Source organism: Gossypium arboreum, chromosome 4 (genome assembly GCF_025698485.1).
Source record: "Gossypium arboreum isolate Shixiya-1 chromosome 4, ASM2569848v2, whole genome shotgun sequence".
NCBI classification, from domain to species: domain Eukaryota; kingdom Viridiplantae; phylum Streptophyta; class Magnoliopsida; order Malvales; family Malvaceae; genus Gossypium; species Gossypium arboreum.
This window is the reverse complement of record NC_069073.1, coordinates 46,842,342-46,914,430: the sequence shown is the minus strand read 5'-3', so window position 1 is coordinate 46,914,430 and position 72,089 is coordinate 46,842,342. Positions and strand designations below refer to the sequence as shown.

General features: G+C 36.5%; 1 non-coding gene across 1 annotated transcript; it reads right to left on the bottom strand.

The window, feature by feature from the left end:
* Positions 1-38,194: 38,194 nt before the first annotated feature.
* Positions 38,195-38,301, bottom strand: LOC128292431 (small nucleolar RNA R71). Its single transcript, XR_008282416.1, has one exon. It is a non-coding gene; the product is annotated as a small nucleolar RNA R71 (small nucleolar RNA).
* Between the last annotated feature and the right edge of the window lie 33,788 nt (positions 38,302-72,089).

The window sequence follows — 72,089 nt, the reverse complement described above, 5'->3', positions numbered from 1 at the left end:
TATGATTTAATATGTTGGAAAAGATGATGGAATGGTGTTTATTATGTGGAAATATGACATGAAAGAATGTTACATGAAATGCAAGAAAATGATGATACATGACAAGTGATATATGAAATATGTGATATATGCTATGTAAATTCTTAAAAGCTGATTTGATATTTGAGTTGTGTCTTATTATACTATGAATGGACAATTGGTACTATGGATAGTGAGATCGACACTTCGAGTAAGTTCGTACATAAATAATCTATCGATTCTTTTTATGTTATTATATTTTGATATCATATGAAATGTGGCTGCCTATCAAATGGTTATTTGATGTAAGTTATGAATTTAAATTGATTACGGACAATTTAGTAAAATGTTGAAAAGTGAGGAATTTCCCGGTTGAACCTTCGGAATAGAAACGATACAAATGAACTATTGTGAGGTCACGTGTGTAGTACTAAGTGCAGGCTACTACGTGTACCGATAATTGGTCGCATGTGTAGTTCTAAGTGCAGGCTACTATGCGTACCCTAAAACTGTGATCACGTGTGTAGTACTAAGTGCAGGCTACTACGTGTACCAGATTATTGGTCGCATGTGTAGTACTAAGTGCAGGCTACTATGCGTACTAGATAGCTTCGGCTACAAGTGTGGAAATGGGAAAATGTGCAGGCAATTGTGTATCTATTATTATTCTGATGAGTTCAACGGGAAATCGATTAAATGAAAATACATGTGAAAGTGATTATGTGATGAACAAGTGCAAGTATATGTTTATTTGAATTTATGAGCAATATGCTCGATGTTTGAGCGAACCTCGATGAAATAGAATGGATTAAGTGAATTGTGTAAAAGTGAACTTTAGTAGTAAAATAGTGTTGAACAGCAGCAGTGCATGACTTTGAAAATTTACCAAATATTGTGTAAGTTGAATTAAATTTCAAAAAAATTATGCAATTAAAGATTAATGAGTCTATGTTCATATAACAGAAACAGGGGAGCAAAATAGTTATATACTATGTGATATTATAATTTTTTTGAGACAGTGTCATAATAAATTCGAGATCCCTTATTTTGAATTTATAAATTCACCATAAATTGTACAAAAATTATTAAGAGTCATACCTTACATGCATGGATTTATTATTGAGTCTGTTTTTAAGGGAAAAAAACGGTATGGTCGTTGAAATTATGTACAGGGAGAAATTTGGTTAGTAGTGCACAGGGGTCAAAGTAGGCTTACCTTGAAACAGGGGAAACTTTAATGAAAAAACTGTACTAATTGGCTAAACCAAAAATTCTGGAAATTTTATTGGAGAAGGTTCTATGAATCTAGTTTCAATGAAAATTAACGAAAATAAATTTTGAGTTTCATAGCTTCAGATATGAATGATTTAGTAACTGCAACTCGATAACACAACTTAACCTGAACAATTGTAATTGTACAATTATAGTGTTTTATCTTGAAAAGCGTGGTAGTAATTGCTTATTATTTTCATATGAACTTACTAAGCGTAAAGCTTACCCATCCTCTCCATTTCTTTAGTATTGGCAGTTCGGCTCGGGGTTGGAGATCGTCGGAGGCAAAATCACACTATCAAACTATCATTTTGGGAGAATTAATTCAAATATTAGAAATATCAAGTGAGTGGCATGTATAGGAAGTTGGTTTGTGATATGTATTTTTATTATGATTTTGAACATACGTATCAGTCTGCATTGAGTTATCGTATATGATCATGAGATGTAGCCCTTATCCATTATGGTTTATAAGTTTAATTAATCGTGCCATGTCCTATGTTTTGATGTGATGATATAGTTAGCTTTGTTTGTTATGCATGTGTTAGAAAAGTTTTAAATTAAATGAAATTTTATGGCCCGATTTTCGTCTATGTGTATTGTTAAGTCTGGTAATGCCTCGTACTCTGTTCCAGCCTTGAATACGGGTAAGGGGTATTACATTTAGTGGTATCAGAGCTATGGTTTAGTCGGTTCTCAGACTAACCTAGCATGTGTAAAAGTCCAGCTATACATGCCACTGATCTGTGATAGTGTGATGTCTCCCGACGCGTATAACCACCATCTTGTTTAGATAGAGGTACTCTCCAGCCGAGCTGCACTGACCATGTTCAATGTGATGCGAAGGTGTTTGAATAAAATTACGATTATGATGAGTCTCGATTTAGAAAAATATGAATAAAAATTTATGATGTATATATAAGTGATAACACGTGAGATGAAAGGTCATGTTGTGATAAATATCCATACTTGCTTGATGCTCATATGATGTAGTGTATTTGACTTACTTGATAAGATGAACGGGATAAATAGAAATTCATAGAGGTTTGAGTAAAAGTTCCTAATATCATGATATGAATGAGAATGTCATTGCTTTGATTGAATGTTGAATGTAGATAAATGTCAATGATATTTCTTTTTATGAGATAAATGATTATAAAGAAATGAATTTATCTATGTTAAATTGTTTGGACTGAATTATGTGATTGTAATGATATGTATATGATGATGCACGAAATGAAAGTTGCGATTGTGATGCAAATATCTATGTTTGTTTAACCCTTATATGATGTCATGAGTATGATTTGTTTGAGTAGATGAATGGATAAGTCAAGCTATCCAGAAAACATAGGATGCATGCATAATTATACTTGACTAAATGAGATAACTGGAAAGTGGGCATTAAACCAATATGAATGTTAGTTACTCGAAATGAACGACATGATTGAGATATGATTACTATGATGAAAATTGTGTTACATGTATATGTATATGAGAGTTGAGTTAGAGGCCCTACGACCCCTTCCCCCTTACCAAAGTGGTGTTTTATAATGGAATTTCATGAGATTTGTACTAAATAAGTTTCCGGTTGAGAAACCAAAGAGTTCAATGCTAGAATAATTATAAATATGATTAGATATTCAAGAATGGGTTGATAAGTAAAGTCAAACCTAGAAAAGTATTAGATTGACATAAGAATTATTAGAGTTATGCACTGTTCCAATTAGAGAAGAAATTTTTTTTATAAATCAAATTACTAAGGTACAAGGTTGAGAAAAGTGCAAATCAAAATTTATTCAGAACTAGTCTTCTCTAGTGAAAAGAAATGTGAAATTTGTGATGGCAAAAATAGTTAGGGAAATGATATCTGAAATGTGTAATATTTAAGTGTGACAGTTACGGCTAGACAGATTTTAGTAGTTTCTTCTAAGATGTTCTATATGTTTATCCGTTCCCAGAAATATTTCTACGGTTATTGATCTTTTGAAGAAATTTTTGTTATATGGGAATGTATTCTAATCCTGATGTTAGACGAAAACATTGGTAGCCTGACTAGTTTATAAATTGTATTACTCTATTCCTTCGGGCATTCCATTATATTCTGCCTAATAAAAAAATTGGTGAGAGAATATGTATGGTACTATGATTCTGTTTCTTCTACTTGATGCTCCATTTGATATGTATATATATGGGAAGATACATTGTTCTTGTTGCATTTGATTCCAGTGAGATTAAATGATGTTTTCTACTGGATTTCTTTTCTCTGAGGAATTATCGGGATCTTCTATAGTTTCCTATGAGTTTGGTTTTCAATTTTCTGGCATAGTATCGTATCTTGGGTTTCTCTATTCTGGATTTCTTTATTCTGGGTTTTTCTATCTTAGATTTCTTTATTCGGTTTTCTTGTTATCTTTATTCCGTAATTTGTCAATTATGACTCATGTTCGGAGTGCATTCTTCAGCTCATGATAATCATGTCAAGCATGACTATACTTCTGATTTGATTTGGGTGATGTGGTGATTTCAGTATTGGGATTTTTCTAATTTTAGTGTAAGGTTTGACAACAGTAAAGGTATAAGTGATAAAAGTGCGAGTTTCAATCGGTATGGTGGATTACTTCTCTCAAGTAAGTCAATTATAGCTAATGTCTTCAATTGAGATATTTTGGTACTTGAACTAATGCAATTGAGATGGTTTTGATTAACATAATGGATGAATAGTAAAGGATGGCATGATGAATTATTTTGTAACTAGAAGAAAGGTTTATTTTCAAGGTTATATCAGAATTATTTTCGTAGCGGAAAGAGGGAAATGTGATAGTGAGTAGTAAACTAAAAGAGTACAGTGAGGATCGACTTCTGATGTTGAATTTCAGATTGGATCTGATTCACGGTATTATTATTATTATTCTGAGGCTTATACAGAAAGAATTGTATGAAGCTCACAGTGAAAATTTGCCTATTCATTCAGAAAGTAATGACGTGTATTGTAATTTGATTCAAATGTTATTGGATTGTGATTTATTAATGATAAAAATCTGTATGATTATTTCAGAAGAGTACAGGTCCCTTTGATTGTTGGATTTCTTGGAATTTTAGTCTCCATTAACCAAATTGAGATTTGGTTTTATATCAAGATGACAAGGGAAACAGAGAAGGGTTGAAAATTTAAGAACAATTAAGAGATGAGTCTGTAAGCTTTCAGAATATATGAGAAATTAAAGAGATATATTGGAGGCACCGCCTGAGTGAAAGTTCTTCAGCATTGAATATGAAATTGAGGAATCTAAGTGAAGACCACTTTTTCGGTAAGATTTTCGGGGACAAAAATCCCTAAAGGGGGGAGAGTTGTAATATCCCGAATTAGGGCCTAATCAGAATAGTGGTTTTGTGACCACAAATGCGAGATAGAAATAATTATTTTATGATTATTTTGAGGTCTATGATATGATTGCATGATTTTGTGAAAATTTCGTGAAGAAATTCTATGCATAAAGTGCTTAATTTGAAGTTAGGGACTAAATTGAAAAAGTTGCAAAACATGCATTCTAGAAGTTTCTCGTATGAAATTGCTTTGAAATATTAATTAGGAGGTCTTAAATAGAAATTTGACCAATTTCTAAGTTTATGGACAAAAATTGGATATGGATGGAATTTTTGGAAAGTTTAGTAAAAAGGGCATTTTGGTCATTTAGGGGTAAAATGAATTAAAATACAAAATTAAAAGCCAATTTTGTTCATCTTATTCATCATGGACGTGTATACAAAGAGAGACTCCATGGCTAGGGTTTCCAAGCTTCCAAGCTCGATTGTAAGTCCGTTTTAGCCTCGTTTTTAATGTTTTCTTTACGTTTTTGGAGTCCCGGCAACTTGATTTAGCTTATGCTAGCAATAATTCAACCTAGGGTTCGTAATTGGAAAAATACCCATAGGTGAAATTTGTGTATTTTGGTGTTTTATGATAGAATATGAGGTTTTAAATTATGTTAGACAACTTGTGCTACTCGGTCTTAAGTGAAAACAAGCGAAAGGGCTTAATCGGTAAGAATACCTAATAGTCATAAGTACATGTTAGAGTGAGAATTTGATGTTTCCATAAAAGGTAAAAATGATCAGCATATCATAAAACATAAGAAAATAGGATGAAGTTTAATTTCCAAACCTTGGGGCAAAAGTGCAAATATGCAAAAGTTTAGGGGTCAAAATGAAAATTTGTAAAAATATGATTTTTGGACCCGTATGAAATGTGTGACTAATTATTAGGCTAAATGTGATATTATAGATGAAGGAAATCGAGATTCGGGCTTAAATCGAGAAAATACAAGGTTATGGACTAAAATGGTAAATTGTCGTTTGTGGATCGAGGTAAGTTCGTATGGTAATAATAATGAAATGTTATGTTTGAATTATATTTCTTACTATTATTGCATATATTGTATGATTTAATATATTGAAAAAGTTGATGGAATGGTGTTTATGATGTGGAAATATGACAAGAAAGAATGTTACATGAAATGCAAGAAAATGATGATACATGACAAGTGATATATGAAATATGTGATATATGCTATGTAAATTCTTAAAAGTTGATTTGATATTTGAGTTGTGTCTTATTATACTATGAATGGACAATTGGTACTATGGATAGTGAGATCGACACTTCGAGTAAGTTCGTACATAAATAATCTATCGATTCTTTTTATGTTATTATAGTTTGATATCATATGAAATGTGGCTGCTTATCAAATGGTATTTGATGTAAATTATGAATTTAAATTGATTACGGACAATTTAGTAAAATGTTGAAAAGTGAGGAATTTCCCGGTTGAACCTTCGGAATAGAAATGATACAAATGAACTATTGTGAGGTCACGTGTGTAGTACTAAGTGCAGGCTACTACGTGTACCGGATAACTGGTCGCATGTGTAGTACTAAGTGAAACTACTATGTGTACCCGAAAATTGTGATCACGTGTGTAGTACTAAGTGTAGGCTACTACGTGTACCAGATTATTGGTCACATGTGTAGTACTATGTAACACCCCTAACTCGTGACCGACGCCGGTGTCGGACACGAGGGGTTAACGGCCAAATCCTCTCAAGATACCAACCAATTTGACATTACCAGTCAGGCTGGAAAACTGCGTCACCATCGCCTTAAAAATCATATCTCGAGTTTCAAAACTTGGAAACTGTTTTCGTAAATTTTCCCTGAATTTAGACTCATATACCCATCCATGGATTTATTTTTAGAATTTTTGGTTGGTCCAATTGGTACAGTTTATTAGTTAAAGTCACCCATGTTACAGGGATCGACTGCTCTGACCTTCGCGTGTTACAACTTGGATATCTCTCTGTACAGGGATTTAATACTGGTGTTGTTTGTTTCTAATGAAACTAGACTCAAAATTGAATCTGTACATATAAGTTATGACTCCTAATTATTTCTGGATAATTTATGGTAAATTTTCAAAGTCGCGACAGGGGACCCAGAAACCGTTCTGGCCCTGTCTCACGAGAACTTTAATATTTCTCAGTATACTGCTCATATGGTCGTTTCGTTTCGTCCATATAAAAATAGATTCATCAAGGTTCAGTTCCATAATTTACTCACTATTTAATTCTACTTCTACTATTTTTAGTGATTTTTCAATCTCATCTCACTGCTGCTGTCCGCAACAGTTACTGCAGTGACTATGCCAATTTCATGAATTTTCCTTGGCCTTAATCATCCATCATACATGACACAAATTATGGCCACCTTATCAAAATTAGACTTTCTAAGACTCGTGGCTATAGGTTCTAGCATCCCACTCGACGACCACATAGGCCATTTTCACATGGCTTAAAGTTTACAACCCACAATTCGACAAAATATAATAGCCTATACATGCCAAATGTTCTTCAACAACAAAAACAATACCACAAGATTTCAGCCGTTGTGATGACTTCAGCGACAGTCCGATCACGCAAACAATACGAGTCCGAGAGACCTAAAATGGGTGACAAGAAAAACACCGAGTGAGTTTACAACTCAGAAGTCATAAGCATTCATCAATCCACGATAAAGTTACTACAACATGTACAACAAACGAGGCTAGGTACTCATCCATATCGAATCTATACCATAATACCTCGGACCTTTCGGTCCAATCTCGTACCAAATCATACATCCACATTTCATATTTTACACAACAAGATAATCGAAGCATTTTTACACATTAACTCATTTTCCAGCACAACCATACAATTTCAATCATCACATAGATTTAAGGCTTATCAAATTCAACCCCAAGCATGAACGTATTCTCTATTCGTCATGAGCTCGAGGTACTTACCCTATCCGCTGTCCATACTCAATTCAATGGAGACACACCCTCCATATATATAGAGTACGCACACACAGTGCTTACTACTCGATTTCGCACACTTAGTGCCACGTAATTTAAGCCCGCACACACAGTGCCATACCCTCCGAGCTCGCACACCCAGTGCCGTATTTTTCCAGCTTGCACACATAGTGTCATATTTTTCCAGCATGCACACTTAGTGCCTTATATTTCCAGCACGCACACTTAGTGCCATATATTCCCAGCACGCACACTTAGTGCCAATCTCGTCACCATACACACGTATTGCCCGCACACTTAGTGCCGAAAGCAAACTTTCTACACATTTCACTATTTCTTTTACATTCAACAAATGTCATCACTCCATACACATACATTTTCATTTATATATATATATATATATATCATCCCATTAAACACAATTGCATAAATTTTACAATCATTTAAGCAATATCAAATACGTGCATAATGACTTACCTTGTTTGGGGTAGAACGGTTCCAAATCGGCTACTCGTTTGCTTTCTCCTTTCCTTTATCCAATCTAGTTCCCCTTTGCTCTTGAGCTAAATCAAACAAATTTACTTCTCAATCTAACACATACATACGGCAACCATACACATTTCAGAAACCAATTCATTCGTATCATTTGTCCATACATTAGCTTTTAACACATTCGCCACTAGGGCAACCTATTTAACTTTTAAGATTCATTTCTAATTTTAGTTAAACAATGCCGAATGCCATTAACTACTAATGCCACACACACATATGCATAAAATTAACCCATACATGACCTATAGCTCATTCGGTCATTCATCTTTCAAGCCTATCAAAGCTTCATATCACACTTCCTTGGCCGAATACACATACAAGCACAATTTAGCATTTTTTATTTATTTCATGATACATTCGGCCTTGGCATAATTTCATTAAAAGTCCCTATTAGCCACTTCACCCTTCAATTTTATCATCTACTTAACATTTCATACTTATCATGCTAGCCGAATATTGTTTAATCAAGTTCAACATCCTCATATACGGCATTAGCATCCAAACAACCTATTTGAACATTTAACTAATTCAAGCTTCACCCATCCACACTTATTCATTTAACATAAAGAAAATAAATCAACCCCTTCACTATCAACCATGGCGAATGCTTCATGGGTTTAAGGTAGATTCAAGAAAGGAACTCATAATTATTAAGATGTAAGCAACTACCCTTGTTCATCTAGATTTAGTATGAAACAACAACTATCACCCTTATCAATCACCATAGCCGAAAACCTTACTCATCCCAATATCAAAATTTCCACATGGGCTACAAAATAGCTTGATATCTCACCCAAGATCAACTAAAATTTCAAGAACTAGTCTAGGCTACTTACCTCATTATCACCCTAGGATGGCGAATACTCCCCCTTCATCCACTCTTCATTTTCGGTCAAGAAGAAACAAAGGAATGAAGCCTTTTTTTCTTTTCTATTTCTTTTATTATTTCCTTTCTTTTACATAAAATAATGACCACTTCATGGAAATTTACCACATATTGTAATATATGCTCCATCATGGCCGCCACTATGCATAAGAAAAGGAGTATTTGACATGCAAAACCACTATTTTCACTACATGCTTTAATAGGTCCTCATAGATTAACCTATCACATTTCTACAATGTTTCATATAAGTCCATTTTAATAAATTCACATAGAAATGATCAAATTAATGCATGAAACTTTCATACACGCATTTATTAACATCATAAACATAGAATATAACAATTAATTATTTATAAGACTCGGTTTCGTGGTCCCGAAACCACTTTCCGACTAGGGTCAATTTTGGGCTGTCACATACTAAGTGCAGGATACTATGCGTACTAGATAGCTTCGGCTACAAGTGTGGAAAATGGGAAAATGTGCAGGCAATTGTGTATCTGTTATTTTTCCGATGAGTTCAACGGGAAACCGATTAAATGAAAATACATGTGAAAGTGATTATGTGATGAACAAGTGCAAGTATATGTTTATTTGAATTTATGAGCAATATGCTCGATATTTGAGCGAACCTCGGTGAAATAGAATGGATTAAGTGAATTGTGTAAAAGTGAACTTTAGTAGTAAAACAGTGTTGAACAGAAGCAGTGCATGACTTTGAAAATTTGCCAAATATTGTGTAAGTTGAATTAAATTTCAAAAAAATTATGTAATTAAATATTAATGAGTCTATTTTCATATAAAAGAAACAGGGGGAGCAAAATAGTTATATATTATGTGATATTATAATTTTTTTGAGACAGTGTCAGAATAAATTCGAGATCCCTTATTCTGAATTTATAAATTCACTATAAATTGACAAAAATTATTAAGAGTCATACCTTACATGCATGGATTCCTTATTGAGTCTATTTTTAAGGGAAACAAACGGCATGGTCATTGAAATTCTGTACAGGGAGAAATTTGGAATTTGGTTCGTAGTGCACAGAGGTCAGAGTAGTCGTACCCTCAAACAGGGGAAACTTTAATGAATAAACTGTACTAATTGGCTAAACCAAAAATTCTGGAAATTTTAAGGGAGAAAGATTTATGAGGGGTCAGAGTAGTAGTAACTGTCTCTCGATAACACAACTTAACCTGAACATGTGTAATTGTACAATTATAGTGTTTTATCTTGAAAAGCGTGGTAGTAATTGCTTATTATTTTCATATGAACTTACCAAGCGTAAAGCTTACCCATCCTCTCCATTTCTTTAGTATTGGTAGGTCGGCTCGGGGTTGGAGATCGTCAGAGGCAAAATCACACTATCAAACTATCATTTTTGGGAGAATTAATTCCAATATTAGAAATATCAAGTGAGTGGCATGTATAGGAAGTTGGTTTGTGATATGTATTTTTATTATGATTTTGACCATACGTATCAGTCTGCATTGAGTTATCGTATATAATCATGAGATGTAGTCCTTATACATTATGGTTTATAAGTTTAATTAATCGTGACATGTCCTATGTTTTGATGTGATGATATAGTTAGCTTTGTTTGTTATGCATGTGTTTGAAAAGTTTTGAATTAAATGAAATTTTATGGCTCGGTTTTCATCTATGTGTATTGTTAAGTCTGGTAATGCCTCGTACTCTGTTCCAGCCTTGGATACGGGTAACGGGTATTACAACCATCATAAAAAAGTCTAAGTGGTAGTGACATGATTATAATCGACTAACTTTTGGGCTAACTGCTCATTTAGTCTTGATTAGTTTAGGATTAAATTGAAAATTAAGCTTGTTTAGTTAAATTTTAAAATAATTGAAGGACAAATTATGCAATTAAACCTTCCTTGGTTGGCAATTATGCCATATACTTATATTATGAACATTTATGGACATGATTTAATAGTTTTACAAGTTAAATTAATATGGCAATTTAGTAAAAAGTTAAAAACTAAAGTTAAAATTAAAGAAATTAAAAGATATTATTTCATTTTCTTTTCTTCTTCATGGGTAGAAAGCTGAAACACCGTGGCTAGGGCATGGGAAGCTTCAACCAAGCTTTGATTGCATAATATAGAAGTGAAATCTCACCCGATTTTAGTAATTTTTATGTTTTTGAGCTCGTATTATCTTTATCTAACTAATCCGGAGACTAATTTGTAAAACCGTAAAATGTTATAGATTGTTCCATCGATGAATTTGAGTTGTTCTTGAAATTTTATGGTAGACTATTAAGCTTGGTTGCTAAATAAGACTATTTTGTAAAATAGTTTTTGTTAATTTTAATGTTCAAGGGCTAAAATGTAAAATTAATAAAAGTACAAGGATTTGATGATAAATAGTAGCAAGTATCGGCTGTAATGAAGTGGTTAATAGATCACCTACGTTTTGATTTAATAGAAAATGGTTAAATTGCATGATTTGGACCTAGGGACTAAATTGTATAAAATTAAAATATTAGGGGTAATTTTGTAAAAATGTCAAAAAGGACTTAATTGTATAAACTGAGTTAATTTTATTGTTGAAATTAGTGACCTGAATGAAAATTATTATTTTAGATCAAGAACGAGTGGACAACTAAGGAAAAGAGAAAATTACTAAATAGTCCATGTACTTTGTCATTTCTGCAATTTAGTCTGACAAGTTCGTTCGGTTTAATTTTAGTACATTTACATATGTATTACATGAACTTAATTGCATAATAATGGATTATATTTATGTGTATAATTGGAAGTGGAAATATTGAATTGAAATAACATTGATCATGATTGAGATACTATAACACCCCTAACCCATTTTCGTTGCCGGATATGAGTTACGGAGCATTACTGTATAATAAAAAATATTTACATATAATTTCATTCAATAATTTAATCACATCATAGACCATTCATATGCATGCATAATGTCCCTAAATCGAGCCCTCGAGGCCTTAAAAATAGCTTAAAAGCAATTCCAGACCAATTTGAAAGAAATCAAAAAGTTTAGCAAAAATATGCAAAATTTGCAAAACATTGGTCACACGGCCGTGTGGCCAGGCCATGTGACTCACACGGCTGAGACACACGCCCATGCCTCAAGCAATGTAACCTTTGAAATAGGGACACACAGCCATCTCCCAACCCATGTCCTCACCTCTGTAACTCACTAAGTAGGGTCACACGGCCATGTCACACTCCCGTTTGTTAGGCTGTGTAACTCACTGACTTGCACCCTAAAGAAATCATTAGATGACACATTATCGTGTCCCCAGGCCATGTGTCTCACATGACAGTGTTGCCAGGCCGTGTGTCTCACATGGCGGAGTCACATGCCCGTGTCTCAGGCCATATGGACCAATAATGTACCTAAAATCAAATCATTACATGGCCATTTCATTCCTATTCACCTAAACCATATAAGCAACATAGAGGGGGTTCAAATGCCAATCAAACATATGTAAACATACCATATCTTTCATCTTAAATTATCTAACCAGTGTACAATTCATAGGCACCACAATTTCATCAAACATCATTTACTAAATCAAGTTGACCTTACCATATTTCTTGAATAAAGACCTAGTTCAAATAAGTGCCAAAACACACCACAAATGGCCATTAACAAGCCATTTCAAACATACCAAAATAAACTTATTTACAAGGCTTAAAAATGATCAAAATGACATAGCTTAGGAAAGATTACAAATCCATCAACTAAACATAATCTTCACGCAAACCATACCAAATCACCATTACATAACATCTTATACATGCCATTATGAACCTTAGCAAAAAAATGCTCAAAAACTATTGAATCAACTATTGGATAGTGTGATAGGTCTCTAATGAGCTTCCAAGCAAATCAAACTTTCCGATAATCTACAGGAAAAGAAAACAACTGACGTAACCAATAATGCTTAATAAGTTCGTATAAGGAAAATTAACTGCCAACATAATAGAATAAAAAACTAAGCATAATTTTTATTATAATTTAAGATAGCTTTCATTTTCTAGTCACTACACCTTTTATGGATAATTGGTGTAGCCTTGCATATACATGTATATATTTTTCCTTATAAGCATTTCACTTAAATGTTTCTTCTTACCATAACACTAACACATTTAACATATAATCATTCTGTAATTCTTCTTTTGATTCAAACTTTCATATAAAAATATCATTCCGAATCACTTACTTTTACTAAACAATGTGAAAGCTAAATAAATAGATTAATGATACCTATTATTCATTTACGAAGCACTTATAGGATTAGTACTGAAAATGGTTCATCATACGCTTCTTGTACTATAATAATTCAATCCAAACTCATGCATATATGTGTATAAACATCTATCTTTAATTGAATAATCATTAATATAATGATACTCACGTATGATCAAGTAATTCATTGAACATTTAACATTCAAAATTGATTAATATAATGACTATACATTATCATTTAATATTTAAATAATTTTGTAAATTCTATTAACATTTAGCTCGATCAACTAGTAACTTAACTCGGATACTCAGGTAACTACACCATACTAGAGGCATCATAGATGCATAACAAGAGCACCGAAGTGCAGATAAGGGCATAAATGTGCAAACAGGGGCATCGTAGGGACACCAAAATGTAAATAGGGGCACTAATATGCAAACAAAGGCACCAAAGTGCAAATCCTGTACAAGTGTGCATACTAACCTTATTAGCATGCCAATCGTATCCTAATCATTTACTATGTCCAAACGGGCATTTTTACAAAATTATACCTTTCATGAATTAGAGGTACTTCCATATTTCTCAATACACATGCTATAATTCAATAGTTTTCAAATAAGTCCTATCTCACCTTATATTTAGTTATAATATTTCGATTTCCAACTCACATATTAAACATCATATATATATATACATTCATAAATCAACAGTAACATTATGAATATAACATCCCGAATTAGGGCCTAATAGAAATAGTGGCTTCGAGACCACAAATTCAAATATAAAAATAATTATTTTATGATTCTCACGACGTCCATGATATAATTTCATGCTTGTGTGAAAGTTTTATGAAGGAATTCTATGCATCAAAATGTCCAATTGAATTTTAGGGACCAAATTGAATTAAATACAAAACTTGCATTCTAGAAGCTTTAATCATGAAATTGTTTTAGATTATGACTTAGAGGGTCCTAATTAGCAATTTGACAATTTTTCTATAATTTTGGACTAAAATGGACATGCATAAGAAAAATTTGAAAGAAAGACCCTATGGGCATTTTGGTCATTTGGTAAATAAAAGAATAAAAAGGGAAAATAAGTCAAACTTGGTGTCCATCTTCTTCTCTCATTGCCGAAAATTTGCAAGACACCATAACTAGGGTTTTGTTCAATATTTCAAGCTTGATTGTAAGTCAATCCTAGCCTCGTTTTTAATGTTCTTTGTATTTTTGAGATGTTTGAAGCATGATCTATCCATTTCTAGCTATACTTTGAACTAGGGTTCATGTATGAAATTTTATTCATGTGTAACATGCATGTATTTTGTCGATTAATGGAGGAATATGAATGTTTGATGCATGATAAACATCTTTTACAAGGTGATTTTTGGTGAAAACACCTAAAAAGAGGACTTCTTTGTAAAAGTGTAAAAGTGGGCAGTAATAAAATATGGGCTGATATGAGCATAGTAAAAGTTTGGCTAGGCTTGGGTAACCAAGAAAATGAACACATTTCATTTTACGAGCCTAGGGACTAAGTTGTAATTATATGAAAGTTTAAGGGCAAAATTGTAATTTATAGACTATTTTGAACAATGTGATGATTAAATGAGCTGAATTTGCTATTATAAATCAAGAAAAACGGAGTCCGGACCTAGACCGGGGACAAAACAAGATTTTGGACTAAATCGTATAAATTATCCATATTTTGTATCAAGGTAAGTTCATGTGTAAATAATGTAATGATATTTCATGTTTTTAATATTTTATTAATGTATGAGTTTATATGATTACTTATGATGTCAAGTATATAAATGATGTTGTAATCCACGAGAACGAGATTGTGAATGAATTCACGGACATGAGATATCGAGAAAACCCTGTTTGAACCTTAGGAATAGTTTAGGACACAATGTCACATGTCACTAGGAACTATGTCAATATGAGCTCATGGATATGTGTATATGTGATATGTGAATTCGGGTGTTGGTCCTGTACGTCCTCCCGATGGCTGGGTAGCCTAACATGTGTTGCGAGTACTTTTCAGCTTGTGTGAACAGCCCGAGTAGTTATGTCCTAATTGTCAGCTTGTGTGAGAAGGCCCGTGATTAGCTCGTGAGCGAGCAATATGTGATTGAGATATAAGGTAGCATGTGACTGCCTTTGATGCACTATGTGAAAATCTTCCATGTATCCAATAATATTCCTAGTGTTCAAAGGGTGAACTTGTGAGTTAATTGACAAGTAAATCAATGAAGAGAGAATATGACAGTGTGGTTTGAGTTGGTATAGGTATGTACAATAAACTCATATGAATGAGCTCGATATGTGATGAATGTTTGGTAAGATTGAAAATGTGTAAGTTAAGTTTACAATTTTGAGATGTATTTCTGAATTCATAATAACACTTAAGTAAATCCATGTTATGTCATAAGTGTTTATATATATCTATGATCATGTTGCTATTTATTTACATGTGAACTTACTAAGCTTCATGCTTACTCCCCTTTCTTTTTTATTTTCTTATAGTATCGCCAAGCCAGCTTGGGGATCGAATGACGTCGGAGGCTCAATCACACTATCAATTGGACATTTGGGGTATAGTTATTCTCAATATTTTGATCATGGCATGTATAGGGACTTGGTCTTTTTGTTATATGTCATATTGGTCTAGTCAAATGTGTTGGCTTATGGAAATATTTGATTTATTTTGTATATGGCCATGTGATATGGTCCATATTGATCATTTGAGTTGTAACCCTAATCAATTATACATGCATGCAATGTTTCATGTTTGATGTGTTTATTTGTGGATGAGATGTACAATGAAGGGCACATTTGTTTGTGGATGAGATGTACGATAAAGGGCACATGTGCTAAGTGAATGAATCATGGTTAATAAGTATGCCAAATCTATGGTATAATTAGGTAATTTAAAAGTAGGGTTAGCTTAATGAATGAATATGAAATTGGTGTGGAATGTCATATGAAAGTTTGAAGTTTTGGATAAGTGTCATGTTGTACAAAGGCATGGAATAATCATGTCTATGAGTTTTCAAGTGGCCAATATTACTAGGTTGCATAATATCTTAGATGAATAAGCAAATGAGCATTTAAGAGGGATAAATGGCTTGGAAATTAGCCTAAAATTTGTCCACACGGTCCTATGGGCCTGTGGTTAGACCGTGTGTCCAATGTACCCTAATGAATGTAAACAGAATGTCTAGTAGTAAACACACAGGTAGAGACAGGTCCGTATGTCTCAGCCGTGTGGTAGGCACAACCTTAGAATATGGGCGTGTGCCAAGGCCGCGTGAAGTCTGCACTTAATTTTGAGAATTTAATTCGCCACACGGCCTAATCACACGTGCGTGTGACTTGGTCATGTGACCCTAATTGTATGATGATGTCATAGTTATAGAGTTACATAAGCTGAGGACACGAGTGTGTTGCAAGCTACGCGGGCGTGTGTAACCACACGGCCTACCCACACGGGCGTGTAACTCCACGAAGTAGGAAATTTTTCTAAGTTATCCTAAAATTTTCTAAAGTCCTCAGTTTAGTCCCGAATCACCTTCGATATATGTTTTGGGCTTCGTAGTCCCTTATAAGGGACAATTTGCATGAAATTGAAAGGTTTTTAAATACAATGAAATTTTATGACCCGGTTACACGTAAATGCTTATGTTTTAGTTCGGTAATGCCTCGAACACTGTCCCTGCATCAGATATGGGTAAGGGGTGTTATATTTAGTGGTATCAGAGCTACGATTTAGTCAGTTCTTGGACTAAAGTAGCATGTGTACGAGTCTAGCTATACATGTCATACATATGTTATGATAGTGTGACGACTACTGACGATTTTAAAATGTGTTTTCATATAGTCAATGGATCCCGGTAAAGCAGTGGCAGATGATGTAAAAAGTAACGCGCCTACTCCTGTTGAAGGGGCAATGCCAGCTGAGAGTAGACTCGAGACTGTTAGTAGAGGAGAATGAGGCAAAGAAGCCTTTCTCCACATGATGGACGCCTGGTACACAGAGTTCGTTCAAACAAACCCGAACGCTCAACCCCCTCGACCCCTACTTATTCCTCAACCTATCCCTGTAGCACCTCAACGTATGGACTTTGTGAGACTGCATAGACCTCCAGTGGATAAGATTCAGAAATAAGGAGCCGAAGAGTTTCGGGCTAGTAAAGATGATGACCCTAAGAGGGCAGAGTTCTAGCTCGAGAATATCATTAGGGTGCTTGATGTATTACCATGCACTCCTAAGGATTGCATGTAGTGTGTTGTGTCCCTTCTAAGAGACTCAGGCTACTAGTGGTAGAACACCCTTGTGTCTGTGGTACCAATGGAGAGAGTTAATTGGGAGTTCTTCCAAAAATAATTTCGTAAGAAGTACAATAGCCAAAGATTTATTGATCAAAAAAGGAAGGAATTCCTCGAGTTAAAGCAGGGTCGAATGACATTAACGAAATATGAGCATGAATTCGTGAGACTGAGAAAATACACTCGAGAGTGTGTATCGACTGAGGCCACCATGTGCAAGAGATTTGAAGATGGATTAAACGAAGGCATTCAGTTTTTGGTGGGTGTACTTGAACTGAGAGAATTTGGTATGCTCGTGGAGAGAGACTGTAAAGCCGAGGAATTAGCTAAAGAGAAGAGAAAAGCAGAATTAGAGTTTCAATATTCAAAGAAGAGACGGATGGGTAAATCGTTTCAGTCCTGTGAATTAATATTATTTTAATATTATTTTGACCCTAGTCAGAATAGTGGTTTTGGGACCACAAATCCGAGTCTGAAAAATATTTTAATATTATTTTTTTGTGTCTGTGATCTGTGAATTTATATCTGTGAAAATTTCTGTGATTTAATTTGTCTGTTTTTGTGCTTAATTATGAAAAAGGATTAAATTGCATAAAGTGTAAAAGTTGAGTGCTAGATGCTAAAGCACCTTTTTGGCTTGGCTTTTAAAATAAAGGTCCTTGCATGTCAATTGGACTATTGTACTAATGCATGGATAAATATGGACATGAGTTGGTAGAAATTAAAGTTATATCATTAAGGGTAAAATGGTAAAAGGTGATTATAATGTTGTAATAATAAAATGAAAACATGAAATTGGCCATATTATCATGCATATAGTCGAAAATCAAAGAAAAAGAAAAAGGAGAAAGCTATTTTAGGTTTCGGCACTTTGATTACTTGATTAAGGTGCGGTTTTAACTCGATTTTTGATAATTTCTATGTTTCTATGATCGTTGCTTCGTGTTCTTCAAAACCCATGTCTAAATTTCTGTTTCTGTTAAAGATTTCATGAAATTTCATTGTTGATATCATGAGTTTTGTGTTGTTTTTGAATGAAGTATGAAGGCTTGGTAGATGGTTCATAAATTTTGTCTTTGAGTTCTTGATGAAATTGAGCTATTTGGGCTAAATTTTGAAAATGAGGTTTAAAACGACTAAATTGTGAATTGAACATGTTGCATAGGCTTATATAGAAGCCATGAAAATTCGGCTAGCCCTTTTTGCAAAAAAATTTTGCATATTGGTGATTTTGTGAAAATTGGACTAAATTGTCAAAGTGTGAAAATATAAGGGCTAAAATGTAAAGTGCCCTAAATATGTGCATATGGATTAAATTGAATAAAATGAATGGTTGAATTTATATTGTATTAGATCAAGAACAAAGAAAATCAAACTTAGATCAGGGGAGGTCCAAAATAGTTGAATAGACAACTCGTTTTATCTGAAATCCGTCCGAGGTAAGTAAAATTACAATTATGTGTTAATTGAAATAAATTCTGAACATATAAACTGTAATCTGTATTGGATGGCCTTGAGTGCTTGATGAATATCTTTGGAGTAAAGTATGATAATATGTTAATATCTGAAAAGCTCTGTATGTTTCTAAGAAAAGTTGACATCTATCTGAGACATCGTGTAAGACCGTGTCTGGGACACAAGCCTCGATTGAGATTTATGTATAAGACCATGTCTGGGACATCGGCATCGTATCTGATTTCGTGTAAGACCCTGTCTGGGATAGAGGCATCGATATTGAATTACATGTAAGACCACATCTAGGACGTCAGCATTGTACTTGTTTATGAACATCTATATCGTTACTAACCCGTCTGACGATAGCATACGAAATCTGAGATTGAGTATATGAAATGTATAACCTATGTAGTTATGTTTGCATCGTACTAAATTTTCGAATATGAAAAAATCTGTCTCTGTGAAATATGTATGAAATGAAGCATAACATATATGCAAACAAAAGAGCATGGTTAAGTTTATGAATTATTCTATGAAATGGTTATGAATCTATATAGTTGAATTGTATTTATATGCTTTAGTAGTTAGACCAATTGTATTTGGCTTACTAAGATCTTTGTAGCTTACTTTGTATGTTTACTGTCTATTTTACAGTTATCGTAGCTACTGAAGGCTCGGGGATAGTCGAGGATTGTCACCCCACTATCGATCCCATTTTGGTACTTTTGAAAGTGTAAATATTTTAAAGTATGGCATGTATAGGCTAGAAGGTCTATGTAGATAAGTTTTAATGTGTATATATTATGCCATGAGAGTTGGCTAACAAATGAAATGTTGTATATAGTTTTGGTATTTAATTGATGGTGCCAAATGGTGTATAGTTGTAGTGTTTTATGAGCTAATATGTTTTTGTTATAATGAAGCATGTTATGAGTATAGAATTGGTTGAAAATTTTAGGTACAAATGTTGTTTATTATGGCTTGTAGGGATGACCTTTAAAAAGGGGTGGCAATTTGGCTTAAATCAAGTCTGCATGGTGCCACATGGTCAGGGGACAAGTGCGTGTCATGTGGCCGTGGGCTAAAGTTAGTAGCTAGCTAAGTATCACACGGGTACAACACATGGGTGTGTTTATTGGTCGTGGGTGAAAGTCAGTATGGTTACCCTGGTTTGACACGGCTGGTTCACATGGGTGTGTCTGACGCCCGTGTAAGGCACACAGCCTGGACACACGGGCGTGTGACCTCAATAGAATTGTAAAATTTTCTATGTTTTGAACTTTATGAATGTATTCGGTTTAGCTCTAACCGTTCTTAAACGTATGTTTTAGGTCTCGTAGACCATCTTAATAGATCATTGCTTATGAAATGATGTTAATTAATACCTGTGATTCTAAATTGGTCTAAATTATTTTGTCTATCTGGTAATGCCTCGTAACCCTAATTTGATATCGGTTACGAGTTAGAGGTGTTATATTTTATTGGTATCAGAGCTATGATTTAGTCGATTCTAGGACTACCATAGCATATGTGAGTCTAGCTATACATGCCATATATCTGAATCTGTGATAGTGTGATGACTCCTGACATTGAAATGTACTTTCATATAGCAAATGGATCCCGATAAAGCTATAGTTGACGATGTTGAAAGCAATGCGCCTGCTCCCGTGCAAGGGTTGGTGCAAGCTGATTCTAGACCTACTACGAGTAGCCATGATGGTGAGGCTAAGCAAGCCTTCTGTCAGTTGATGAATGAATGATTCACTCAATACATTAGAACCAATCCGTCTGTACAACAACCTCCACCCCCAGTTAATCCTTCTCAAACTCCTGATATGCCACGAGTGAATCTAGTACAGTTGAGTAGACCACCGGTTGATAAGATTAGAAAGTATAGGACTAAATAATTTCGAGCTACAACGAATGGTGATGCTGAAAGAGCCGAATTCCGGTTAGAAAATACAATACTAGTGTTTGATGAAATATCTCTGAGTCTTGAGGAATGTGTTTCACTTCTGAGAGATACAGCGTATCATTGGTGGAAAACTTTTATACCTGTAGTCCCGAGTGAACGGGTTACTTGGGATTTCTTTCAATCTGAATTCCAAAAGAAACATATCAACCAGAGATTCATTTATCAGAAACGTAAAGAGTTTCTCGAGCTTAAATAGGGCCGTATGTCTGTTACTGAATACGAACGTGAATTTGTGAGATTGAGCCAGTATGCTCGAGAATGTGTATTAAATGATGCAATAATGTGCAAAAGGTTTGAAGATGGACTAAACGAAGATATCCGTCTGTCAGTTGGGATTTGAAGATTAAAGAAATGGTAGTGCTTGTTGAACGAGCATGTAAAGTTGAAGAATTAAGTAAAGAGAAAAGAAAAAGCTGATTCTGAAGCTAGAGATGCTAGAAAGAGATCTTCGAGTAGATCATTTCAATATATGTCAAAGAAATTTTGGGATGATTATAGCCATTCAAAGGCTGATATAGGACATTTGAATCGAGATCGAGCTAGATCGCATTCTAATTTCAGAACTCCTGCTACTTCTGTTGCAAGTGTTAGGAATGTCCGATCTGAGAGACCTGAATGTAAACACTATGGTAAAAGACATCTGGGAAATTGTAGATTGAATGACCGAGCTTGTTTTTTATGTTAATCTCTGGACCATTTTGTAAAAGATTGTTCTGAACCTGCTGAGCAAGAGAATGTACAGAATTTGAGACCGAGCAACACCTCACCTAGAGGTAGACCTTCCAGAAATGCAAGAAATGCAAGTAATGGTCAAAGAACTACTGGAGATACTATTGTTAGATCTGAGGCCAGAGCACCTGCCAGAGCCTATACTATCCGAGGTTGTGAGGAAACCTCGTCCCTAGACGTGATTACTGGTACTTTTACACTCTATGATACTTCTGTGATTGCATTGATAGATCCTGGAGCAGCGCATTCTATTATTTGTATGAAGTTAGTGCACAGTAAGACTTTGCCTGTAGAGTTTACTGAATTCGTAATTAGAGTATCGAACCCCTTAGGCAAAAGTGTTTTGGTTGATAAAGTCTGCAAAAATTGCCCGTTAATGTTACGAGATACCTGTTTTCATGCTGATCTGATTCTTTTACCTTTCGATGAATTTGACATAATTCTGGGAATGGATTGGTTAACTTTGCATGATGTTATTGTGAATTGCAAATGAAAAGTCATTGATTTAAGGTGTAAGAATGATGAAATAATCCGAATTAAGTCTAGTGATCTGAATGGACTACTAGCTGTAGTATCTGCAATGAAAATACAAAAATATGTGAAGAAAGGTTGTGAAGCCTACTTAGCTTATGTGTTAGATTCGAAAGTGAATGATAAGAAAGTTGAATCAGTGCCTGTTGTTTGTGACTTCTCTAATGTGTTTCCTGAAGAACTACCTGGTTTGCCTCCAATTCGAGAAGTCGAGTTTGGCATTGAATTAGTACTTGGTACTACTCCGATTTCAATAGCTCTGTATAGAATGGCTCCAACCGAGTTAAAGGAATTAAAATCTCAGCTGCAAGAATTGACCAATCGAGGATTTGCTAGACCGAGTTTTTCACCATCAGGTGCTCCTGTTCTGTTTGTGAAAAAGAAAGATGGCACAATGAGAATGTGAATTGATTACCTACAGCTTAATAAAGTGAATGTAAAGAACAAATACCCTCTGCCTAGAATTGATGATTTATTCGATCAGTTGAAAGGTGCTACTGTATTTTCAAAGATAGATCTGAGATCGGATTACTATCAGTTACGGGTAAAGGACTCTAACATTCCGAAAACTGCTTTTAGAATAAGGTACGGGCATTATAAATTTTTAGTTATGCCTTTTGGTTTAATGAATGCACCTGCTGTATTTATGGATTTAATGAATAGAATTTTCGAACCGTATCTTGATCAATTTGTTGTTGTATTCATTGATGATATTTTGATTTATTCATGTGATGAATCTAAGCATGCTGAACATCTGAAAATAGTGCTACAAATTCTGTAAGATAAATAGTTGTATGTAAAGTTTAGTAAATGTCAATTCTGGTTGCGAGAAGTTGGTTTTTTGGGTCATATTGTATCAGCTTCCGGTATCCAAGTTGATCCGAGCAAGATTTCAGCTATTCTGGATTGGAAGTCTCTAAGGATTGTATCTGAAGTCCGCAGTTTTCTGGGACTTGTCGGTTACTACAGACGATTTGTAAAAGATTTCTCTACGATAGCAACTCTGTTGACAAAATTGCTTCAGAAAGATGTGAAATTTGAATGGTCTGAGCAATGTCAGAAAAGTTTTGATCGGTTAAAAGCTCTACTAACTGAAGCTCCAATACTGGTACAACATGAGTCAGGTAAAGAATTTGTTGTTTATAGCGATGCTTCGTTGAATGGACTCAGTTTTGTTTTAATGCAAGAAGGAAAAGTTGTTGCTTATGCTTCGAGACAATTAAAGTCACGTGAGAAGAACTATCCAACACATGACCTTGAGTTAGCTGCCATTGTATTTGCTTTCAAGATCTGGCATCACTACCTGTTTGGTGAGAAATGTCACGAGTTTTTTGATCATAAAAGTCTGAAGCATTTAATGACGCAAAAAGATTTGAATTTGTGACAGAGAAGATGGTTAGAACTACTAAAAGACTACGAACTTGTGATTGATTATCACCCAAGAAAAGCAAATCTGATGCTTTGAGTCAAAAATCGTTATTTGCAATGAATGCTCATTTAGTTCTGTTTGATGATGGTTCAGTTTTAACTGAATTAAAAGCGAGACCAATGTTTTTAGAACAGATTATCGAAGCACAGAAGGTTGATAATGAGATTATGGCTAAACGAACTCAAGCACAGACTTTGTGTTCCAAGAAATCCGGATTTGATTCAAACGATTTTGAGTGAAGCTCACAGTAGTAGATTTTCTGTACATCTGGGAAGTACGAAAATGTATAATGAAAAGAGATATTTTTGACTTTGTTTCGAAATGTTTAATCTGTCAGCAAGTTAAAGCTGAGCATCAGGTGCCATTTGGGTTATTACAACCGATTATGATTTCAGAGTGGAAATGGGATCGAGTGACCATAGATTTTGTTTCGGGTTTGCCTCTGTCTTCAAAAAAGAAAGATGCTGTGACAGCCCTAAATTGACCCTAGTCGGAAAGTGGTTTCGGGATCGCTAAACCGAGTCACCGAAGTATTTGAGTATAATATTTATTGTCTAAAATATGTGAATATGAGTGTGTGAAAGTTTTAAGCTTCGATTTAGTTAATTGTATGTGAATTTAGTTAATAGGACTTATGTGTGACACTTTTGAAATGTGATAGGTTAATCTATAATGATCTATTAGTGCATGTAATCAAAAGGGTGGACTTGCATGTCAATTTCCCCACTTTGATAGTAGTGGCCGCCATGACAATGAGGATAGACAAAATGTGATGGGTAAAACATATTATAAACATTTTGTGATAACATGTTGTGTTAAGAACAATAAAATATGAGGGAGTGGGAGGAGAAACCAAAGTTGTTTCATCCTTGCTCCCCATTTTGCCGTAACTAGAAGAAAAAAAGCTTCATCCTTTTGATTCTTCTTGGCGAATTGAAGAAAGAAAGAAGAGAAGGTTTCGGTCACTTTAAGCTTAAGGAGGTTAGTAAGTTGTGTTAGATTTTTTAAAATTTTAAGCTTGTTTCTAGTTGATTAGCTAATTTCTTACATAACCCATGTCAAAATTTTGAAATCTTGGTGATGGTTTGAGCATTCGGTTTTAGTTATTAAAGGATGAGATTGGGTTATAGCCTTTATGTTTTAGGAAGAATTGTTGAAGAAAAGAGTTTAAGTTAGTCAAATTATAAATTTTAATGCTCATGGGTACAATGACCAAACATAGATTTGTCTAATGAGTTGAACACATGCCGTGTGAGTGATTGAAATGATGAGGTATGAAAATGATTGAGTTTGAGTGCTTAATAAAAAGGATTGGAGGTGAGTATGTGTGAGAATTTGAAAAGGGTAGGTCTTAGCAACTTCATGAAGTGTTCGGCCATGGTGCTAAAATGTTGTGTTGTGTTTAAACTTAGAATTTTGGTTATATGGTTAGTATAGGCATGGATGACCTAATATGAGAGCATGAATAGATGAAGAGTCTTGTAATTATAAAAAAAGGTTGGTTAATTGATATGTGGTAAATGTTAAGTGTTAGATGAAATGGAAATGATATCATATTGGAATATGCATATTCAGCCACATGAATGAATACATAGATTGATGTTATGCGTTCGGCTATAGGTAAGCATATTGATGGCTTTATCTTGACTTAGATAATCGGCTAAAGGAGAACATTGGCTAATATGTTGAATTTGATTCATGATTTCATATATATATGACTCTAATGCCTAATATATATATGGGCTAAGTACCTTGAATTTCTCTTTGATGTTTGAAATGATTAAATCAATTTATTTGTTAAATTAAGCTCAAGAGCAAAGGGGAACTAAATCCGATAAAGGAAAGGAAAAAGTAATTGAATAGCCGTTGAGGTCGTTCGACAATATCTGAGGTAAGTCTTCGAGTAATGAAACTTAGTTTATGATTTGATTAAGTCATGACATATAAGCATAACGAATAAACGGAGATATAATGATTCTACTTGAATGATATTTTGAGGTGATTAGTTTATACCTATGACGGGTAGCCGAATGTGTATAGAGATCATGTTATAAAGCCAATCAAAATCATGTTCCTTGTATGTGGCTATTGAGTCGAAATTGGTAAGGTTTGATAAGTGTCTTGTGTTTGAGCTTTAGTAATGAAAATGAAATATGGATGTGTCATGATTTATTGATATATGTGCATGATTATTGAATGATATCCGGCTAAGTCCCAAGGCATTTGTGCTAGTGACTATATCCGGCTAAGTCCTGAAGGCATTTGTGCTAGTGACTATATCCGGCTAAGTCCCAAGGCATTTGTGCTAGTGACTATATCCGCCAAGTCCCGAAGGCATTTGTGCTATTGACTATATCCGGCTAAGACCCAAAGGAATTTGTGCGAGTTGCTATATCCGCTAAATCCGAAGGTACTTGGGTTTGGAAGTGAGCGATCTTGCTGTAATAATTTCAATTAATACGCGTAAAATCCAAACGATGAGGTATGTTTCAGATATGCATTGGAATAGTTGATTCCTTTTAAAATAGTATTCGCTCAATCGATTAACAAGCTTAGGCCTTTAGCCAAGTTGATTCCTTATGTATGAATATAAGGGTTGGAAATGTGAAGTAGGTGTGATTTTGAGAATGTGTGTATATGAAATTATTCGTTTAGTCATATGAATGCTATACTTCAGTTGTGCATGATTTCATTACTCAAACTTACTAAGCATTAAATGCTTATTCGTTTCTTTGATTCTCTGTTTTATAGATTTTAGCTCGTCAGCTATCGGACTCGGGAGTGTCAAGGTCGGAGTCGCCCACACTATCAAATCCCTTTTGGTACTCTTTTGGTTGAACCTTGATAATGGCATGTATAGGACTGCCCTTTGTTGTTAGTCAAGTACCTTTGGTAATATGTATATATTCGGATAGCCATGCGAAAATGGCTTAAATATTTTGAGCATAGTATTAAAATCATTTTGTATATATATGGTTATTGAGAGGTGTGGAAATGCTTGGCAATGACTAGCCATTGTAATGGTTAATCACGATCATATTTGGTGCTATGTATGTCAATGGCTAGTTGAATCATGGAAACTATGAAATAGGTGAAATTTACCTTAAAATAGATCTTGACAAAGAGCAGTGATGTGAGTTTGAAAATTCACTAAAATAGTAGGAATGTAATTAAATAATGAATAAATTATGTAATCGAACCTTGATGAGTCTATTTTCATATGGAAGAAGCAAAATGACCATATGAGCCGTATTTTTTTGAGATGTTTAAGTTTTCGTGAAACAGGTCCAGAACGGTTATTGGATCCCCTATTCTGACTTTGGAAATTTACCATAAATTAACCAGAAATAATTAGAAGTCATGCTTTATATGTACAGATTCCTTTTTGAGTCTAGTTTCATTAGAAATAAATGGCATAAGTATTAAAGCCCTGTACAGGGAGATATCTAAGTCGTAATGTACGAAGGTCAGAGTAGTCGAACCCTGTAACAGGGGAGACTTTAACTAATAAACTGTACTAATTGGCCTGTAACACCCCTATCCCATAACCGTCGCCAAAATAGGTAAGGGGCATTACCGGACTTGTAACTCATGTCAGAATAGTAAAATTTTGAACTTTTTCTTGAAATAAAGATCGTTCATTTAAATAAGTACTAAGCACAACCAGAGGTAAAATTTAAACTTCACTAAGTAAACATTCAAAAGATGCCATTTTCGCATGGCTTATATACATTAACCAAAAATATTCTTCCGCCACTAGTCTATTCTATACATGCCATAAAATAATTCTAAACATAACAGTAACAAGCGGTGGATAGTGATAGTGTGACTAGTTCTTGGCGATCCCAGAGCCTCAGTAACCTTGAATGAGATCTATAAAACAGAGGAAACAGAGTAAACGGAGTAAGCATTACAATGCTTAGTAAGTTTTAAGCAAAGGTCAACAGATAACAATCAAATTATAACATGGTTGTTCAGATATTTTATTTCACTCTTCCTTCGGGCATACCATCCCTTTACCGAATATGCACATCTCATCATATACAATAGGCGATAAACTTTCACATAAAAGTGAGCTCATGTGACATAAATATATTGTATGATTTCACATAACCTCTCACACCGATCCGATGTCACATAATCATAGGAATAGTCTCATAGATTGCTCTCGTATGCATCACATAACTACCTTATGATTTAGTTCAAATCAAGCTCACATATAAACTTGGAGTACATACCGCTTAACCTTTCGCATTGAATATATTTATAAGCAATTCTTATTACGAAGTCTTATAGCTTTAACCTCTACTCGGATTATCGGCGAGACCTTTAGCTCGACGAAATCTCCACACGGGTTATCGGGTCTTACCGGACAAAATCTCCACACGTAGTCATCGGGTCTTACCCGACATAATCTCCACACGTAGTTATCGGGTCTTACCTTAATATATTTCAAGTTTCATGTACATTTAATCATATGTTACAACATTCACATCGACTGTCATATTTGTAATTCATTTGCCTCATCAAATATCTAATAATACACACCTTTCACATTGGTCGTTCGGCCACAATATACGCACATCGCCTACATATTTCACACTAGCCATTCGGCTTTACCACATATACATATCTCATATATATATTTCACATTGACCATTCGGCTTTACCACATATGCATATCTCATACATATTTCACATTAGCCATTCGGCTTTACCACATATATGCATCTTCATATTCACCACATTGGCCATTCGGCCTTATCACACATATGCATGCTCACATTCATCACATTGGCCATTCGGCCTTATCACATATATGCATGTTCACATTCATCACATTGGCCATTCGGCCTTATGTCATATATACACATTCACATTCATCACTTAAAATCCTAAATCAAAATATAAATTTTCATGTATTCACATCACAATTATCCAAATATACTTCACATACCACATATACTATCATGTATACACTTTGTCTTGGCCGAATCTACATCAATCATTTTCCAATGAATAATTCAATTTCACGCCATACTATCATTTCATATTCGAATACTCATAAACTTACAATTTCACAAATTTTAATATCAAAGATCCGTCTAACACTCATATATCGTTTTACAATATCACGATTTAGAATTCACGTATGGGTTTAATCAATAGCTTATGAGCAACTAAAACAAGTTTTATCCATGTTTACAACAAAATCACATATTCACTACGAGCTGTTTTCCTGAGCAATAGTCACTAAATTATTTATAACTAGAGCTAAAAAACTCCAAATCACTTGCCGTTAATTTTACCTGAATATAGACTCGTATATCTTCCATCCATAAAATTTCCAGAATTTTAGGTTTGGCCAATCAATACCAGATTTTTCTTAAAGTTTCCCTGTTTCACTATTTCACTAATCTGACCACTCTTCACTACCGAATCAAATTTTTCATTGTACAGAATTCATAATGTGTTCTATTTGATTTCATTTGAAACTAGAATCATTAAGGAGTCTAAGAATATAAATCTTATCTTATAACCATTTTTGTACAAATTATAATGATTTTCCAAAAATAGAACAGGGGATTTCGAGTCATTCGACACTGTCACACAACTTTAAATATCTCTTTATAGGAAATTTCTTTGCTTCCACGGTCTCTTTTATAAGAAACTAGACTAACTAAGCTTTGATTACATATTTTATTCAGCCTATAATTCCACGCCAAAAATTTATAGTGATTTTCTAAAATCACGATACTGCTGCTGTCCAAAGCAAATTATTACAATTTGCTCTTAAATTTCCAAGTCCAAACACTTATGAACTTACCATTTGAGTTTAAGACATATCATGGCCACATCATATCTTATTAAATCAACTCATTATTTCCTATTATGATTGAATTTACTCAACGTTTAATCACTTAAAACTTACCTCGGAAGTGGTCGACGATTAGATGTCCACGGCTATTCGTTTACTTTCTCTTTTCCCCTATCCAACTTTGATCCTCTTTGCTCTTAAGCTTAAGTAAAACAATAGATTGCTTAAGTACTTAACTAATATTATTCACTTAACAATCACATTTGGCAATCACATATCATTTAATCTTTGATTAACCAATTTAACACATACCAAAATCCAATCATACATCTAACCTTTATCTCAATACCAAACCGAGTTATAAGATCATACATTATACTAAGCATATCATTAAACATACCTATTCAATTTAGCTAATTTCATAGCCGATTAATCACCTTACCCACATTACTCAATGCGAATATTAACCCAACATCATAAGCATAATCACCATGAAACTTACCTTAATACACATTTGTTCCCATTGCGAATACATATATATATATATCATCAAACAAATATTTATTCACATAACAACAATTCAAGCACATCAAAGCATAGTCGAATATATCATTCTTCTTAAATTCAAAAATAAATACATGGGCTAACTTCAAAATCTATTTAACAACTCAACTTTATAAACACATATTCAGCTAGGAAGAAAGATTGATAATTTAACAGCCTTAGCTTAACATATAATTTGTTGTGACACATCTTTAAGCATTCTTTTATTCCATCAACTCAAAACACATTCATCACTCTCAATAACTAAACTCATATTCGGCAATGGCCTCCAATATAGTGACCGATTCTTCTCAACTAGCACCTAGTGTACACACATGATCATTTGTTTGATTCAAGCACCTATCCACCAAAAATTCATCCAAATTAACAAGAACAACAACCACATTCTTTGTTATCTACCATGACCGAAACCCATATTCATTCACCAAATATCAAAAATTTATCATCAATTTGACATATAAGGACATAACCAAATGTTTCTTGCAACACAAACTCAAAAATTAACACATGGGTCATGTTATGAGCACCAAAACAAACTCAACTTCACAAAATTTCCAAAAGAATCACATGATATCATACCTTAATTCCCCACACAAGATGGTCGAATGCCTTAGGTGTGCTTTCTTCCATTTCTTGGTTAGTTTCGGCTTGAGAGAGGTAGGAGAAGAAGATGAACATTTTTTTCTTTTCTTTTGTTTTCTTCCTTCAATTCACGGCAATGGAGGGGGGGCATGGATGAGACAACTTTGTTTTCATCACCCTCTCTTTTCATTACTTTATTACTAACCTCTTATTTTATTCTTTCTAACATAACACACTAACACAACATGTTTCCAACATGTTTCACCCCATAGCATGGCCGCCACTAGCTCTAATTTTGGGTAATTTGACATGCAAACCCATCATTTTCATAACATGCATTAATAGGCCACTTTACATTTGCCTAGCACATTTCTAAATTTTCTCACATAAGTCCTATTTAATAAAATTCACTTACAATTAACAAAATTCAAACATGAAATTTTTACACATGCATATATACATATAATAAGCATCAACTATGACGGTTAATTATTTTATGACTCGATTTTGTGGTCCCGAAACCACTTTTCGACTAGGGTCAAATTAGGGGTGTCACATGGCCCAACCAAAAATTCTAGAAAAAAAATTATAGATGGATATATGAGTCTAGTTTCAGGAAAATTTACGAATCAGCCGAGTTTTGGAACTCGAGATATGACTTTAAAGTGACTGTGATGCGCTTAACCAACTTGTCCGAAATTTTAAAATGAACTGTAAATCAATGAAATAAGTCTGTTAACACCTCGTGTTCGACTCCGGCAACGGTCTCGGGTACGGGGTGTTACAGATGCAATTTGGGTTGTAGTTGATCGTTTGACAAAATCAGCTCATTTTATTCCGATACGGTTTGATTATTCGCTTGATAAGCTAGTTGAGTTGTATATTTCTGATATTTTGAGATTGCATGGTGTGCCATTATCGATAGTGTCAGATAGGGACCCGAGATTTACGTCGCGATTCTAGAAGAAATTGGAAGATGCTCTGGGTACTAAATTGCATTTTAGCACTGCTTTTCATCCGCAAACAGATGGTCAATCAGAACGGATTATTCAGATACTCGAGGATATGTTGAGACGTTGCATTCTTGAGTTTGAAGGTACATGGGAACAATATCTACCTCTGATTGAATTTACTTATAAATATAGCTTTCAATCGAGCATCAAAATGGCACCGTATGAAGCCTTATACGGTAGAAAGTGTAGAACTCTGTTATACTGGTCTGAGCTCTGTGAGAATAAGATTTACGGTATTGATTTGATAAAAGAAACAGAACAGAAAGCGAAAGTAATCCGAGATAGTTTGAAAACTGCCTCTGATCGTCAATAATCTTATGTGGATTTAAAATGAAAAGATATTGAATTTGAGATCAGTGATAAAGTGTTTCTGAAAGTATCTCTGTGATAGCCCTAAAGTGACCCTAGTCGGAAAGCAGTTTCGGGACCGCTAAACTGAGTCACTAAATTATTTGAATATGATATTTATTGTCTAAAATATGTGATTATGAATGTGTGAAAGTTTTAAGCTTCGATTTAGAAAATTGCATGTGAATTTAGTCAATAGGACTTATGTGTGACACTTTTGAAATGTGATAGGTTAATCTATAAGGATCTATTAGTGCATGTAATCAAAGGGTGGACTTGCATGTCAATTTTCCCCATTTAATTACTAGTGGCCGCCATGACAAAGGGTGATGGGCAAAACATGTCATAAAACATGTTGTGTTAATGGTTTATGTTAGAAATGATAAAATAATAATGGGAAGGCAAATGATGACAAAAAAAAATGTGTGTGGTTGCCCCCCCTCCATTGCCGTGAATGGAAGAAAGAAAACAAAAGAAAAGAAAAAAAAATGTTCATCTTCTCCTCCTACCTCTCTCAAGCCGAAATTAACCAAGAATGGAAGAAAGCACACCTAAGGCATTCGCCATCTTGTGTGGGGAATTAAGGTATGATATCAAGTGATTCTTTTGGAATTTTGTGAAGTTGAGTTTGTTTTGGTGCTCATAACATGACCCATGTGTTAATTTTTGAGTTTGTGTTGCAAGAAACATTTGGTTAAGTCCTTATATGTCAAATTGATGATAAATTTTTGATATTTGGTTAATGAATATGGGTTTCGGTCATGGTAGATAACAAAGAATGTGGTTGTTGTTGATTTGGATGAATTTTTGGTGGATAGGTGCTTGAATCAAACAAATGATCATGTGTGTACACTAGGTGCTAGTTGAGAAGAATCGGTCACTATATTGGAGGCCATTGCCGAATATGAGTTTAGTTATTGAGAGGGATGAATGTGTTTTGAGTTGATGGAATAAAAGAATGCTTAAAGATGTGTCACAACAAATTATATGTTAAGCTAAGGTTGTTAAATTATCAATCTTTCTTCCTAGCCGAATATGTGTTTATAAAGTTGAGTTGTTAAATAGATTTTGAAGTTAGCCCATGCATTTATTTTTGAATTTAAGAAGAATGATACATTCGACTATGCTTTGATGTGCTTGGATTGTTGTTCATTGAGTAAATGATTGAGGAATGGTTAGAAGAATTTGAATGCTAAACTAGTTGATTTGTTTGATGATATATATATATATATATTCGCAATGGGATAAAATGTGTATTAAGGTAAGTTTCATGGTGATTATGCTTGTGATGTTGGGTTAATATTTGGCATTGAGTAATGTGGGGTAAGGTGATTAATCGACTATGAAATTAGCTAAATTGAATAGGTATGTTTAATGATATGCTTAGTATAATGTATGATCTTATAACTCGGTTTGGTATTGAGATAAAGGTTAGATGTATGATTGGATTTTGGTATGTGTTAAATTCACAATCAAAGATTAAATGATATGTGATTTCCAAATGTGATTGTTAAGTGAATAATATTAGTTAAGTACTTAAGCAAATCTATTGTTTTACTTAAGCTTAAGAGCAAAGAGGATCAAAGTCGGATAGGGAAAAGAGAAAGTAAACGAATAGTCAGGACATCTAATCGTCGACCACTTCCGAGGTAAGTTTTAAGCGATTAAATGTTGAGTAAATTCAATCATAATAGGACATAATGAGTGGATTTAATAAGTTATGATGTGGCCATGATATGTCTTAAACTCAAATGGTAAGTTCATAAGTGTTTGGACTTGAAATTTAAGAGCAAATTGTAATAATTTGCTTGGACAGCAGCAGTAATGTGAATTTAGAAAATCAATATAAATTGTTGGTGTGGAATTATAGGCTGAATAAAATATGTAATCAAAGCTTAGTTGGTCTAATTTCTTATATAAGAGACCGTGGAAGCAAAGAAATTTCCTATAAAGAGATATTTAAAGTTGTGTGATACAAAGGTCGAATGACTCAAATCCCTGTTCTGTCTTTGGAAAATCATTATAATTTGTACAAAAATGGTTATAAGATAATATTTATATTCTTAGACTCCTTAATGAGTCTAATTTCAAATGAAATCAAATAGAACACATTATGAATTCTGTACAATGAAAAATTTGATTCGTAGTGAAGAGTGGTCAGATTAGTCAAACAGTGAAACAGGGGAAACTTTAAGAAAAATCTGGTATTGATTGGCCAAACCTAAAATTCTGAAAATTTTATGGATGGAAGATATATGAGTCTATATTCAGGGAAAATTAATGGCAATTGATTTTGAGTTTTTTAACTCCAGTTATAAATAAGTTAGTGACTATTGCTCAGGAAAACAGCTTGTGGTGAATATGTGAATTTGTTGTAAACATTGATCAAACTATTTAAGTTGCTTATAAGCTATGGCTAAAATTGATGTACAAGATAAATATATATATGTGTGATATGTGTATGTGGTAAAGCCGAATGGCTAATGTGAAATATATATAAGATATGTATATGTGGTAAAGCCGAATGGCTAATGTGAAATATATGTGTGATATGTATATGTGGTAAAGCCGAATGGCTAATGTGAAATATATGTGTGATATGTATATGTGGTAAAGCCGAATGGCTAATGTGAAATATATATAAGATATGTATATGTGGTAAAGCCGAATGGCTAATGTGAAATATATGTGTGATATGTAGATGTGGTAAAGCTGAATGGCTAATGTGAAATATGTATGAGATATGTATATGTCGTAAAGCCGAATGGCGAATGTGAAATATGTATGAGATAAGAATATGTGGTAAAGCCGAATGGCTAATGTGAGTGTTGTAACATGCGATTAAATGTACATGAAACTTGAGATTATGTTCGGTAAGACCCGATGACTACGTGTGGAGATTATGTCCGTAAGACTTCGTAATAAGAATTGCTTATAAATATACTCAATGCGAAAGGTTAAACAGCTTATGTACTCCAAGTTTATATATGATGCATACGAGAGCAATCTATGGGACTATTCCTATGATTATGTGACATCGGATTAGTGTGAGAGGTTATGTGAAATCATACGATATATCTATGTCACATGAGCTCACTTTTATGTGAGAGTTTATCCGCCTATTGTATATGATGAGATGTGCATATTCGGTAAAGGGATGGTATGCCCAAGGAAGAGTGAAATAAAAATACGAACAACTATGTTATAATTTGATTGTTATCTGTTGACACTGCTTAAAACTTACTAAGCATTGTAATGCTTACTCTGCTTACTCTGCTTCCTCCGCCTTATAGGTCTCATTGCGAAGATACAGTGCTCGGGATCGTCAAGAACTAGTCACACTATCACTATCCACCGCTTGTTACCGCTATGTTTAGAACTATTTTATGGCATGTATAGAATAGACTAGTGGCGGAAGAATATTTTTGGTTAATGTATATAAGCTATGCGAAAATGGCATCTTTTTAATGTTTACTTAGTGAAGTTTAAATTTTACCTTTGGCTGTGCTTAGTACTTATTTAAATGAACGATCTTTAATTCAAGAAAAAGTTCGAAATTTTACTGTTCTGACGTGAGTTACAAGTCCGGTAATGCCCCTTACCTATTATGGCGACGGTTACGGGATAGAGGTGTTACAATCTCCATGGAGAAACTGTTCCGATTTGGTAGAAAAGGAAAATTGAGTCCGAGATTCATCGGACCATATGAAATCATTGAGCAAGTTGGGTCGGTTGCTTATAGACTGAGGCTACCATCTGAGTTGGAAAAGATACAAAATGTATTTCATGTATTGATGCTTCGACGGTACAGATCTGATCCGTCCCATGTGATATCCCCTTCTGAAATTGAGATTCAACCTAATATGACTTACAAAGAAAAACCGATCCGTATTTTAGCTCAAGAGGTTAGAAAATTGCGAAAAAAAATTCCTCTAGTTTAACTGTAAGATTTTCGGGGACGAAAATTTCAATAAGACAACAATATTTTTAATTTCATGACACAACAATATCCGAATCTGTTTAACGGTAAGATTTTCGGGGACGAAAATTTCATAAACTGTAATTTATACATATTTTTACCCCATGTTTAACACATTTTATGGATGATTTCCCATTAGAATTTGTGAATTTGATGCTCCTAATGCTTTAATTTCATGTTTTATACTTAGAAGAGCATAAGAGAGCAAAAGGAACGAGAAACTGGCCAAAAACGGAGAAAATGGGCCAAAGTACGAAATCAACATGGCCTGGACCTCCTCACATAGGCGTGACCACACTACAGTGTCAATTTAGCGTGCTCGAGCACACTGAAGTAATCGCACACACGCGTGTCCCTGCCGAGCCCAAGTTGAGTCCAATTCGAAAAAGGCTAATTTTGAGGGCTCTTAGGCATTCCAAAGCCTATAAATACACCCTAGAGGAGGAAGAAAGGGGACACACAGAACAGGGGGTAAGGAATTACTCCAAAAAAGCCAATTGATCCATCTCAGAAGCCGGATTTATCATCAAGACTAAAGATCTCTCTTCAATTTCCCCTTCAGGAGTTTTAGGTTTTCTTTATGTTTTGTATTCTTTATTATTCTGAGATGTTTTCTTATTTAGTTATGAACTAAATCCCCTAAATACCTAAGGGGAATGAAACCTAAGATGAATCTTGTTATTATTTTTTGAATTGTAAGATAAATATTTAACTTGTTCTTAATTATGTGTTCTTAATTCTTGTTTTGATATCCTAAGATACTGATTCCAAATAAGCTCTTATTCAGAGGAGGAATAGACCCTGTCTAAGAGTACATTTGTCATAATTAAATAGAGTTGATTGCGTGCCTAGACATAGGGTGACAAGATTTTGCCGGATTAGGGTGAAACCTAATAAGGGGATCCATAGATCGAGTTAATGCAACCCTAGGTGTTAATTAGAGAAATGTCTCAATTATTCAATATAGGGATTAGACATTATTAGTCTTGAATAGGGATAATAACATAACTTAGGGATCTCTATAGAACAAGTTAAATGAATAAATCATCCGATTCGAAGCCAGAATAACTAGTACAGTCTAGGTGGATTTTTCCTTAGGTTTTGCCTTAATTCAATCGATTTTTGCAAAAGCAATTCCCCAATTCTATTCTCTGTGAATTCTTAGTTTAGATAATTAGTTAGTTAAAAGAAAACCTCTTTATTCTTAGGCTAGATAATAAAAAGATAGTCATTACTAGTACTTTTAGTTCCTTTGGGTTCAACAATCCGGTCTTGCTAAAACTATACTACTGTTCGATAGGTACACTTGCCTACATGGCGATAATAGTTAGTTTCAAGAACGATTAATTATAAATATTTAAAACATATCATGAAACCACACGATCAAGTTTTTGGTGCCGTTACCGGGGAGCTGAAATATTAGGAACACTCAATTTTTATTACTTTAGCGATTTATTTTTCTTGCGATCTAATTTTATTTTTAATTTTATTCTAATTTACTAATTTTGTTTTTCTTTCTTCTGGTAGGTTTTTCATAGTTTATGACTAGAAGAAACCGTTAGGACCACTACTTTTTGACGAAGAAATTGATCCCACAATTCGCAGAAACGAAAGAGAAATAAGGCGAAGCCTAAGATACACAGAGAACGAACAAGAAGACGATACTCAACCCCCAACCGAAGAGATGGCTGAAAACCAAGACAATCAGCTACCTCCTACAATTGCGGCTAATCAAAATCCTGCTCCACGCACAATGTATGATTATGCTAAACCTTCTTTAACAGGAACTGAATCAAGCATAGTTAGACCTGCTATAGCTACAAATACTTTTGAACTGAAACCTAACACAATTAAAATGATACAACAGTTTTCCAATTTGATGGTTTGCAGGATGAAGATCCCAACGCTCACTTAGCAAACTTTTTGGAACTATGGGATACATTTAAAATTAATGGCGTTTCTGACGATGCTATTCGTCTTTGGTTATTCCCTTTCTCATTAAGGAACAAAGCTAAACAGTGGTTGAACTCGTTACCACGAGGGTCAATTACTACTTGGGAACAAATGACCGAAAAATTTTTACTAAAATATTCTTCGCCGACCAAAACGGCTAAATTACGTAATGATGTCTCTTCTTTTGTGCAGATGGATTTAGAAAAACTCTACGATGCATGGGAGAGATACAAGGACCTTTTGAGAAGGTGCCCTCACCATGGGTTACCGCTTTGGCTCCAAGTTCAAACATTCCATAATGGCCTGAATCCTCTGACTCGACAAATGGTTGACACAGCTGCTGGCAGAACCATCAATAATAAAACACCTGAAGATGCTTATGAGTTCATAGAGAAGATCTCATTAAATAACTATCAGTGGCAAGTCATGAGGACAAAGCCAATGAAAACAGCCAGTGTTTATAACATCGATTCGGTCACCATGCTCTCTAATCAGGTAGAACTTTTAAATAAGAAAATTGATGGTTTTCTTAGTTCTTCATAGGTTCACCCAGTAATGCAGTGCGAAGCAAGTGGAGGTGGAACAAGCCACTCCGAATGCCAACCTTATAGCCATAACATGGATAACGAACAATTAAATTACATGGGTAATAATCCTCGACCTCAAAACAATCCATATAGTAACACTTATAATGCAGGTTGGAGGTACCACCCAAATTTCACATGGGAAGGCCAAGGAAATCAGTGACCACCTCCGGGCTACAAATAGCCACCCTATCAACTGGAAAAGAAACTGAACCTTGAAGAGATGGTTACAAAGTTTATCTCGGTATCAAAAAATCATTTTTAGAACACCGAAACGGCACTTAAAAATCAACAAGAGTCAATCCAAGGGCTCGAAACTCAGATAGGTCAGCTTTCTAAACTAATCTCCGAACGACCACAAGATAGCTTGCCAAGTAATACTGAACCTAACCCAAAGGAACAGCTTAACAAGATTAATGTTCAAAATGAAGAAGGATTTGTTGACCCTGAGCCAGAATCGAGGTAAGAAACGGTGGTAAGCAAAGGTAAAGGTGAGGTAGATTATAATAAAAACAAACCAGTGACTGTCGAATATAAACCTCGTGTGCCATACCACAACGCGACAAGGAAAGACCGCTCAGATGAACAATTTGATAAATTCTTTAAACTTCTAAAAAAATTACATATTAACTTACCGTTTATTGAAGCTCTATCGCAGATGCCAAACGCAATGAAATTTTTAAATGAGTTTTTAGCAAATAAGCGAAAGTTGGATGAGGCATTGCATGTGGAGCTAAACGCAGTTTGCTCAGCTATTCTCCAGAATAAACTACCCAACAAACTAAAAGATCCAGGGAGTTTTACGATTCCTTGCTTAATTGGTAGTTTAGTTGTTAATAATGCATTAGCTGATTTAGGGGCTAGTATCAACGTCATGCCATACAAAATGTTTAAGCAACTAGGTCTTGGGAAACCCAAACAAACTAGGATGAGCATTCAGTTAGCAGATAAAACTGTAAGATTCCCTAGGGGTATTATTGAAGCTGTGTTAGTTAAAACCGATATATTTATATTTCCCATCGACTTCATTGTTCTAAACATAAAAGAGGATAGCGATACTTTTTTAATTCGAGGAAGGCCCTTTTTAGCAACTGCCAAAATAATCATTGATGTTGGCACAGGTGAACTCACACTCCAGGTGGGAGACGGAAACAATCACCCTTCAAGCTCGCAATTCTGGCAACACATCGGAAATTGAAGGTGATCATTTATCCCACTCTACTAAAACTGACAATATGATGCAACCTACTTTGCAGGAAATGAGTCTGAAGGAAGCATATGAATCATTTTCAAGCAATAGTAGAGGACCTACTCATAAAGAACGAAGACTGCAAATAGAGGAACTAGATGAATGTCGAACACATAAATCGAGAACACACGATAAACCAAAACTATGCCAGAACGAGCTCGATACCTTTCAAAATCAACTTAAGATTGGCGATAAAGTCTTATTGGATGCCACAAATCCTCACATTTTCACTGCCAGACCGAATGAAGAAATCCCTCTAACGGTACTTAGTATTTTTCCATTCGGTACAGTTGGGGTAAGTCACCCCAAGTTCGGCACTTTTAGGGTAAACAACACCCATTTAAAACCTTATTTTTATGAGATTGATAGCAGTAATGAGGAGTACAAACTCCTCAAACCACCATGACCATTCAATGGAGAGGTAAGTCGAGCTTAGACTATAAATAAGCGCTTCTCGGGAGGCAACCCGAGCACTAACAATATTAATTTCTTTAAATTTTAGTATTTAACATCTAAGTTACTAATAGATATCTTGAAGACAGGTTTTTCCGCAAAGACACGGCCAAGCACATGGGCATGCTTAGGGTCGTGTGAAAATAGGGCAAAAGATTTCCCCAACATGGGCTATGATAAAACGTCGCTGTCGTGCGACATGGCCATGGTTGAACCTAACAAAACAACACGGGCGTTTGACACGCCCGTGTGGAAGACCCGTGGTTGAAACTGAGAAACTAGCACGGGCGTTCGACACGCCCGTGTCCCGTACCCGTGGTCGAACCTATTAAATTAACACGGGCATGGGAGAAGAGAATGAAGCTAGACACGATCATTCGACACGGCCATGTGATCCCACACGCCCAAGGTACACGGGCATGGGACGAATTTCAAATGCAAAACACACGGGCAAAAATTGGGGAACACGGGCGTATTCACTGGCCGTGTGGCCCAAAATCTATAAACACCCTACACTATTCACTTTCTTCCCCAATCAAAAACCTTAACCGTAGCCGCTGCAAGTCCACACGGCCTCCCTACCATGCCCGTGCGCCGCCTCCAACTCTATTTTCGACGCCCAATCTCTTTCCTTTAGCATTTGTTTACTCTTTTCTCTTTTATTTCTCTGATTTATAATGCTATTTATCATAGTAATCTATATTTTTCATGTTATTTCCATCTTTCTATCACACAAATTTCATTTATAAAACAAGTTATCATCTTTCTCATGTTTAAAATCTTACTCATTACATGATTCCTTCACTCCATTTAACTAGTTAGAAGTGAATATTCATGGCTAGGATTGTTGAAATAATCATGCATTTTGTGTTGACATTTCTTTTCATAGTATGTTGCATCCCATTCTTTGTCATTTTTACTTATATCACCATGCTAATGCCACAAAAATAGGTCATTGAACTTATTGTTTAAATTAAATTTAGTAGTTGTGCCTGAACATATTTATGTATTTTCCTTTTCGAATTTAGTCGCAAATTATTATTATTATTATTTCTTGTCTACTCACCAAAGACGAATTGATGTTTCCACTTGCAGGTATACAATGTCGTCTTCACGAGGAAAGAAAACAGCAGTACCTACTTCAAAAAAGAGGAAAGGGGCGTCATCTCGCGGGTCCAACCGCAAAAATTCGTCACCCTCTCCTACAGTTCCCCCGTGGGCCCCAGGAGGAACTTTTCCAAATACTTCGGACCCGACCTTTAATTGCATGCCGCTGCATCGACTGGGCTACAATAGAACAAGTTCAGTTGGCTGATACGATCTGGGCCCTCCCAACCACCGACCCTTGGGAGCTGTTCTTTGGGATCATCGAGCTAACATACCTTGAGCTCATGATAGAACTGTGCTCAATGTTCCATCTTCAGACTATAATGACAAACTACGATGATCTCGGCACGGTCCAATTTCGCCTAGGTGGATTAATCTACCAGCTAAGCTTCCCAGAGTTCGATGCTACACTGGGTTTATATACGGAGAAGTTCAAGGAGGAGAATGAACTACATGCTCTCACTCGCAACATACACTTCTCTCCCTCGAAGTGCTGGCACACTTTGGCCCCTAGCGCAGCCTCCTACAATCCTAGCTGCTCCAAGGCATCAGTTCTCCCACCTTCCCTGAGTTACCTACACGTCATTTTGGCTCACACGATTGCAAGAAGGTGAGAGAGCACTGGCATCATCAATACTCACGACGGCTACTTTTTATGGTTTATGTCATACGGACACGTCATCAACCTTGCCTATTTTATCGCCCTCACAATTTAGCACCAGACGGAGCGGCATAGGAAGGGGGTCATCTCCATTGGCCCCTATGTGATGCGATTGGCTCGACACTTCGGGCTCCTTGACATCACGGCCCAAGAATCATCCTTGACCTTCATTGGACAGATGTCTCCACAAGGCATCTCGAGCATGCTTAGCATGAGGATAATCGAGAGGCACCGAAGAACCTACCCTCCTCAATATCGTCTCACCCAATCTACCGAGGAGGAGGCCTATAAGGACATTCCTGATGATGTCCCTCCGCAACATGAGGACCCACCATCCCAGCCACCACCACCCTCTCGTCCAGTTCATGCGGCGGCTTCATATGCTGACATCTCTAAGCGCCTCACTCGATTCGAGTAGCAGTGTTTTCAATGATTTGACAACATTGATGCTACTCTATAGCAGATTTGTCAGCACCTCCACATCTCATCGCCAGTCCCACCTCGCGAACCATCCAGCGATGAAGATGTTTAAAAATATTTATTTATTATTTTATGTTCTTAATTTTTATTAAAACTACTTTTTATTTTTATTAGATTTTAGAATTTTATTTTTAATTATCAATTTCTGTTATTTCTTTATGAGTAATTATTCTTCCTAATATCTCCTAAAAAGTTCCTGATCTTATCATAGTTATATAGAGCTCTTAAGCTAATCATCGCATAGGAACTAAAAACTCTACCGAGAAAGGTTCTCCACGACTGCCATGTCTTGATCGACCACGACCATAGCTACCACTAGATATAATATTCTTTTGGCACAAGACTTATGGACTAATGAACCTCTACCACCGTCGGAGTATCCTCCTCCACTCTCGCACCGATTACTCTCCAAAACTCCAGTTCGAGGAATTCATCATACTGGAAGTTTCACTTCTCTCCCTATCTTATTTTTATATTCTAATATCTATCTTTGTACATTGAGGGCAATGTACATTTTAAGTGTGGGGGGATATTTATTTCATTATCAGAAAAATCCCTAAATGACTGCCTTGTTCTCTTGGAAAGCCCATAAATTTTGATTGATTTATGACAATGATTGATATATCTTGAATTAAAACATAGGGATTTATGCATTGATTGTTTAAACCTGAAGACATTAGAGAATCAAGCATGATAAGTTTATTTTTAAAAAATTAAAATATTAGGTTGTTTCCCCAAAGTTAGGTATTACTTTGAGTTAGAATTCACAAGTTTTAAACATCAAAAAGCCATAATTTTTGTGAGATTTTTGAGCCTTTTGAGCATTTATTGATTTTTTCATGCTCACTTTTATTATTGCTTTGAATGCGTCAATATCGAAATGTTATTCTAGAACTTGCTTGATTATGCATGTCAAGAGCACACCATTTGATTTGATATGTCAAAAAGATTAAGGCACTTAGGATTAACCCACTCATGCCATGAAAAGCCTACCTCCACGATTAACCCCCAGTAAACCCCCTTGAGCCTAACAAGCCATTTCTTGTATTACCTTTAATATTAATCCTTAACCCATTATTGTTGAAATCCCCTAAATTAATCCCTTTTTTTGTCGGGATTTGAGTTGAAGAAATTGCTTAGCTATGTCTTGTTCTTAATAGTTAGTCTATGTTATTTAACTTGTTCTTAAAAAAAATGTATACACATTAGTAATTTCATATTCTAAGAAGAAGCCATATTATACGCAAGGGATGATTAACTTTTTTGTTCTAGTTAGGAAATTTTTCAATTCAATCTCGATTCTAACCCTTTCTTTCAGCTTGTGAGCACACCCCCTAACCAAGCCTCAGACAACCTTCTAAAGACCTTTTGATTGATGTTTCATCTCAATTTATAGTGGTGGAGATTTGATTTTCATGCAAGCCTATGGTAATGACTTTCCATTATTGACTATTGAGTGCTTCATTTATTGTCCTTAAACACCTTGAGTGATTTGAGTGAATCTGTAGTGAGGATGTGAAACTCTTGATAATTTGAATCAATGGTAAGTACTTAGATGAGGGGAGACACCTATGTTTGCATGATTAAATACTCAACTTGGAATGTTTGAAACTTTTATGTTCTTTTAGTTGAATTCTCATGTATGATTGCCTATGGATTATTTTGAGATATTATTGATAGAAATTATAAATTGAGAAGAATTTATTTTGATCATGAGTTGAGAATTTTGCTTGAGGACAAGCAAATGCTTAAGTGTGGGGGTATTTGATAAACCATAATTTATACATATTTTTACCCCATGTTTAATGCATTTTATGGATGATTTCCCATTAGAATTGGTGAATTTGATGCTCCTAATGCTTTAATTTCATGTTTTATACTTAGGAGAGCAAAGGAGAGCAAAAAAAATGAGAAACGAGCCAAAAATGAAGAAAATGGGCCAAAGTATGAAAACAACACGGCCTAGACCTCCCCACACGGGCAGACCACATGGCCATGTCAATTTGGCAGGCTCGAGCATGGCCTGAAGTAATCGCACACGGGCGTGTCCCTGCCAAGCCCAAGTTGAGTCAAATTCGGAAAAGGCTAATTTTAAGGGCTTTTAGGCATTCCAAAGCCTATAAATACACCCTAGAGGAGGAAGAAAGGGGACACACAGAACAGGGGGTAAGGAATTACACCAAGAAAGCCGATTGATCTATCTCAGAAGCTGGATTCATCATCAGAACTGAAGATCTCCCCTCAATTTCCCCTTCAGAAGTTTTGGGTTTTCTTTATGTTTTGTATTCTTTATTATTTTGAGATGTTTTCTTATTTAGTTATGAACTAAATCCCCTAAATACCTAAGGGGAATGAAACCTAAGACGAATCTTGTTATTATTTTCTGAATTGTATGATAAATATTTAACTTGTTCTTAATTATGTGTTCTTAATTCTTGTTTTGATATCCTAGGATACTGATTCCAGATAAGCTCTTATTCAGAGGACGAATAGACCCTGTCTAAGAGTACATTTGTCATAATTAATCGGAGTTGATTGCGTGCCTAGACATAGGGTGACAAGATTTTGCCGGATTAGGGTGAAACCTAATAAGGGGATCCATAGATCGAGTTAATGCAACCCTAGGTGTTAATTAGAGAAATGTCTCAATTATTCAATAAAGGGATTAGACATTATTAGTCTTGAATAGGGATAATAACATAACTTAGGGATCTCTATAGAACAAGTTAAATGAATAAATCATCCGATTCGAAGCCAGAATAACTAGTACAGTCTAGGTGGATTTTTCCTTAGGTTTTGTCTTAATTCAATCGATTTTTGCAAAAGCAATTCCCCAATTCTATTCTCTGTGAATTCTTAGTTTAGATAATTAGTTAGTTAAAAGAAAACCTCTTTATTCTTAGGCTAGATAATAAAAAGACAGTCATTACTTGTACTTTTAGTTCCTTTGGGTTCAACAATCCGGTCTTGCTAAAACTATACTACTGTTTGATAGGTACACTTGCCTACATCGCGATAATAGTTTGTTTCAAGAACGATTAATTATAATTATTTGAAACCTATCACGAAATCACGCGATCAATATTCCATATGTAATGTATGCATTTTATAAATAAAACATCGAGAGATCATGCATAGTAAGCTAGAATTACAGATACTCATAATCCCATGAGAACCTTAACATGTTTATCATTCTAGAGGTGAAATGTAGAAACTCACTTGATGTTTCCTTATCTCCTTAGTTTACCTTTTCCAAATGCCAAAGCTTCCATTCTCTTGGCAGCTAAGCATGTCAAACAAATCATAGGTTAAACCCAGTATTTTTAACCTAAACCTCAGTTTTCTAGAAACTTGCGGAACCTTTAAAATGGTTTTGGAAACCCTTAACTTTATTTCCTAAATCTTACGTACACTGAAGGATTTAGGACCTTACCAGCTTACTGAATTATCTATTTTTCCTACTTAAACGTCATGATCATCGCCCCATGCAAAGCTTCCACAACTATCTCTTCTTTGGAGTAACCAAGTAAGGAAAGGAAGAAGAAAAAATGAAATAGATTGAAGAAGAAGTCTCTTCAAGAAGTCATTTCTCATCTATTTATAACCCTTCTTAAACGCTCTTCGACCGTGAAAACCATTCATTAAAAATCATTTTGTTTCCCGCAAAGGACTGATTGGTTCTAATCTAATCGAACCAAACTTGGTTCTCAACCCTATTCAATTTCAGTTACTATATTTTCTTGATTTTTTAGTAAAGACTAACAACTTACGGTCTTTTTCAATTTGACCCTTAAATGTTCCTAATTTTCAGGTTTAAAGGAAATCAGATTTGACATTCCTTACCAATAAGATTATAGTAATATCATCCTCTCCAAGGAATGATTAATCAATATAAACAATTGCTTATACTATTATAAGAATGAAAATTTAGAAACATTTTGAATTATCCATCTTCCACTTATCTATTTGCTAATAATGACAACAAGTTTCATCTTATGTATTGCTACATTCTCTTCACAAAATGAAGCAAAATTAGTGGGATGAATAACTCGTTATTTAGCCATAAGAAATAGTTAGGTCATGTATGGAGTTTATTGTAAATCAAATGTATGGATAAAATTGACATCTAAAATGCCAAACATGATATAATGCTAGTGCTAGCAAAATTGTCATAAACCATTGCAAACATGCATGAAATTTACTTCAAAATCATACATCTCATTTTTACTAAAACGTTTTCACTTTTGATAAACCGTAATTTATACATATTTTTACCCCATGTTTAACGCATTTTATGGATGATTTTCGATTAGAATTGGTGAATTCGATGCTCCTCATGCGTTAATTTCATGTTTTATACTTAGGAGAGCATAGGAGAGCGAAAGGAACAAGAAACGGGCCAAAAACAGAGAAAGTGGGAAAAAGTAAAAAATCAACACGGCCTGGACTTCCTCACATGGGCAGATTACACGGCCTTGTCAATTTGGCAGATTTGAAGCACGATTCATGTGGGTGTGTCACACGGGCGTGTCCCTACCGAGCCCAAGTTGATTCCAATTCAGAAAAGGCCAATTGTGAGGGCTTTTAGGCATCCTAAAGCCTATAAATACACCCTAGAGGAGGAAAATAGGGGGACACACGGAGAGGAAGGAAGGAATTACTCGAAGAAAGCCGATTGATCCATCTCAGAAGCAGGAGTCACCATCAAGACTGAAGATCTCCCCTCAATTTCCCTTCAGGAGTTTTGGGTTTTCTTTATGTTTTGTATTCGTTATTCTTCTAAGATGGTTTCCTTTTTAGTTATGAACTTACTTAAGGGGAATGAAACCTAAGACGAACCTTGTTATTATTTTCTGAATTGTATGATAAATATTTAACTTGTTCTTAATTCTTGTTTTGATATCCTAGGATATTGATTCAAGATAAGCTCTTATTCAGAAGAGTAATAGACCCTGTCTAAGAGTACATTTGTCATAATTAAGCGGAGTTGGTTGTGCGCCTAGACATAAGGTGACAAGATTTTGCCGGATTAGGGTGAAACCTAACAAGGGGATCCATAGATCGAGTTAATGCAACCCTAGGTTGTTAATTAGAGAAAAGTCTCAATTATTCAATCTAGGGATTAGATGTTATTAGTCTTGAATAGGGATAATAACATAACTTAGGGATCTTTACGGAACAAGTTAAATGAATAAATTGTCTGATTCGGAGCCAGAATAACAAGTACAGTCTAGGTGGATTTTTCTTTAGGTATTGTCTTAATTCAATCGCTTTCCAAAAGTAATCCCCCAATTCCATTCTCTGTGAATTCTTAGATTAGTTAATTAGTTAGTTAAAACAAAACCCCCTTATTCTTAGGCTACATAGAAAAAAGACAGTCATTAACTAGGTCTTTTAGTTCCTTTGGGTTCGACAATCCGGTCTTGCTAAAACTATACTACTGTTCGATAGGTACACTTTCTTGCATAGCGATAATAGTTAGTTTCAAGAAGGATTAATTATAAATATTTAAAACTTATCACACAAAATCGCACGATCAACTTACAATTTCTCATGTGATCTTAATAATCAATTGCTAAATGAATAATATAAAATGCATAAAATACATTAAATAGCTCTACAATAGCGAAAGTTGTCTACCAAGAATCATCCAAGTATTAAAAATTAGTTGTAATTAAACGTTGAAATTCTATAATAGAATTAGTTCAAAAATCAATTAAGACATTCCACAAATTTGTCCTTAAGTGGACTTAAAACAAACACGCTTTGATGTGAAATAATATTGATTTTATTAATATATGTAATAATTTTAATTATTGTTGATGAAGAGGACTTTAAAAGTATTAAAGTCTAAGTACATATGATGTCTAGAAATTAGAAATATATATATATATATATATATATTCAAATTGAAGCCATCAAATAAACACATAAAACAACTAGTTTAATGATGACTAAAAACCGGTGCATGGTCACATATTAAGATGAGCCTTAAGCCTTGATTAATAAAGGTGATTGATAATATTATGAAAACCTATCAATTTTTAAGATTAAAATTAATTTATCATCATTCGTACATAATCATCAAGCAATTTATCAAATAGCATATATTAATGGAAAAACATATTTTTATGAAGAAAAATAAAGACATTTGATGTCATAAGTAAATTTACCTTAACTTCTTATCTTTTGGGAAAGTTCTAATAGCAGCGGCAAGTAATCAATAAAATTTGACATAAAATTGCATTTTATCCAGATCTAAATTAAGATCAAATCTTTCACGTCCATAAATATAGAAATTAAACAAATTAAACAAAATCATCATAATTAATCAAGAATTAAAATAATAATAATCTAAATATGAATGATTAAATAAAACTCCCTTCAAAATTTTTCATCTTGCATGTAAAGCTTCAAATGAAAAATTATGGAGGATAAATCTAATCTTCAACATATAAGAATTTTTACTTTTGAGCAAAGTCGTGCTGATAATATATTAAAAAACTAAAAGAAGAATATAAAGATTAAGAGAGAAAGAAAGATAAAGAAATGAAAGGATGATTCAACTTCCACTAAGGATACAGTAAGCGTGTACATGCCTTCTATTTATAGGGCTTCAAGTATCTAGTTACAAAGCATTAAGTACCAATATGAATGTACCTTATAAATAATTTAGGGGTTATGGACATTCATTATTTAAAAATTACAATATGATAAATTTGAGAGGATTATAGACATCCACTTATCAATAGATTTATAACATAATTGTAAGTAGCCTAATTTGCCCGGGCCCATCAGAAACAATAAAACAAAATAATTAACAAAAAAAAAACACAGTCCAAAATAGTCCATTTACAGCCTTCACCAGCACAAATACAAATTACAGCCCAAACTTTAAAACCCATTTTACAATAAGACCAAATTAAAATCCAAGCTAAACCTAATTTATGGGCCCAATGGTCCAACTCCGAAACTGGCCCAAATGGCCCAAGTACAATGGGACCTCGGAAACACTAGGGCTTTCCCTCTGCGCCGCAGTGACCTCCAGCGCGTCATGGCCACATCCGTAGCTCTCCGTACGGTGGTTTCACCTGCAAAAAAAAAAACAGTAAAAAGGGGAGCAACAATGTACAACAAATTGACAGCAAATAACAAAAAAATCTAAAGGAAATTTTCTTTATTTTTATTTTTCTCTATTCGGCTATAAAAGGGTCAAAACCAACCATTGTATTTTTTTGACGATACAAAAAAGAAATATACTCAAAGAAGATTAAAGGTGATTCATTGATTGATTCTTCGTTCTTTTTTTTTTTTACTTTATTTTGAATCTATTTGACAAATATATAAAAAAAGGGGAAGGTTTACTTACTTGTTGTTCGGTGTCGACCTAGTCGATGTTTGCTCCTCCGGTCCAAGGGCAGACAGATCCCTGGGGATCCGGTTAAAGCCCCGTCAGAGATGGAGATGCATTAGGCGTAGACGAAGCCCGCAAATCGGAAGAGAAGGAGAAGAAATGAGAGAGTTCTAAAGTTTTTACGCTTTTTTTAAAAAAAATTGTTAAAATGATTTTAAGACAAAATTTTTGATTTAAATAGCAAGGGGAAAACGACGTCGTTTCGAAGGGTATTCTCAGAGACCAAAATGACACTGTTTTGAGCCTTTGACCCGTGACCCGACCCGATTTCCCGCAGGATCCGCGTGTTTCTCCGGTGAAGGGATATTTGTGCGATTAGTCCATCCCTTTCACGCTGTTATTCGATTGGGTCCCATTTCTATTTCTTTTATTTTTTTAATTTTCGTCCCGATATTTATGCGCAGTGTTAATTTGGTCTATAGTTGAACGCTGCGTTCAGGGGCTTGGGATAATTGCATTTTTAATCCCTATTTGTTTGCGCGCATTGTATTTTAGTCTTCAATATTGTTTAACAGTTTTATTTGTTTGTAAACTATCATTTTGATTTTGTTTTTACTTCAATTGAGTCCTTTCCTTCTAATTTTAGTTTTTTTTGTAAAATTCTTTTTATATTATTTATTTTAAATTTTTTACAAAGGATTCATTATTCATTTTTATATTACTAATTATTTTAAATTATTTTAGGGTATTCATGATTTTATTTGGAAAATTTGTTTTAATAAATATTCTATGGAATTATTTTGTATTTTATGCTATATCAATTTGTAATACCCCTATCCCGTAACCATCATCGGAATAGGTAAGGGGCGTCACCGGGCAAACAGAACATTATCGAACAATACAGTATCATTGATATCATATAATATCAATGCATAAATACTCATTCACAATTAAACTTTTAGTATAGTCTACGAAACCTAAAACATACATTTAGGAAAGATCGGGATTAAACCGAACTCATTCAGAATTTTCAGAACTTAACCAAATATTTCAAAACTGTCAAAGCCACACGCCTGTACTCCAGGACATGTGCCACACAAAGGCATAAGCCATGACCATGTGATCCAGCTATGCCAAAAAGAGGTCCTATACTGACTTTTTCACACGACCAACAAACACGCCCGTGTATTATGGCCGTGTGAAACTTAAAAGGTTACTACTTTTCTTACACGGCCTTAAGGCACGCTCGTGTACCCTGACCGTATGGTACAGCGCATGCTTGGTTTAAGCGAACTTGCCACCCCTATAGGGGTCTTTTCTACTAGCAATGTTAAGCAACATTCATACAACAATTTTCAGCCAATTTCATGCTCAAAACATGTTACATTACAACTATATCATCATCATTCAACAACCCATTTAAAACCATACCAAAACTTAACACAAACACACCATTTGCTAGCCAACTCTTATGGCATAACATATCTATATATACAAATTAAAGCTTAAATACATAAGCATTCTAGCCTATACATGCCATACTTATAAATATGTACACTTTAAAAGTATCAAAATGAGTTTGATAGTGTGTTGACAATCCTTGACTATCCCCGAGCCTTTAGTAGCTACGATAACTGTAAAACAATTAGAAATCACACAGAGTAAGCTACAAAGAGCTTAGTAAGACAAATACAATTGGTCTAACTACTAAAGTATATAAGTACAATTTAATCATAAAGATTCATAACCATTTCCTAGAATAATTCATAGACTTAACCATGCTCCTTTATTTGAATGTATGACATGCTTCATTTCCAATTCCATACATATTTCACAGAGACAGAGTTTTTCATATTCCAAAATTTAGTATGATACAAACATACCTGCATAGGTTATACATTTCGTATACTCATTCTCATATTTCATACGCTATCATCAGACGATTCCAAAGTGATACAGATACTCATAAACAAGTACAATGCTAATGTCCCGGACGTGGTCTTACATGTAATTCAATATCGATGCCTCTGTCCCAAATAGGGTATTACACGTAAATCTCAAATCAAACATGTGTCCCAGATACGGTCTTACACGATATTTCAGATCGAAGTGTAACGCCCTAATTTTCGGGAATTCTGTGTATGTTGGCAAATTTAAAATTTATGTGTTCTGTTTGTGTAGGTATAGGTTTCATTATGTTAGTGGGCCTCTAGAAGGCCCAAGCGTAAGTTAAAACTCGGTAATTTTAGTTAATTCTAGTTCCATAAGAAAAAGGGGTTCTGGTTAACTAGGCTTTTAAGTAATAACTGGGTAAAATAAAACACAAGGAGGCCTGTGGTAAGTTGGCATGTGACGCCACTTGGAGGGCTTTAGAGGTGGCATGTGGATGACCAAGGAGAGCTAAGGTTCAAGTCGCAAGGTAAGCAAATTAGTGATATTAATTTTTATGTACAGAAAAGGTAAGCAGTGGAACTAAAGTGAAAGTCTGTCAGGAGAGGATTTAGAAGCTGATAAGGGAGAGGATTAGGGAGAACAGTGTTGGTCGAATGGTGGAATTTTGAGGAGCAAGAATTAGCTGGCCAAGGGGTGCTTTAGGGGGGCAATTTTGGCTAGGTTAAGTGCCAGTATAAGTTCGGCATTAGGGGTAAGTTGTGTCATTTTTATGACCATCCTTCCTCCTCTTCTCTTCTTTTCTTTTTCTCTCCGTCTACTTTCTCCTCTTCTTTTCTCCATAGTTTAATCCTTCCACCACTCTACCCTACAAAACTTTCTTACCATTATTTTAAGCCTATAGCCAATTGCCTCAAAAAAGCTGAAATCCTGAAGGCCTGATTTCTTTTGTGCCATTTTCTTCTAGGCAAAACCCTCTTATTTTCTCTCATCTTCTTGACCGATTCTCTTGTCCTCTGAACCCCAAGTTTCTGTCGACAAAGCCACTACAAAACCTCAACTTTTTTTCACTGTTACAAAAAGCCGAAAACGCATAGCCATAGGGTTATAGCCGAATTTTAAGATCATTGAAGGCTCGACTTTTGTTATCATTTAAGGGGTAGATATGCATCAAAATCGAGTAGGAGTTAATTGGGATCATTGACTGAAGGAACCGGTGGTAAGTTTTTTTAACTTAATCATTATTTCGGGTTTTAGAAAAGCCGAAACTCCTAAAGGTTAGGGGGCTGTCGATTTGGTCATGTAGCTCTAAGGGATGTTATAACTATTTTATTTTGATAATAGTGGGATCTAAAGGCTGCTAATCGAAGGCTTGGACAAGCGAAATGACTGGATCTAGACATAATCGCTAACTTCGGCAAAGGTAGGATTGCTAGTGCCTAAGATGCTTTTGGCCGAATGTGGTAAGGGGTGATTACGTAGTTCATTTTCGATAAGTTAGATTAACGTGTTAGTAATCCAATTGTAGGCAGTACGTGTGTGGATCTCGTCAGCATATCGTCGCAAATAGGTGTGTAACTAACACCCTCTTATAGACTAGATCGGTAAAAGCAGAAAAGCTGAAATGCTGAAAAGCCAGTATTTTGGGAACATGCGAGTGTGCGAATGCTCGTGAGATTAATAGCTTGATGTATATGGTAGATTAAAGTGATAAGACTGTAGAGTGCACGATTCTGTGCATTTCGATGTTTTTGGGCTTAATGGGCCAAAATCGGGATAGTGGGCCAACAGGCCCAATTCGGTAAGAAAATGCGGTAAGTGTTTCTGGTCCTATGTATATGGCTATGCTATGCATGAAAACCCTAAGAATAGTTAAATTACTTGAATACCCCTATGTATGGAAATTTTTGATATACCCCTAGGTGCAAAATTACCATTATATCCCTAGGGTTACTTTTAACTGAAAAGCATGATGATTTAATTCTGTATGATGTATGCCATGATTGTATATCTGTTTCATGGGGACATAGGTTATATTATGGAGGAAGCGTCCTGGTGGCTATGCCATAATTATCTGATCTGGTGGCTCTCCCACATATATCTGTTCTGGTGGCTCTGCCATATATATCTGTTCTGGTGGCTCTGCCACGATTATCTGTTCTGGTGACTCTATCACATTATTTGTTCTAGCAGCCATGCTTCATACTTCTATGGCGTGTAGCGGTTGGGTGGGTCGAGTAGTCTCCCCACATGGTGAAAGGTTGGTATGGGGGTGCATGCGGTTGGATATGGGTTGGGTACTGCATAAACTTGTGATATCTGTTCTGTTCTGTTATGGGCCTATGGGTTTTATTCTGACTTCTGTTCTGGGCTAAGGCTAAATTATTCTGTTCTCTATGGTTTGAACCGATATAAGATATGGTTGGGTTAATTTACACACTGAGTTTCCCCAAACTCACCCCTTTATTTTCATCCATGCAGGTAATCCCCAACCATAGTGGGCTTGGAGCTGTGAGGGATTCGGAGTGGCCACATATTCTGCAAGTTGATTTTCTTCTGGTGAACTGGACATCCTTTTTATTTACATTTAAGGTTTTGGTTCTTTAATTGTAATAAGGCTGCTTAATTATTTTTATGGTTTTAATATGTTTTATTAAGATAGGTATTACTTATATGTAACTGTTGAAATTGAATAGCTTTTAGGGCACGTTTTCAAAAACAGTAATTGATTTCAAAAATACACGACAACAAGTAAAGCTTTCGCAATGAAAATATTTTCCAAAATTAATCACTTTTCCTAAAAAAAAGACTTAATCAAATTGGTTTCCTGAAAATATACATGACATTAAGGTGTGGCAATGGCGGTGTGCATGTCTAGGATTGGATCCGAAGGGAGCTTGGTACTTAAGCAGTCTGATGGACTCACCTCTTCCTTTTCGATTTCATACCTGATGCTCAGCTTCCATTCACTTTAACCTGCATTGAAATTATCTTTTAAAACACTAAGTAAGTTTTTCTAGAACAACAACCTGAAATGTTTTGAACGCTTTGATGTGGCATGTCGGATCCGACCATAACGTCTGAGCCAGGCTTGGGGTGTTACATTTAGTGGTATCAGAGCCAAATTACAACAACTCGGCTGTGGAATGGGTTTACAAAAATAAATATTTTGAAAAAAAAACAACAACAACAACCTAGTTTTCAGAAGGTGGCATTCCAAATCTCCGGCCCAAGCCTGTAAGTATTACTCTGAACTTTTCTGAATATTTTCCTGAATGATCTGTCTGTACTGAAACCCTACTAGGATACTCTAGATTGGATGATACTGAAACCATAGGAAAATTTGATAAGAGACTGAAACTGTAGCTAGAGTTCGATTCTGTGAAAACAAACTTTGAATTACTATCTGATTCATAAAACATCTGTAACAAACACTAGAATATTGAGTTAATGCATAAAAATTCGTAATCAGATAATACGATATGAGTACAAGAGCCGCTCGTGGAAGAGGCTGTGGACGGGGCCAAGGAAGTGCTCGAGTGAGATCTTCGTCTTCAAGACATATGCCGGCAGCAGATGCACCGGTACCACCAGCAACTGAGATGAAGTCTTATGACCGCAGTGTTGGGGATGATGCCCTGTCACAAGCAATGCTTTGTGTTTTGGAAAGGGTTACTGGGGCAAGTACGGGCAACGGAATTCGGGGATCTATTTCTAAATGACTTCGGGCTAACGGAGCGGAGATCTTTAAGGGTGTGTCTGGTGTAGCCCCGAATGTGGCAGAATATTGGTTGGAGGCCACAGAACGGATTATGGACGACTTGGACTACTCTGTGGAGCAGAATCTGAAGGGAGCCGTTTCGTTGTTACGGGAAGAGGCTTATCAGTAGTGGCTCACTGTGAGAGAAGGGACCCCAGCTGATAGGGTAACTTGGGAACTGTTTAAGATGGCTTTTAAAGGGAAGTACGTTGGGGCGTGTTATGTGGATGCCCGCAGAAAGGAATTCTTGAATCTAGTGCAAGGAGGTAAAACAGTTGCTGAGTACGAGGCCGAGTTTCTGAGGCTGAGCCGGTATGCCATAGGCATAGTCGCTACGGAATATGAGCGAAGTTTGCGCTTCGAGGATGGTCTTAGGGATGACCTTAGGGTGTTGATTGCTCTGCAGAGGGAGCGGGACTTTGCGGTCTTGGTGGAGAAGGCAAAGATAGCTGAGGAGGTTAACCGGGCTGAAAAGCAGAATAGGGAGAAGGATCGAAACCATTTCTGGAGGGATTCAGTGTGACACCCCTAATGTGACCCTAGTCGGAGAGTGGTTTCGGGACCACAAAACCGAGTCACAAGAATAATTAGGTGTTATATTCTGTGCTTATTGTATGTGGAATTTGTATGCGTAAATATTTCGTGTCTTGATTTTTATTAATTAGGTGCTAATTTATAAGAAAGGACCCATGTGTTAGGACTTGAAAATGTGATAGGTGAATTTTTAAGTGGCCTAATAATGCATGAAGTGAAATAAATGGAGTTGCATGTCAATTATCCCATTTCCTAAGGTTAGTGGTAAGCCATGACAAATTATGGGCAAAGGAACATGTTTCCAACATGTTTTGCTAATGGTTGATGTTAGAATGGTTATTATATTGGTGTTAGTAGGAAGAAAAGAAAAAAATGGGTATGTGTGGTTGCCCCTCCCCATTGCCGTGTATTGAGCAAAGAAAAAAAAAAAGTTTAGTTCATCTTCCTCCTAGCTTAGCCGATCCTTCAAGAAGAAAAGGGAAGAGTTAGCATTCGGTCACTTGAGCTTGAACTAAGGTATGGAATCCATGTTAGTCTTTGAAATCTTTGCATATATGAAGCTAGTTACTAAGTCCTTTACTTGCCCATGTCAAAAATTTTGAAGGTGGTAGTAATACAAGTGTTCGGCCATGGAAGATGTTTAGGGGAAATGGTTGTTGCCTTTATGATTTTAAGGAATAAATTAGAAATGGGTGAAAGAAACAAGTCTTTGTTCTTGATTCTTCTTGCCGATTCTAAGGGAGAAAAAGAGAGCAACCATTTGGTTTCTAAGCCATAAATGAGGTGAGAAATTCATATGAATCCTTGAAATTTTAGATGAAATTGAGCTAGTTACCAAGTATTTTTTTAGGTGACCCATGTTAGAAATTGTGATTTTGGGGTGACTAGAACTTTCGGCCATAATGGTTATTGAGGATTAAGGTTATGTTTCATGCTAAACTTGATGAATCTTGGTGTATGGGTGCTTGAACTAAACGAATGATCAAGTAGATGCATAAATACAAAGTAAGAAGAATCGGCTATTATGTGTAATACTATTGCCGAATATGAAAATGTTATACTTGAATAATGTATATGGTTGGAGTTGATAATATGAAAGGAAGGCTTAGATGTGTTTGTTTAAAGAAGGAATTGTTGAAGAATGTATGTGAACTTGGCCAACGATTCGCTTAGTACATATATGATGTGAAAGTCTTGGAATTTATTTTTGATTTTGTGTATTATGACCATGTATAATCTGCCACATGAGTAATTTGAGCACTTGATGTTATATTAAAATTCTTGAGCTTAAATATATGGATGTATGTATATGTAGTCATATAATGGCGTTTTGGTTTAAAGGTTGAATGATAAATTATAATAAAGCGAGATGATATGAGATGTCAAGGTGATTGACAAGTAAACATTATTGATAAAAATATTGAATACTTCTACTTGTATTCGTTAAGCTCAAGAGCAAAGGGGAGCTAAATCCAATAAAGGTAAGGAAAAAGTGGTCGAATAGCCGTTGAAGCCGTCCGACGACATCCGAGGTAAGTCCTCAAGAAATGACCCTACTCGAATTATGTGAAATGAAATATGGATGTGTAATGATTATTGATTTATGTGTGTATGAGTATTTGAATGATACCCGCTAAGTCCCGAAGGCGATTATGCTAGTGATATGTTTGTGTTTGAGCCTTAGTAACTGAAAATGAAATATGAATGTGTAATGATTATTGATGTATATGTGTGCATGAGCAATTGAATGATATCCGGCTAAGTCCCAAGACATTTATGCTAGTAATTATATCCGGTTAAGACTCAAGGCAATTGTGCTAGTGACTACATCCGGCTAAGACCAAGGCATTCGTGCAAGTTGTTAAATCCGGGCTAATACCAAGGCATTTGTGCAAGTCGTTCTATCCGGCTAAGACCAAGGCATTCGTGCATGTGGTTATATCCGGTTGTATTCAAGAAGCTTGGGCTGGAGGTGAGCGTTGGTTGCTGTAATAAATTTAATTAGTACGCTCGAAAAGCCCAAAGAATAAGGTATGTTTATATGTGCATTGGAAAAGTCGATATGTTTGAGTAACATTCGCTCAATCGACTAACGAGTTTTCAGCTATTGAATTGGTTGATATCTTGTGAAAGTGTATAATGATGAAGTGTGAAGTAAGTATGATTATGTGAATGTGTATTAATGAAATGATTCATTTGGCTATGTGAATGTAATGCTTTAGTTAAAGCTGATTTTATTGCTTGAGACTTACTAAGCATAAAAAATGCTTACCCGTTGCTTTGGCTCTCTGTTTATAGATTTTGCTCGTTAGCGATCGGATTCGGGATCATTAAAGTCGAAGTCATCTACACTATCAAAGCCTCCATTTTGGTATAATTTTGGTTGAACTTTGAAATGGCATGTATAGGACTACCCTATTGTTGAAGGTCATGTACCTTTCGGTTTTGTGTAAGCTTGGATAGCCATGCGAAAATGGCTTATATACGTTTTTAGTATGATTCTATAATCATTTGTATGATGATCATTATGGGGTATGGAATTGTTTGAAAAGATTAGCCATTGGAATGGTTAATCGTGATCACACTTTGTGCTATGTATGCAAAAAGGGCCAATTGAATCGTGGAAATCATGAAATAGGTAATGGTTACCTTGAAAATGCAGATCTTTGGCAGCAAGAAGGTGGTGTGGTTTTGAAAAATCACCAAAATTTTTAGGAATGGTATTAAATAGTGAATAAATTATGTAAATGAACCTTGATGAGTCTACTTTCATATGGAAGAAACGAAACGGTCATAGGAGTTACATGTTAAGAGATATTAAAGCTATTGTGAGACAGGGCGAACGGTTTCGGGTCCCTGTCATGACTTTAAAAATTTTCTAAGGAGACAAGGACGCAGATTTCCACTGTCTCTGAAATGTCAAATTGGTGGGTGCAATATGTGGATTTGGCTTGTTAACCCCTCGTGTCCGACAACCGCGATGGTCTCGGGTTCGGGGTGTTACAATTTTATTGGTATCAGAGCTTTGGTTTAGTCGATTCTAGGACTACCGTGATATGTTTGGGGTCTAGCTATACATTGCATATAGTGATAAATTGATAGTGTGGTGATTTCGACAATCAATTTGTGTTTGTTTATAGCAATGGATCCCGATCCCAACCGAGCAATAGCGATGATGTGGAGAGTGTGGCGCTGCTCCGCGTGAAGGGACAAATACGCGGACTCTCAACCTATGGCCAAGAATCCGAATGATGAGGCTAGGCAAGCCTTTTATAGTGTGATGAATGATTGGTTCAACCAATACATTCGAACTAACACTACTGTTCCACAACCTCCATTCCCGACTAATGTAACCCCAGACCTACAATACCTCCGTGAATCGACCAAAAAAGGTCAAGTAAGCCCCAATCGACGTAAGTCGTAAACATGGGGCCACCAATTCAAGGCTACGGATAGCGACGATGCCGAGCAAGCTGAATTTTGGTTGGACAACACTATCCGGTGCTCGATGAGCTATCTTGTACACCGATGAGTGCTTAAAGTGTACCATCTCCTTGCTACGCGATTCCGCCTACTATTGGTGGAGTACTCGACTGTGGTGCCTAGAGAGCAAGTGACTTGGGAATTCTTTCAAACCGAGTTCAAAAAAGTATATCATCGAGATTCATCGACCAAAAGCGAAGGAATTTCTTGATCTTAAGCAAGGCTCTATGTCGCCATCGACTACGAACGAAAATTTGTGAGGCTTAGCCAGACGCGCGAGAATGCATTTCGTCCGGCTATTATGTGTAAACGCTTGAGGATGGGCTGAATGATGATATAAGGATGTTCGTTGGCATTCTCAAAATATGAGAGTTTGCGAGACTTGTTGAGCGAGCTTGTAAAGTCAAGAGCTTAGAAAGGAGAAACAAAAAGTTGATGTGGGAACTGGAGAATTAAGAAAAAGGTCCTCGGAAAGTCTCTTCAACAGCATCAAGAGATTTCGAGATGATGTGAGCCGGTCTAGAGGCGCTTCGGGCTTTTCTAGACGAGATCGCGATCGACCCCCTGTGACCACACGAGTCACTTCAATCGCCAGTGGTGGAAATGATTGCCGAGAGAGAGCGGAGTGTCTGCATTGTGGCAAATGGCATTCGGGGAGCTGTAGGTTCCATGATCGCTCCTGCTATAAGTGTGGATCGGCCGACCACTTTATCAAGGATTGCCCGAGGTTGCTCGAACAAAATGTAAGTCAAAGTGGAAACCAAAGTGGAAACCTGGGTGCTACCACTGCTCGAAGTAGGCCACCTAGAAATATGGGAAATGTTAGTGGCGGTCAGAGAGGATCTAGAGATGCTACCATCAGATCTGAGGCTCGTGCTCCTGCTAGGACTTATGCCATACGCACGCCGAGGATGCTTTGCCTCACCGGATGTTATTACCGGTACTTTCACTCTTTTCGATACTAATGTGATTGCTTTGATTGACCCCGGTTCTACTCATTCTTATATATGTGAAACCTTAGCATCCAAAGAAGACTTTGCCTATTGAGTCTCTCGAGTTTGTAATTCGGTGTCAAACCCTTGGGTCATTACGTGCTTGTCAACAAGGTGTGTAAGAAAAGTCCCTAGTATTCCGAGGTTCTTGTTTTCCGGCGGACTTGATGCTTTTGCCGCTCGATGAATTCGACGTTATTCTTGGTTTGGATTGGTTGACCATGCACGATGCGGTTGTAAATTGCAAAAGCAAGACTATCGATTTGAGGTGCGAATAACGAGATAATTCGGGTTGAGTCTACGGACTTAAAGGGTTGCCACCGTAATATCGCAATGTTGGCCCGGAAATATGTAAGAAAAGGGTGCAAAGCGTACCTTGCGTATGTGCTCGATGACAAGGAGTCGAAAAGAAACCCGAATCGATGCGATGGTTTGTGAATACCCGGATGTTTTCCACAAGAATTGCCGGTTTACCACCGTTCGGAAATAGAGTTTGGCATCGAATTGGTACCGGTACCACTCCAATTTCGATAGCTCCGTATCGTATGGCACCAACGAATTAAAGGAGTTGAAAGCTCAATTGCAAGAATTGGTGGATGAGGTTTTGCTCGCCGAAGTTTTTCGCCTTGAGGTGCGCCGGTGTTGTTTGTGAAAAGAAGGATGGAACCATGAGGTTGCATCGACTATCGTCGACTTAATAAAGCGACGATAAAGAACAAATATCCGTTACCGCGTATCGACGATTTGTTCGATCAACTGAAGGGAGCCTCAGTGTTCTCGAAAATAGATTTGAGATCGGGCTATTATCAATTGCGAATTCGAGATTCGGACGTACCCAAGACTGCCTTCAGAACGAGATATGGTCACTACGAGTTCCTAGTGATGCCGTTTGGGCTTACTAATGCCCTTGCGGTATTTATGGATTTGATGAATCGGATCTTCAGACCATATTTGGATCGGTTGGTAGTCGTATTCATTGATGACATCTTGGTCTATTCAAGAAATGAGACCGAACATGCTGAACACCTAAGGTTAGTGCTGCAAATTTTACGGGATAAGCGCTTATATGCTAAGTTCACAAAGTGTGAGTTCGGATAAGAGAGGTTAGCTTCTTGGGGCATGTGGTATCTGCATCGGGTATTCGAGTCGAATTCAACAAAATTTCAGCCATACTTAATTGGAAGCCTCCGAGAAATATTACGAGGTTCGGAGGTTTTTGGGGCTTGCCGTTATTACGCACGATTTGTAAAGGTTTCTCAACGATAGCCACGCCAATGACGGCTTACTCCAAAAGGATGTTAAGTTCGAATGGACAGAGAAATGTCGAAAGGTTTCGATCAACTGAAAACTTATTTGATGAAGCCCCAATTCTAGTGCAACCCGAATCGGGCAAAGAGTTTGTCATTTATAGTGACGCATCCCTACTTGGGTTGGGTTGCGTATTGATGCAAGAAGGGCGAGTTGTGGCCTATGCGTCGAGACAATTAAAGCCACATGAGAAAAATTATCCGACCCATGATCTCGAATTGGCTGCCATCGTATTCACCTTAAAGATATGGCGACATTACTTATTTGGTGAGAAGTGCCATGTGTATTCGGATCACAAAAGTCTCAAATATTTGATGACCCAAAGAGACTTAAATCTGTGACAAAGACGTTGGCTCGAGTTGTTAAAGGATTATGAGCTGGTCATTGACTATCACCCGGGAAAGACGAATGTGGTTGCGGATGCCTTGAGTCGTAAATCATTATTCGCTTTACGAGCGATGAATGTGCACATGTCCGTTCGATCCGACAACATGTTAGTAGCTGAATTGAAAGCCAAACCATTATTGATGCATCAAATTTGTGAAGCTCAGAAGGTCGACGATGAGTTGGTTGCAAAACAGGCCGAGTGTGTTCCGAACAAGGAATCGGAGTTTCAGATCGATGATGACGATTGTTTGAGGTTCAGGAGTCGTCTGTGTGTTCCAAAGAATTCGGAACTTATTTCGATAATACTGAACGAAGCCCATTGTAGCCGAATGGCGATCCACCCGGGGAGTACGAAGATGTACAACGATTTGAAACGTCGGTTTTGGTGGCATGGTATGAAACGAGACATCTCCGACTTTGTTTCGAGGTGTTTAATATGTCAACAAGTGAAAGCGGAACATCAAGTGCCTTCAGGATTACTTCAGCCGATCACGATACCCGAGTGGAAATGGGATCGAGTCACAATGGACTTCGTATCCGGACTGCCATTGTCGGTGAGTAAGAAGGATACGATTTGGGTCGTTGTAGATAGATTGACTAAGTCGGCTCACTTTGTCCCCGTACGTACGGACTTTTCAATGGACAAACTAGCCGAACTGTACATTTCTCAGATTGTGAGATTGCACGGGGTGCCTATTTCCATCGTGTCGGATAGAGATCCGAGATTTACCTCGCGATTTTGGAAAAAGTTGCGAAGCTTTGGGTACCAAGTTGCATTTCAGACCGCTTTTCACCCCCAAACCGATGGTCAATCCGGCGGATAATTCGGATACTTGAGGATATGTTGAGATGTTGCATCCTCGAGTTCGAGGGTTCATGGGAACGGTATTTGTCGTTGATTGAATTCGCACAACAATAGCTTTCAATCAAGTATTAAGATGGCACCCTACGAGGCTTTGTACGGTCGTAAATGCCGTACACCATTGTTTTGGACTGAGCTCGGTGAAAGCAAAATTTTCGGGGTGGATTTGATTAGAGATGCTGAATAGAAAGTGAAAGTAATCCGTGAAAGTCTGAAGATAGCCTCCGATCGTCGAAGTCGTGACGCGGACTGAAGCGTAAAGACATCGAGCATCGTGGGAGATAAAGTGTTTCTCAAGGTTTCACCTTGGAAAAGATACTCGATTCTACCGTAAGGGCAAGTTGAGCCCGAGGTTCATTGGGCCATATGAGATATCCGAAGCGAGTCGGTCCAAAGTGGCATATCGTCGATTTTGCCCCGAACTCGAAAAGATTCACGATGTCTTTCATGTTTCGATGCTTTGACGCTATAGATCTGATCCATCGCACGTGATTAGTCCATCAGAGGTTGAAATTCAAGCCGATATGAGTTATGAAGAAGAACCGATTCGTATCCTAGATCGTGAAGTGAAGGAGTTGCGAAACAAAAGGGTTCCGTTAGTAAAAGTGTTATGGCTCAAACACGGGATAGAAGAAGCTACTTGGGAACCCGAGAACTCTATGAAAGAACGATACCCAAACCTATTTACCGGTAAGATTTTCGGGGACGAAAATCTCTTAAATGGGGGAGAGTTGTGACACCCCTAATGTGACCCTAGTCGGAGAGTGGTTTCGGGACCACAAAACCGAGTCACAAGAATAATTAGGTGTTATATTCTGTGCTTATTGTATGTGGAATTTGTATGCGTAAATATTTCGTGTCTTGATTTTTATTAATTAGGTGCTAATTTATAAGAAATGACCCATGTGTTAGGACTTGAAAATGTGATAGGTGAATTTTTAAGTGGCCTAATAATGCATGAAGTGAAATAAATGGAGTTGCATGTCAATTATCCCATTTCCTAAGGTTAGTGGCCGGCCATGACAAATTATGGGCAAAGGGAACATGTTTCCAACATGTTTTGCTAATGGTTGATGTTAGAATGGTTATTATATTGGTGTTAGTAGGAAGAAAAGAAAAAAAAATGGGTATGTGTGGTTGCCCCCTCCCCATTGCCGTGTATTGAGCAAAGAAAAAAAAAAAGTTTGGTTCATCTTCCTCCTAGCTTAGCCGATCCTTCAAGAAGAAAAGGGAAGAGTTAGCATTCGGTCACTTGAGCTTGAACTAAGGTATGGAATCCATGTTAGTCTTTGAAATCTTTGCATATATGAAGCTAGTTACTAAGTCCTTTACTTGCCCATGTCAAAAATTTTGAAGGTGGTAGTAATACAAGTGTTCGGCCATGGAAGATGTTTAGGGGAAATGGTTGTTGCCTTTATGATTTAAGGAATAAATTAGAAATGGGTGAAAGAAACAAGTCTTTGTTCTTGATTCTTCTTGCCGATTCTAAGGGAGAAAAAGAGAGCAACCATTTGGTTTCTAAGCCATAAATAAGGTGAGAAATTCATATGAATCCTTGAAATTTTAGATGAAATTGAGCTAGTTACCAAGTATTTTTTTTAGGTGACCCATGTTAGAAATTGTGATTTTGGGGTGACTAGAACTTTCGGCCATAATGGTTATTGAGGATTAAGGTTATGTTTCATGCTAAACTTGATGAATCTTGGTGTATGGGTGCTTGAACTAAACGAATGATCAAGTAGATGCATAAATACAAAGTAAGAAGAATCGGCTATTATGTGTAATACTATTGCGAATATGAAAATGTTATACTTGAATAATGTATATGGTTGGAGTTGATAATATGAAAGGAAGGCTTAGATGTGTTTGTTTAAAGAAGGAATTGTTGAAGAATGTATGTGAACTTGGCCAACGATTCGCTTAGTACATATATGATGTGAAAGTCTTGGAATTTATTTTTGATTTTTGTGTATTATGACCATGTATAATCGGCCACATGAGTAATTTGAGCACTTGATGTTATATTAAAATTCTTGAGCTTAAATATATGGATGTATGTATATGTGGTCATATAATGGCGTTTTGGTTTAAAGGTTGAATGATAAATTATAATAAAGCGAGATGATATGAGATGTCAAGGTGATTGACAAGTAAACATTATTGATAAAAATATTGAATACTTCTACTTGTATTCGTTAAGCTCAAGAGCAAAGGGAGCTAAATCCGATAAAGGGAAGGAAAAAGTGGTCGAATAGCCGTTGAAGCCGTCTGACGACATCCGAGGTAAGTCCTCAAGAAATGACCCTACTCGAATTATGTGAAATGAAATATGGATGTGTAATGATTATTGATTTATGTGTGTATGAGTATTTGAATGATACCCGGCTAAGTCCCAAGGCGATTATGCTAGTGATATGTTTGTGTTTGAGCCTTAGTAACGAAAATGAAATATGGATGTGTAATGATTATTGATGTATATGTGTGCATGAGCAATTGAATGATATCCAGGCTAAGTCCTGAAGACATTTATGCTAGTAATTATATCCGGTTAAGACCAAGGCAATTGTGCTAGTGACTACATCCGGCTAAGACCAAGGCATTCGTGCAAGTTGTTAAATCCGGGCTAATACCAAGGCATTTGTGCAAGTCGTTCTATCCGGGCTAAGACCAAGGCATTCGTGCATGTGGTTATATCCGGTTGTATTCAAGAAGCTTGGGCTGGAGGTGAGCGTTGGTTGCTGTAATAAATTTAATTAGTACGCTCGAAAAGCCCAAAGAATAAGGTATGTTTATATGTGCATTGGAAAAGTCGATATGTTTGAGTAACATTCGCTCAATCGACTAACGAGTTTTCAGCTATTGAATTGGTTGATATCTTGTGAAAGTGTATAATGATGAAGTGTGAAGTAAGTATGATTATGTGAATGTGTATTAATGAAATGATTCATTTGGCTATGTGAATGTAATGCTTTAGTTAAAGCTGATTTTATTGCTTGAGACTTACTAAGCATAAAAAATGCTTACCCGCTGCTTTGGCTCTCTGTTTTATAGATTTTGCTCGTTAGCGATCGGATTCGGGATCATTAAAGTCGAAGTCATCTACACTATCAAAGCCTCCATTTTGGTATAATTTTGGTTGAACTTTGAAATGGCATGTATAGGACTACCCTATTGTTGAAGGTCATGTACCTTTCAGTTTTGTGTAAGCTTGGATAGCCATGCGAAAATGGCTTATATACGTTTTTAGTATGATTCTATAATCGTTTGTATGATGATCATTATGTGGTATGGAATTGTTTGAAAAGATTAGTCATTGGAATGGTTAATCGTGATCACACTTTGTGCTATGTATGCAAAAAGGGCCAATTGAATCGTGGAAATCATGAAATAGGTAATGGTTACCTTGAAAACAGATGCTGGCAGCAGCAGTGGTGTGGTTTTGAAAAATCACAAAAATTTGTAGGAATGGTATTAAATAGTGAATAAGTCATGTAAATGAACCTTGATGAGTCTACTTTCATATGGAAGAAACGAAACGGTCATAGGAGTTACATGTTAAGAGATATTAAAGCTATTGTGAGACAGGGCCAGAACGGTTTCTGGGTCCCCTGTTGCGACTTTAAAAATTTACTATAAATTATCCAGAAAGAATTAGAAGTCATGCCTTATATGTGCAGATTCCATTTTGAGTCTAGTTTCAGTAGAAACAAACGGCACCAGTATTAAATCCCTGTACAGGGAGATATTCAAGTTGTAACGCGCGAAGGTCAGAGCAGTCGATCCCTGTAACATGGGTGACTTTTACTAATAAACTGTACCAATTGGCCCGACCAAAAATTCTAAAAATAAATCCATGGATGGATGTATGAGTCTAAATTCAGGGAAAATTTACGGAATCAGTTTCTGAGTTTTGAAACTCGAGATATGATTTTTAAGGCGACAGTGACGCAGGTTTCCAGCCTGTCTGGAAGTGTCAAATTGGTGGGTGCAATATGTGGATTTGGCTTGTTAACCCCTCGTGTCCGACACCGGCGATGGTCTCGGGTTTGGGGTGTTACATTCAGGGCCCTCAGGTAGTGCTAATAGGAATGTTAAGAGAGCAAGAGTGGAGGAACCAGTTCGAGCAGTGCCAATGAATGTGGTTAGACCACCAATCTGTGGAGACTGTGGTAAGGTACATTTGGGCGAGTGTAGGAAACGTTCTGGTACTTGTTTTCGATGCAGATCTATGGAGCATAGAGTTAAGGACTATCCTTAGAGAGCTGATCAGGCTCAGGATGCTGTATAGAGGGTTGCTCAACCCATGAGAGGTGGACCACGACCACCGAGAGGACGTGGGCAAGGTAGGAATGGAAATGGAAATGGTCGAGGTCGAGGGGCACCTGGCAGAGGTGCCGAAAATGCTAAAGCTTGACAGTCAGCGTTGGTGTATGCAGCTCGTCGTCGAGAGGAGGGCGACATACCTGACGTCATAACTGGTACGTTTTTGGTTTCTAGCATACAGTATACTGCTTTGGTGGATATTGGATCTACTCATTCCTATGTTGCATGTGCTATATCTGGGTCGTTGGGTGTGCACTCAGAGAAGATTGTGAGTGGGGTATCTGTGCTAAGTCCTTTGGGTCACTCGGTTAGGGTAGACAAACTGTATAGGGATGTACCCTTAGAAACTCAAGGTAGGATTTTCTCTGGAGATCTAATGGAGTTACAATTCGAAGAATTTGACCTCATTCTGGGAATGGACTGGCTTGTTAAGCATAAGGCAACTTTAGATTGTGCTGCTAAACGAATGGTGTTAAGGACCACAGAGGATGAGGAGGTTACGGTGATAGGTGAGCGAAGGGATTATTTGTCAATTGTGGTGTCGGCATTAAGAGCCGAGAAGTGGATTCGGAAAGGTTATGAGGCTTATTTGGCATTTGTAAGTCAGTCAGAAGAGGAGGGACTAGCAATGGATAAGGTTAGGACCGTAAAGGAGTTCCAAGATGTTTTTTCGAAGGATCTCCCAAGATTGCCTTCGAACCGAGAAGTTGAGTTTGGAATCAACTTATTGCCTGGAACAACGCTCGTGTCCATCGCACCGTATAGGATGGCACCAAAGGAGTTAGTGGAGTTAAAGGCACAAATTCAGGAGTTGTTGGATAGGGGCTTCATTAGGCCAAGTGTGTCTCCATGGGGAGCACCGGTGCTATTCGTGAAAAAGAAGGATGGTACGATGTAGATGTGCATTGATTATCGCCAGTTGAACAAACTGACGATTAAGAATAAGTATCCACTGCCAAGGATTGACAATCTGTTCGACCAGCTTAGAGGAGCTTCTATATTTTCCAAGATCGACCTTCGATCTGGATACCATTAGTTACGGGTTAAGGAGGCAGATATCCATAAGACGACATTCAGGACTCGGTATGGTCATTACGAGTTTTTGGGTATGCCATTTGGACTGACAAACGCTCCTGCAACATTTATAGATCTGATGAATTGTGTATTCCAACCATTTTTGGATCAGTTCGTCGTCGTCTTTATTGATGATATCTTGGTATATTCTGAAACAGAAGCAAAGCATGATGAGCATCTCCGTATAGTGCTGCAAGTGTTAAGGGAGAAGGAACTTTATGCAAAGTTTAGCAAGTGTGAATTCTGGTTGAAGGAGGTAACCTTCTTAGGTCATGTTGTCTCTGCCGAGGGGATTAAGGTGGACCCTCGAAAGATTGAAGCGATTTTGGAGTGGAAGCCACCTAGGTCAGTGTCGGAAATACGGAGTTTTCTAGGATTGGCAGGATACTACAGAAGGTTTGTGGAAGGTTTTTCTGTAATGGCAGCACCTCTGACAAAACTCATAAGGAAAGGAGTATCGTTTGTATGGACTGAGATGCAGCAGGAAGCTTTTGAGAAGTTGAAGAAAGTTCTGACTGAAGCACCTGTGTTAATTCAGCCAGAGTCTGGGAAGGATTTTACTGTGTACAGTGACGCATCACATGTAGGTTTGGGCTGCGTGTTAATGCAAGAGGGTAAGGTGGTTGCATAAGCATCACGATAGCTTAAGCCTCACGAGGGGAACTATCCTACTCATGATTTAGAGTTGGCGGCAGTGATATTTGTACTTAAGATTTGGAGACATTACTTGTACGGAGAGAGGTGTATTATATACGCAGACCACAAGAGTCTTAAGTATTTGTTGACTCAGAAGGAGCTGAACCTTACGCAAATGAGATGGATTGAGTTGCTTAAGGATTATGACTGTTCGATCGAGTATCACCCAGGCAAGGCTAATGTGGTAGCTGACGCCCTAAGTCGTAGAACAGTATCTGATCTGAGAGCAATGTTTTCTCGTCTGAGTCTGTATGATGATAGAAGCCTGTTGGCTGAGTTGCAAGTGAGACCAACCTGGGTGGAACAAATTAAGGAAAAGCAGTTGAACGATGAGTCTTTGGTCGTTCATTTTCAACAAGTTAAGGAAGGGGAAACTTCTGAGTTTGGGTTGAATGGCGAAGGAGTTCTGTGTTTCCAAGGAAGAAATTGTGTTTCGAAGGACTCTGACTTGAGGCAGGCAATATTGCAGGAAGCTCATGGGGGACCTTGTGCCATGCATCCTGGAGGGAATAAGTTGTATCACGACTTGCGAGAATTGTACTGGTGGCCTGGACTTAAACGAGAGGTAACGGAGTTTGTAGGAAAATGTCTGACATGCCAGCAAGTGAAAGCTTAGCATCACTTACCTTCTGGACTGTTACAACCAGAGAAGATACCACTTTGGAAGTGGGAGAGGGTAACCATGGACTTTGTGATTGGGCTGCCCTTATCACCATCGAAGAAAGACTCGGTGTGGGTGATTGTGGATAGGTTGACCAAATCATCCCATTTCATACCTATATATACTGACTTCTAACTTCAAAGGTTAGCCAAGTTGTATGTGGCAGAGATCGTGCGACTTCATGGAGTTCCAGTTTCGATTATCTCTGATCGGGATCCCAGATTCACATCTCAGTTTTGGCAAAAGTTGAATGAGTCGTTGGGGATGCGATTGAACTTTAGTACGGCTTTCCATCCCCAAACTGATGGTCAGTCGGAAAGGGTTATTCAGATTCTGGAGGACATGTTGAGGGGATGCGTGATTGACTTTCGAGGTAGTTGGAGGATTACTTGTCGTTGGCAGAATTTGTGTACAATAACAGTTACCAGGTGAGTATTCGAATGGCACCGTATGAAGCACTGTATGGACGAAGGTGTCATACACCTAGTTGTTGGATTGAACTAGGAGAGCAACAAGTTCTTGGACTAGAATTGGTAGCTGATACTGAGGATAAGGTCAGAATAATTAGGGATCAGTTAAAAGAAGCATCTGATAGGCAAAAGTCGTATGCAGATTTGAAGCGTAAGAAGATTGAGTACTCTGTAAGTGATATGGTCTTCTTAAAGGTTTCTCCTTGGAAAAAGATATTACGGTTTGGTAAGAAGGGCAAGTTGAGTCAGTAATTCATTGGGCCTTATCGGATTTTGAAGCGAGTAGGCCCAGTAGCTTATCAATTGGAATTGCCTCCAGAGTTAGACAGGATTCACGATGTTTTTCACGTCTCCATGTTAAGGTATTATCATTCTGACCCTGCTCATATTGTGCCGGCTGCAGATATTGAAGTTCAGACTAATTTGACCTTTGAGGAGGAGCCTGTGCAAATATTGGCTCGAGATGTTAACGTTCTTAGAAGGAAATCTGTCCCATTAGTAAAAGTGCTTTGGCGTAATCATAGCAGAAAGAAAGCTACTTAGGAGCTGGAAGAGGCGATGCAATAGCAATACCCTCATCTGTTTGGATCAGGTAAATTTCGAGGACGAAATTTCTTTAAGGAGGGTAGAGTTGTAACGCCTCAATTTTCGAGAATTCTATGTATGTTGGAAAATTTAAAATTTCTGTGTTCTGTGCATGGGTGTAGGTTTAATTATGTTAGTGGACCTCTAGAAGGCCCAAGCATAAGTTAAAACTCGATAATTTTAGTTAATTCTAGTTCCATAAGAAAAAGGGGTTCTGGTTAACTGGGCTTTTAAGTATTAACTGGGTAAAATAAAACACAAGGAGGCCTGTGGTAAGTTGGCATGTGACGCCACTTGGGGGGCTTTAGAGGTGGCGTGTGGATGACCAAGGAGAGCTAAGGTTCGAGTCGCAAGGTAAGCAAATTAGTGATATTAATTTTTATGTACAGAAAAGGTAAGCAGTGGAACTGAAGTGAAAGTCTGTCAGGAGAGGATTTAGGAGTTGATAAGGGAGAGGATTTAGGAGCTGATAAGGGAGAGGATTTAGGAGCTGATTAGGGAGAACAGTGTTGGCCGAATGGTGGACTTTTGAGGAGCAAGAATTGGCCGGCCAAGGGGTGCTTTAGGGGGGCAATTTCGGCTAAGTTAAGTGCCAGTATAAGTTCGGCATTAGGGGTAAGTTGTGCTGTTTTTCTGACCATCCTTCCTCCTCTTCTCTTCTTTTCTTTTTCTCTCCATCTACTTTCTCCTCTTCTTTTCTCCATAGCCGAATCCTTCCACCACTCTGCCCTACACAACTTTCTTACCATTGTTTTAAGCCTATAGTCGATTGCCTCAAAAAAGCCGAAATCCCGAAGGCCGTTTTCTTCTAGGAAAAACCCTCTTATTTTCTCTCATCTTCTTGACCAATTCTCTTGTCCTCTGAACCCCAAGTTTCTGTCGGCAAAGCCACTACAAAACCTCAACTTTTCTTCACTGTTACAAAAAGTCGAAAACGCATAGCCATAGGGTCATAGCCAAATTTTAAGATCATTGAAGGCTCAAATTTTGCTATCATTTGAGGGGTAGATCTGCATCAGAATCGAGTAGTAGTTAATTGGGATCATTGATGAAGGAACCGGTGGTAAGTTTTTTTAACTTAATCCTTATTTCGGGTTTTAGAAAAGCCGAAACCCTTAAAGTTTAGGGGGGCTGTCGATTT